This window comes from Ruditapes philippinarum, unplaced genomic scaffold, assembly GCF_026571515.1.
Source record: "Ruditapes philippinarum isolate M1 unplaced genomic scaffold, ASM2657151v2 ctg3714_1_1_1_1, whole genome shotgun sequence".
NCBI classification, from domain to species: domain Eukaryota; kingdom Metazoa; phylum Mollusca; class Bivalvia; order Venerida; family Veneridae; genus Ruditapes; species Ruditapes philippinarum.
In genome coordinates, this window is record NW_026862021.1 from 267 (window position 1) to 61,214 (window position 60,948).

A 60,948-nucleotide genomic window follows, 5' to 3' on the forward strand; every position below is an offset into this window, starting at 1 on the left:
TCGCGTTTCAGATCAAACCATTCATAGGCGATGGCCCTAACGGCATTCCGGAATGCCGTTAGGGCCATCGCCTATGAATGTGTTAATCTGAAACTCGATAGTCGATAGTACGATGGTGAAAACACGAAATCACGAAACTACGATGGTGAAAACACGATAGTACGATGATGAAAACGCGATAGTACGATGATGAAAATGCGATAGTACGATGATGAAAACACGACGGTACGATGTTGAAAACGCGATAGTACGATGATGAAAACACGACAGTACGATGATGAAAACGCGATAGTACGATGGTGAAAACGCGATAGTACGATGATGAAAACACGACAGTACGATGATGAAAACGCGAAATGACGAAACTACGATGGTGAAAACGCGACAATACGATGGTGAAAACACGATAGTTTATCGCGTTTTCATCATCGTAGTATCGTACTGTCGCGTTTTCATCATCGTACTTTCGCGTTTTCATCATCGTACTTTCGCGTTTTCACCATCGTAGTTTCGTGATTTCGCGTTTTCACCATCGTACTATCGACTATCGCGTTTCAGATCAACACATTCATAAGCAATGGCCCTAACGGCATTCCGTACTTCTATGCGGCGTCATAGTGCTTTTATTCGGCTGCGAAGCATCCAAGTCTTATATGATTTTATATAACACACATGATTTACTGCAGCACGACACAATTTATTTTGCGAGTTCCCAATAAAAACACAAATAAATAAAAAATGTTTGTACATAATTTTAACACTTTGGGGCACATTTTAAATTTCTCGCATTGTTGCAAAACATTTTTATTTTTCATTTTTGTCAAATGAAAGAAAGTATTTTCTCATGTCCTTAAACATCCACTGTATTAAATAGTAATAAGACACACCAAGCAGTAACGATATGAATTCACGCGGCTTATATTTAATTTCATTTTGTTACCGATATAATTGCATATTGGATGCATCCACGGCACCAATCTATTATTCTATTAATCCTGTCACCGTTTTTTTTAAAGAATTTTATTAGGCAAACTACCTTTAATCACACTATCGAAAATGTTTCTATATAAACAAAGAAGGCCCGAAGCGTGCATTATTCTACAACAATACACTCGCCGTTCTTATTATTTTCACATTGAGGGCGCCATTTTGTTTGAAAAATGTGATAAATAAAAACAATTTTTTGTCGAATTTTGTTGTGAAAACTATCTAGAATGAAACAAAATGTCTAAGAAAATGAATTCGAACAACAATATCTTTTATTCAGTCGTTAACGCTGTACTGACGTTTAAAGTATTGTTTACGTGACGTCACAATGTAGCGCCATACAGCACGTGCAAAGCAATCAAATCAAGTACGCTATTTTAATGTCGCAAACGAGTTCAGGTTAACTCAGGTGGAGTTAAGGTTTACACTTATTCACTTTTAATAATTTTTATTTCGCTTGAAAAATTATAGAGTGAAATAAAATAGACAAACAAAGTTTTATCAACGTTTCCAAAATTCGTTCTTCTACACACATAAGATTTAACGACAGTTTTTTTCATACCACTGGAACGGCCTCTATTGGAAATAATTACATTTTTTCTTGAAAAGTAGTCCGACAAACCATGCATATCACGTGATCAAGTGCCGTAGATCAGTAAAAATATACGGCACCTTGTTATCGGGCCGAAATTGATACAAGTGACAGGATAAAAATGCGAAATATGTATTTGTGAAAGGTAGTTTTGTTACAAATATAAATGGAAACCAATCGGTCAATGTGCCTGATCTGATTTGACTTTTCCACCAAGTGCGACATTTAGCGTCAAGGGGTTGCGACATTTAGCGGCAATCGATTTTTGTGCGACATATAGCGGCAACGTTGCGACATTTAGCGGTAGGCGATTGCGACATTTAGCGTTGATTGCGACATATAGCGTCAGCGTTGCGACATTTAGCGTTAGTTGCGACATATAGCGGCGTTGCGACATATAGCGTTGCTACATATAACCACAAGGCCGATAGGCCTGTGTGATTTATTACAAAGCATATTCACGATAAACGCTGCATCTATTTCCATTCTAATATGTTAGTAAAAGGGACAATTGATAAAAATTATGTTGAACTGCATGTATGTAAGTGCTGAGGTAATTTTCATGTCAATTTGTTCATTGACGTCATTTATGACGTCAAATGATGTGTTTACAAGCATTTGTTTTCATGCTGTGCATAAATTATATAGAGAGGATATTAAATAAGTGTAGTTTAATACTAAATTTATTGAACGAGTTGAATAAAATCATATAATGCGAGCCTCTGACGAGCATAATATTGTTTTATTCAACGAGTTCAATAAATTTAGTATTGAATATACACGAATATAATATTTTTTTATCACATTTATAAAATAAGAACAGTAAACCTTTAAAATGAGTAATTTTTCAATTACGCGCCTAAAGTGTAACACTAACATTAGCGCGCTTTAACGCTATGTGTCTATATAGCGCAAATGACGTCACGTCAAAGTGTTATTACACTTGTGTAATATCGTTTTTATTACATGGCTTTATTACACTCTGGACAGCGCCACGGTTTATATAGAGGATATTTGTTTAGTTCAGTGTAAGATCGGAATATATTTCACCGAGTGAGCACCAAAAGGTATATTTCACGAGTGGCGCAGCCACGAGTGAAATATGAACTTTTGGTGTTCACGAGGTGAAATATAATTCGATCTTACATTAAAGTAAACAAATTTTCTTTTTATTATATGCAAAGAAACGTTATAAAAGACATTTTAACCTAGTACTAAATGAAAAGGGCGCCAAATAATTATACAACGTGACGTCATTTACGACGTCACGTCATTAAGTTGGTTTCCAGTACTGTGAACGCTTTTTATTTCACTGAAACAACGTAACGGGCTCAAATATTCAAAACAGTGAAATTATCAAATTGGTAATTTCACTGTTTGAAACAGTGAAATTATCAGTTTTTATTTCACTGATATATTTCTATAAACCACCGAAAAGCATGTAATAAATAGAGGATATTTGTTTGTTTTGCATGTAAGATTGAAATATAATTTCACTGAGTGGACACCAGATGCAATATTTTCACGAGTGGCGTAGCCACGAGTGAAAATATAATAGCTGGTGTTCACGAATGAAATATATTTCAATCTTATAGGTAAAACAAATAAATTTTCTTTTTATTTCATGCTTTTTAAGTGATTTTAAGTATTTTTTTACTGATTTTGCCGCGTAATGTCGTGCATTCTCCTTTGTGACGTCATCACATCATGACGTCACATCATCAATTTTGAAATATAGTTCTGTTAAATTTCTCTTATTTTGTAACATTTTTAACATGATGTATGGTGACGTCGACTTTCTTTTCCTAAAGAAGCAAAATTTACGCATGACGGCATTTATTTCTGTCTGTTATTCCATTTAGTTATGATTTTCTTTTCATTCGCATTCAGATATAGTTCGGCTACAGTGAAAATTATATTTTATAAATTTCACTAGTGGTTTATCAGAATATAATCATCTGATATATTACAATAAAACACTGGAAAGCATGAAATAAATAATGAACTTGCTGGCCCTATCAGTTTGATATGGGAATAGTTTGAAGTTGAAATAGTACATTTCGCCTTTATATTCATTACAATCCTATACGGGTACTTTCAGTACTTTGATTTTTGAAAATATGATAATATAATCCCCGTGCTCCTACCAGTTTGACTCCATGTGTGATTTTTATTATGACAATGAAAACATGAAATGTTGCATGTAAAAAAACGAAAAACATGGCGTTAAACGTTTTAAAAACTAAAAGTTAAGTATTAAGAAAGAAATCTTCATATTTTAGCGGCCATTGTGGACGCTATCTTGGATGTCTCAGCCGACAATAAATCCAGTAAAATTCAGTGGACTATCAGTGGTCCTTTAAAATGAGTTTTTTTTTTATCACATACCCGCACAGCTTTCACGGCTCCGTGAAAATGTTATGACACGTCCGTGCATATATTTTGACGTGGCGTCATTTGCATTATACAAACATTGCGTAAAAGCGCGCTAAAAGTCAGCGTTACACTAAATAGGCTCGTCAACGAAAAAAATATTATTTCAACTGAAAAACAGGTTTTTTTAAGTTATGTGATATATCGACATCCCTCGTAGAATATAATAGAATATACAATAAAATTATTGTAGGTTCATTACTGAAATTATTTAACTTGTTATATGAAATTTTAATAAGCCCGACAGAGGCTCGCATAATAAAATTTTATTCAACTTGTGAAATAAATTCAGTATTGAACTTACACTTATTCAAAATCATCTATATATTTAATTTAATTAGTTTGATAATAATCAACATTAGATAATTCTAGCCACCATAGCATTTTTCCAGCTTAATTCAGCATCCATGACTGGTGCCAGTTGTCGCCTCCTTGTCTCGGATTCCAGAGTGTACCAATCGTTTTCATCGATAGATATGGACGGTTGTGGTGTTGAAGTCGTCTGTGAAGTTATAATTGGCGTTGTTGTGGTTACTGGAGACGTCAGAATTTGCCTCGTTGATGTTTCTTGGGACGTCTGAGCCCCCGTTGACGTCGGAATTGACGTCGATGATGTTTCTGGGGACGTCTGAGCTGCCGATGACGTCGGATTTGACGTCGTTGATGTTTCTGGTGACGTTTGAGCCGCCGATGACGTCGGAATTTGCGTTGTTGATGCTTCTGGTGACGTCTGAGCTGCCGATGACGGCGGATTTGACGTCGTTGATGCTTCCTGTGACGTCTGAGCCGCCGATGACGTCGGATTTGACGTCGTTGTGGCTACAGCTGGTGTTACAGGTGGTAATGTTGACACTGGTGTTGCTGTAAACGTTTGACATTTTAAATCATTTAAATATGTAAATAAAATAGGTGGGTCGAAAGGGACTGTAAAGATTTAACTGACTGAATAGTTTTTATAATAAAAATAGATTATTTTTATGAACTCACGTCACATTCATATCTTTATTCGTTTAATTAACTCATTTAAGAAAATAGATTAAAGCGTTATTGAACAAAATATATAACATTAAACTTTTTAATGTATCAAGTAGGTTCAGCTATGATTTCGTGAACACACCCTTTTATACAAACATAACTCAACAAACTAGTCTATTTACAGAAATACATTTATTAGATTTCTCATTTCACTATTAATAATTAGATGTTATTGTAATTCATTAAAATCAATTTATGCTGCATACTTGAATTTTAAGCACCGCAAGACGGTATATTCGAATCCCTCTAAAGACGTTGAATTCTTTATAATGGGAGGCAGTTTCCCAGCCAGCTCACATAGAGCATAAAAGAAGGCATATAGTGTCTGCTACAGTCGCCATGGGACATAAACAGTGCCCACAAATCTTCAAAGATCAACAACAACAACAGGAAAAAGGTACACGCGTCCCTAAAAAGAAAATACCTGAACAATTATTCTCCGCCCAACTGCCGTTGGCACAGCACCGAATGAAGTATGGACGGCTAATGTTACTGGTCATCCTGATCGTAGCGCCAACGTGTAGCATAAAGCCGCCATTTGGTTTGTAGTCACCGGAAATTGCAATGGGTTTGAGACATTCTGAATCATCGAGAATGGCAGAATAAGTTAATTTTCTATATGTTATAAACTATATATAGAATTTAATCACACACCCGTGCCGATTTTGCGATTCCGTAAAAATGATATTGCACGGCCGTGCATATATTTTTACATGACGTCATAATCGTTATACAAACATAGTGTAAAGAGGCGCTGTATGTTAGCGTTATACTATAGGTGCGTCAATGAAAATGACTCTTAATTCACTTTAAACGGTCTTTATTTTGGGTATGTGATTAATAGAATATTAAATTCGTGTAAGTTCATGACTAATTTATTGCACGAGTTGAATCTCGCCAGAGGCTCGCATGATATAGTTTTATTCAACTCGTGCAATAAATTCAGTATTGAACTTACACTCATTCAATATCCTCTATATATTTTGATAATTTCACTGTGAAGCAGAACTTAATTTGAAAGAGCATGAAAATGACATGTAATAATTGGTGAGTTGGCAGAATTAGATCTACACAGTGTAAGTTCGTTTGTTTGGTTATCTGGTTGTTGTTTTTTTTTTGGTCATATCTCAAGGGCTAGTCAACCTTATCGGTGTTAGTCACCTCTCTGGCGTGGGTTCGATCCCCGGGAGATGCTTTGGTAGCGTATTTGGTCTGAGTCATTTTTTCCGGACGAAGTCTGTCTGAGAACGGGTTTACTTCCTCTAAATTATAGAGGGAAGAACTTGATATATAGGTGGGATGTTCATTGGATGTTGAAAAAATTACAAACTGAAAATTTCTTTATGAATTAAAACAAACGCCGAAATAACCTATGCAAGTTACAGCAGGTTTACTTCGGCCGAGAATGTTTTTAACGATACTTGTTGTTTATTTTAAATTGATGATTTCACATTAATATTGTCAATATACCTTTAATTCCACACCGGAAGTTTGAGCCTTCTTTGCAACATGTTTGCCCAGGAGGGCAATCATCACTGCTACCACAGTATTCAGTCATAATGTCCTAAGATAAAATATAATGTCTTAAGAGAAAACATAATGCCCTAAGATAAAATATAATTTCCTTAAATAAAATATAATGTACTTAGATAAAATCAAATGTCCTTAGATAAAATATAATGTAGAGAAAACCTAATGTCCTAAGATAAAATATAATTTCCTAAAATAAAATATAATGTCCTTAGATAAAATCAAATGTCCTTAGATAAAATATAATGTCTTAAGAGAAAACCTAATGTCCTAAGATAAAATATAATTTCCTAAAATAAAATATAATGTCCCTAGATAAAATCAAATGTCCTTAGATAAAATATAATGTCTTAAGATAAAACATAATGTCCTAAGATAAAATATAATTTCCTAAAATAAAATATAATGTCCTTAGATAAAATCAAATGTCCTAAGTAGATAAAATATAATGTCCTAAGATAAAATATAATGTCCTAAAATTAAATAGATTGAAAACATATGTGTACAATTTTCCTATGAAGTAACAACACAATAGTTTTTTACATGTGTTGATGTAATATAACATTATAGTCTTCTTTTCAGTTTTAAGGGGCCATTTCATTTCTCAATATGTTTTTATTTTATTGGTAACTTATTACGGTTTCAAATAAAATACACATTGGCCATATATGATGAAACATCTTTCGGTTCTTTTGCTCTTTGGCAATTGGTATGATTATAGAGAGTCAATATTTTGTTTGATTATATTTTGCTTCCTTTAAAACACGTTAACCCGTGTAGCACATTTAATTCTACATTTCGCAGTTGATTCACATCTAAGATGCTTTAAATTCATTATCAAAATATTATTTAACTCATATCCGACTTTTCTAAAGAATAAAAAAATATTGATTTCTGAGGCATAATGCACACCGTACAATCAAATGGACAGACAGCCGTTCAACCGTCGACAGCCGTACCGCTATATACATGTCGGCGCAGAGAACACAATTGACTCATCTTTTTTAACATATCCCAACTGTATCAGAGTAAATCAATGTTATGATGGATTCAAAGTCAACATCCAAAGGAGAATGCTAACAAATTTCTGGCCCTGTGCAAGCTTTACTTCACGTAACTTTTGACTGACAAAGACCACACTTTCCGATGAGATGCAGCATATTTTTGCAAGTCACAAAACATAGGTATTGATATCACATTCCTGTGTTAAGGATGGTCACAGTGATGAGTTTATATTAATGTATTATATCCAACAGCTATCACAGTTCCGTTATTAAATTCCAAGTGTTATTTGACATCCACGAGTGTTATTTCATGACCGGTCTTGTTAATTTTTACCAAGCCCAACAAAAATCTTCCCCTTAGCGATATGTACCATATATTTTGATTAACATTAAATTTTTATTACCTGCATGGTTGCTAATCATTTCACATACTAGGGGGATTTTTACATAACGAAATTGTGACATGCTTATATATAAAAAATTGATATTTGGAATGGCCACATGTTGAGGAATATGTTAAAGTAAAAAGATTTACAAACAAAAATGCTCAAATAAATTTACATAAAAGCAACACCCATAATATCATGCGTTCCGTATTGCAACAAAATCTTGTGAAAAAATGTCTGATAAGATACATGTAGTAAATTTGTATTGTTTGTTGATTTATTTATGATGCATTGAAAAACAAAACCCACCTTCTTCATTGCGTCATCCTTTTGTACGTATACCCAACCTTTGCTCTTGCCAGCTTCAAATGGTAAAGAAGACGCTCCAAGCAGCTCGCACATTTTTGCAAGCCTCTCATAATTAAGTCCAACACATGAAGATCTCAATCCGCATTCCACGGCACAGTCACGTAGTGATCTAGCCAACTAGACAACGAATTTACCGGGGGCATTTGAACGCCCGAAATAGCGAACCTTTCCCAGAATTCCGGACCAAATTTCTCACATCCGGTAAACGTTTAAAAGGAATAAGAATGCATGGATCGATTCTGTCTAATATAAATATTCATCATTTAAAAAAGGAACCTGACAGTTTCCCTATTACATCAACCCCTATAAAGAGAGAAATCGTGTTTAAAGGGGACCACTATTTTTTACTTGAGAAATAGTTCATGGGTACCCCCTTTTGACGTTCTGTCATTCTCGGCGAACAGACGAGACCGAGATTGTACGTGTTATACCCACTTCCGGTTTTAGTTGTACACCGTGTACAACTAAATTATCCTGATTGAAAACTTATTAATTTAATTGCGTACATTATATATATTTATGAAAACATCACTATGGAAACTGAATTGCCTTAAATTAATTAATTGAAGACGCCGCACATTAAATTATCATTTTGCCCGATAGCTCAAGCTTGCTGATGATCCCACCACATGAATTTAAGCAATGACTGCTTAATTTTCAAAGATAAAACCATAAATTTACTTTGGGAACTATGAGAGAAACTTCTTCAAATTCATTGACGATATATCCTTTATTTAATTTGTTTACTTAATTTTCGCTAGACAAGCTGTCCAAATAGGGTACATCGGCCGGTCATATTTTTCAGTAAAATATCAACTAAATACAATAGCTGAGGGACGCGAATTTTTCCGCCATTGACGGGCTAAAAAAAATGAGAAAGGCAGCAGGAAAATCGGCAGCCAGATTTATACGTAGATAACAAAACTGTCCGTAAAGTTATTTAGGCACCCAGTCAAAACTGGTACAACAGCAACAGGTTGCCCATTCCGCTACTAATTACGCATATTCTCGGGTTTATCAGTTCCCCAAAAGCTTTTTTCCACGTTATCTACTTACCAAATTACTTTCCCGCCCCGACAGATACGCATTTCTTCTACCGTACATTTTAATCCAATAAACAAAAAATCATAAATCTATTTAATATTTAAAATGATTATTGGGAACTGAAGAAAAAATGTGTGTTGCTATTTTATGACGTGGCTGTAATTTACTACAGTACAATTTGACAGGTGGAACCGAATTCCCCCTAAGGTCATTCAGTTCACTGATGAAGCGTAAAAAATAGATGTCTATTTCGTCATTAGAATATTGACAAGGGGGTGATAAACCCCAAATTAGGGCAATATTGTGCATGATCAAAAGGTCTGTCGGCACAGAGGCATACAAGGAGCAATAAAAATCGTCAGTACAACAGTGTGACAGAGCAAGTTTGGTGCAAATTTTAGGAAACAATTAAAATGGACAATAGCGCAGTATTAGACATAAGTAGTAAGAACCAGCAATTGTGTGAATAAAATGCAAATTTAGATTTTTTGAGCAGGCAGCCAATAAAAATGATTTGCCTGCAGTTAATATTAGGCCACGATTGCGAAGCGCAGCATTCATACGTTGACAGACATGTTAACAATTTACTTTTTTCAAAACAGTTGCTGATATTTTTGAAATTGCGTACATCAATTATAACATATGTTCACCACCTTAAATTTGAAACTCAGAATCAAACTGCAAAAAAATAATTATATGTACTATTAAGAACACGTTTTGGTAGGGGGTTTTTATAATGGAAGTGGCTAGCGTACGGGCCCGTACGGCTAGCCAAAAGTTTTAGCCGTACGTGAGTCACGTACGACTAAGCAAGGGACACGCTGTATTGGCTAGCCGTACGGCACTTTTCAAATTTTATGGAAGTCGAAAATGCGATATGTTATTTTATGACTTTTAAAGCGAGATTTTAACCAAAAAACAGCATTAATTGTCTTTGGATGTTAATTTTTAGAGATTAATCGCCTTGATCGCTATATATATCGATCTTTGTCATCGCAAGATGTCGAAAAAAATAGCCTTTGCTTGCATTTACACCAATTGAAAATAGTTTACAAATTTTTGGATAGATAATCCTATTTGTGCTTTCATTAAGTTTAATTTTCGACACCTTTTATATGGAAAAAGACCAACAACAACAAACACTGAAAATGATGTTGTTGGGCCTCTTGAAATTGCGACAAATTACCGACGGTACTTATCAAGAAAAAGTTTGCATTTTCCGTGAAAGGCAATTCTAAAATTCTATTTGTCAGTCCCTGGATAGGTTTTAATTAAGGCTAATAATTGATTGACAGTGCTTTTATGTTCGATATTTATCTACTGTTTTGAAAATTATATAAATTATTTTTGCATTTCACCGTTTTTTTCCATTCAATGTTCTTTTTATTTATTTATTCCACTCCGATCATTTTTTATTCGATCCATGTGCTTAAAATTAACAAAAAAAGATTTAATAATTCATACATATTAAACAACAAATGAATAAGCATGAAAATCAACAATTTTATAACGTTCGACTCCATATAATTTTGAAAATTGCCCCGTACGGCTAGACAATACAGTGCGTCCTGGCTAAGTCGTTCGTGACTCACGTATGGCTAGAGCTTTTTGGCTAGCCGCACGTTTCTTTAATTTATTTTTTATTATTTTTTTTTTTTTGATATTGTTACGTATTTTGAAAACCATAAAAAAATCTACTCTACACCTCCTGTTGAAAATTAAAAATTGTCAGATCAATAACTTTATTATAATCAATATTTCCTTTACGATTCAACTAGATTTATCATGAATCTAAAAAAATGTGTGGGAAATGACATCTCACGCGCACCTGTTTTTTATACGGGGGCCAATACACAAACATGGCCGCGCTTACCGATTTGTAGAAGAAATCGGTGATTTTAAGCGATTTAAATTTTGTTATCGTTCGTTTAATATTATTATTTGGCGGCAGAAAATTTGCAGACTTATTATTTATAGTATTCTTTTTCTGAAATCAAGTTTTTATTTAAACCTTGTCTTTCCCTTTAAAAACTCTCCAAAAAGAAGAAGCAAAAAGACCGAATGGCTTAAAGAACACATTGCCCCGAACGTATTCAGTATTCTTTGGATTTCCTTGACAGTCTGAAATTATTCAAATCTTGACTTAAAATGAATCTACATGCGGGTCACGAAAATCAAATGTCTGATAAATAAAAATCAATTTTTAATGGCTAAATGGCTGATTGTTATTAAAATTAATAATTCAACGATAAAACTAAATAACAAAGATAACAATATAAAATATTTCCGATTTCTAATTCTGATCTACAATAATTTAATTATCAATGCCATTATTCAATACCTAATACTGTATTTTTTTATGTTATGTGTTTATTAGTGTTAATTATGGGCAACACCTGACCAACCCTTTTTACTCATGATCCTGTACTTTGATTTTAACTGTCTGTTTTTATTAAAGTGCGTAACAGTTTTAATTATAATATAAATTATTCAAAAAATTGTCAGACTGCGTTGTTTTGGGGCAAACTCCACGCAGTGGTCCCCCCTTTCTTCTCTAGCGTAGCCAATCAAATTTCACTTTGAGAAGTTTTGGTGCCGTACGATGCTTTATTAGTGCTCAAGAGTTAATATAATATTAACAACAAATTTTTTTGTAACAGTGAAAATATCATCTCGAGGGAAAAAACATTTCTACGAGGGATAATATTGTCACTCACAAACCTATGTATTTATATTTATTTTAATATGAAATTAAGTTTTTACTATGAAAAAGTACTATTCATACCTATGTAACAGTACACCTTAATCTTTTTTAGTCACGTGAAACCCTGGGATAACTTCAGTGACCCAAGGGAAAAACATTACTAAAATAGTGAAGAATGATAATTGAAATAGTGCTAAAACATAACAGTGTCTGTGAAAATGATTAATAACGTGAACCTTTTTTAGCGACTTTATAGACAAATTAATTTGTTCACAATTACATGTATCATTTTAATTCTGATATGAAATTCTTTCTGTTTAATTTTGCTCGCTCAATGGTAATAACCAGCGACGATGTTGTTTTTATTATCGCTCATGAACAACAAAATAACACGGAACTTATTAAACACATACTACTTCGCGCTATTTGTTCTCAGAAAAGAAGCAACCTTAGGCCTAACACGCGCAGTTGTAGAACCTCCTGATATATTAATACATGTAAAATAACAGCTTATTTTATTTAATGTATTCAATAGGTGTGTCTGCCTTTAAAGTAGGAGCTGTACATTATAGGCATTAGTAATAACTTTTCAATTTACTTTTTCTACATACCAGTACACACATTAAATAATGTTTGTGTTTTTTTTCAAAAGTCATTTATACTTAGTTATGTGCTTTAAATTCAACGTATGCGGCCATAATATCCAGCTCTCGGGTAACTGTTTGGCAGAGCCTCGATACGGCCACAGGCGCTAGGCCGATAATCAAATATTTTACATAATCGGTCTATATATGTATATAAAGATATAATGTCCCCAACGAAACAAAAACATCATGCGGAACAAACAAGAACAATGCTGAAAGAAACGACCAGATCACGGTTATCTCTTTCTGGTCGCCATCTGAAAGGATCAATTTAAGCGTTAAAGCTTTTTATTTCATTAAATTTCTTCAAATAGCAAAGAAATGAGTAAAAGTTTCAGAAAATGCCGATAATTTCAATCCATGTCGTTTTCGACGTCCAATCTATTCATGTATACAAACACGATTTCTGGTCGATTTCTACGAAATAAATAGAAAACATCTAAAATTTCCTCATAAAAATCATAAACAAACTCTTTTTCTATCAATCTGCGAAGTCTAAATTGAACTTGAGCCCTCTTTGTACTCAAATATTTAAAAAATATTGGTTGTAGAAGCGGAGGTCAAGTAAAGTGCGCCATTTGTAATTTGAAGTGACAGATAAATGAAGCAAAGAAATAGAATTATACGATTGGTCAATAGTATTCCAGTAATTATCTTAACCAATCAAATCCTTATATAATATTCAGAGCGGAACAGTATATACATGCTCTATACATGGCGATAAAATACTGTCACAAGCGAGATCCTTGTGTATTTTTTAATGAAATACGTACGAAGAGGGCATTTGATCAGTGAAGACTTCGCAGATCGACAGGAAAAGAGTTTGTTTATGGAACGTACGTGGAAATTCTAGCCGTTTTTTTTTTTCGTAAAAATCGATCAGAAATCGTGTTTGTATACATGAATGGACTGGACGTCGAAAACGACATGAATTGAAAATAATGGAATTTTGTGAAACTTTTCCCAATTTCTTTGCTATTTGAGGGATTTTAATGAAATAAAAAGCGTTGGCACTTGGATTGATCCTTTCAGATGGCGACCGGAAAGAGATAACCGTGATCTGGTCGTAAACACTCGAGCTAGATATCCGGCCTACACCGGCGATAATACAAACCTTATTAGTCATAAAGATATCTGTCAGGTTACAAGTATGGCTCAGTGTATGCTAAGTTGTTGGTTGATACACTCCTTTTTATTTAAGCCTGGGACCGGGGTTGTGTGAATCCAATATGGCCGTCAAAATCAAAGATGGTCGCCGTATATGACATTTTTCAGAATATTTTAGTATTTCATTACATAACTAATATGAATCCAACATGGCCACCAAAATCAAAGATGGCTACCAGATTATTTTAGATTTTCAGCTCAGCACTCACGGTAACTTTTTGTTATACGCCCGTTTGAAAATCGGGTCGTTTTAAAGTTCCCCCTCCCTTGCGGGCGGGCGGTCTGGCGGGCGGGCCTGTGGGCGGCATCCAAATTTTTTCTGGAGCATTTCACCTAAACGCATAGGGGAATTTTAATGAAACTTCATATAAAAAATCACCACTATGAGAAGCTATGAGAAGGCATTAACCATTTCTCTAGGTCAAAGTGCAAGATCACACTTAGAAGTCATTGAAGAGCAAATCATCTACATAATATTATACATAGAGGAATTTCAGTATAACTTAGAACAAATGTTCACCATTGGGAGGTAGAGTGTTGCGTGCAAAATTTAGGTCCCTGTAGCCAAGGTCAAAAAAGGTCACACGTAGGGGTCAAAGTTCAGATAAAAATATGAAAATTTGTACTTTGACCATTAAGTCCTTATTTATTGAGGGGATTGAAACACAAATGAGCACTATCAAGACTACTGGTGTGGAATATGTGGTTTAGGTTAATATGTGCAAGGTAAAGGTCACTAAAGATGACAGAGTTTTATTGAAATTTATAGAAATGTTCATCACTGTGAGAAAATGTGTTGCATACATGAACCAGTTCTCTAGGTCAAGGTCACACATAGAGGCCAATGAAAAACAGTTGTCCGGAGCAAACTTCTACATGCAAACAGGGATTTCAATATAACTTGGCATAAATGTTCACCATTGTAAGGCGGAGTGTCGTGTGTCAAATTCAAGACCTTGTGGCCAAGGTCAAGGTCACAGATAGGGGTGAAAGTTCAGATAAAATATGAAAATGTATATTTGGACCATTAAGTCATCATTTATTGCGAAATTGAAACACAAATGGCCATTACTGGTTTGAAACATCTTATTAAGGTTAATTTATGCAAGGTCGAGGTCACTTAAGATGATAGTCAAGGTCACTAAAGTTGATAAAATATAGATATTTTTTCCGGAGTATATCTTCTACACATATGCAGGGATTCTAATGAAACTTCATACAAATGCTCACTACTATAAGGAGCAGTGCCATGTACATAAATTAGCTCTCCTAGTCAAAGGTCAAAGTCACACTAAGGGTCATTGAAAAACGCTTATCCGGAGCAAAACTCAACATGGTAGAACTCGTTGTTTCCTGGATTATTATAGGTATTCGGCGAGGGGATCCGATGATAAAGGCAATTAATGAATTTTGACGGCTTTATAACGATATAATTATGTTATAATGAAATTGCGTGTATAGATGAAAACGTTCTACACTGAACAAATATTTTTTTTATTTCTCATCACTTGTTATGGCAGCTCATCCATCAATATCATTGTTTGAGGAAATTGGAAAACTTTTATGTAGTCATTTGATAACTGAAAACTGTCTATTTCATTTATCATTCTGTAAAGAATATTTTTTTAGCCAATTTTGTCTCTTGTAATTGGCTACGGCAGCTCATTTTCATTTTGTTTGAGGAAATTCGTAAACATTTGTTTGCATAATCATAAGATATCTAGCGTTGTGTTATAAATGACGCTTTGTGGTCAAAACCATGTCGTACAACCAGGACAAATGCTCGTTTAAGTTATGTGAGGGCTAACTTGGCGCCTAGTTTGGACATATTCTTTGGAAATATAAAATAAACTTTTTTTGTGCGCACAGACAGAGCAGACATGTTACGTTTTAAACTTTACACATTATATGTATAAGACATAAAACGAATACATAGTGTCATTCAAAATCTGGCATATTTTTTTTCAAGAAAGTCACCGGAAGCATTTTTTATTAAGAAATTCCAAATTTATTTGATCGGAGTACGGTATGCAGCTTGCAAAACATAGTTGGTGAATTCTCTTATTCAAATAAGACAAGTTCAGTAAAAATAAATCCCTTATTTCAATAAATTTCTGCAAATTTAAGATTAAAACAGTACATTTATAAGTAAAAAGTCATTTGATAGAACTACCGGGATGGTAATTTGTTACCGGCTAGATGTTCCGAATGATGTAGGGCATTTAATCATGAACCAGGAATTACATAAACTGTCAAAAAACGATATAATATTTGTAATTATGAAATTGCGTGTATAGATGAAAACGTTCTACACTGAACAAATATTTTTTTATTTCTCATCACTAGTTATGACAGCTCATCCATCGTTATCATGATTGTGTTTGAGGAAATTGGAAAACTTTTATGTTATCATTTGATAACTGAAAACTGTCTATTTCATTTATTATTGATCCTTTGTGGTCTTTAACCGTGTCAATACCAATTTATTCACAACCTGGAAAAAAGGTTAACTTGATTCCTGTTTATAGAATAGACAGAACAGAACATATACTTATATTTGCATTTCAAGGATTAAGAGAGAAACTGGTCTATCTGGTTCTATTTCTATATAAAGATGGACCAGTTTCGCTCTAAGCCCTTGATTTATATCTCAAACCATAAATATTTCTGTTACTGCAGTGAGTGCTTCTATTTCTATATAAAGATGGACCAGTTACGATCTAAGCTTTTGATTTGTGCTTGTTCTCTTTTGCATATCTCGAAAAATAAATATTTCTGTTACTGCATAACAATTAAATATAAATTCAACAACATCATCATCAACAACAACAGCAACAACACACACAAAAAAACAACTCAACAAAAAAAAAGAAAAAAAGAACAACACAAATTTGCCAATTAAGATTAAAATGATGATAGGAAAATATTTCCATGACTTCATCACATTTGCGTGATGTACACAAGTCAAGACATGTTCTGTCATATCGAAATCGTCATTTCCGGTGCTATACTTATTTGAAACATTATTTCATTGTATGAACTCTTTAATATAATTTAATAGATCAAAGAATTGCAACAAATAAACGAAACTTTCTGGCAATTATTGGCATCAACATTTGTTTTGTTATTGTTTTTTTTTCTTAATTAGCTTGGAAACGAATCATTCCGATATTGTATTTTTTGTTTTTACAAAAGATCAAAGCATATCATTTCTGTTATAACAGCTACTGCTGAGTCTGTGTTTTTTTTAATATATATATTTTTGAGTCACTTACGGCTGTCAGTTTCATTTTCTGATAAAACATATCATTTAAGTTAATTGCTACCACTGGTTTATCAGTCCTAATGGATCAGGTTTTCTTTTTAGTCTTGCGTCATATCACAAAGTTACAATCGATAAACAATATAAGGGTCGAATTTTAGCATTTTTTCTTCTTCCATAATGGTTCATTTTCAACAACAAAATTAGTTTTCGAAATTATTTTTATCTAATAGTATTGCAGTATTCCATAAGAATCGTAACACATATACTCTTGTAAATCGGCTAACAATCAGTCTAGTAAATCGATTTTTGTTTTATAAAAATTGGTTTCAAAAATGGTTTATCAGTAAGCGATTACAAGAACTGCTGCGCCGTCCTTTACCATAGGTGTTCGATGTGTTAATTGGTCACTACCCCCGGGACCCCGTCACCCACTCTACAACCCTCCTACCGCTCAAAACCATGTAAACTGCAGTATTTTTCATTTGAAACATGTTTTAATATTTGGTATATGCTTTTAATTCAATTACCTTCATTTACCACAAAAAAATATAAAAAATGATATATAATTATATATTTAGTAATTTTTTTATTTTTTGTAAAACCTTTTTTTTTATTGGAACCCCTTGAAATGATAGTAAGCCATATGTTATTTACAAACTCCGCGCACTCCTGTAAGGGGAAATCACTGCGTTGGGACTGATTAAATTAAGGACGCGTTAATTTATAGGACTAGAATTAAGTGTACCATTTATTGATACGAGATACAATAAACGAAATATATACCGTTGATGAAAGATAAAATTATTATCAAGAGAGGCTTACATATTTAAGTAACTTACATAGCGGCTTTACTATATATATATACTTAGTTTGATATCATTAGTTAAAACTAGTGTTAAATCTCGGTTAAGCCATGAACTCTTTCAGTTATATAATAGGAATAGCCATGGTTAGTGTTGTCATTTACTATGGTCTTAACGTATGGAAAGCTCGGGAGCAGGAGTCGTACCGAAATAAAATCCGCCGTGGGTTTGAGACCCTGGATGAAATAAAAGAACATGCAAAAGAATTCAATGAGAAAAGTATTATAAAGGTACGCAGTTTTTTTAATACTTTATCCGTATAATAAATCTCGCTTTGCGATGCCCACACAAACACCAATAAAAATGTTCAATAAAAAAATTAACGTGTGTTTACATTGACAAATCAGGATATAAATTATTTGACACAACGTCAAAATAAACATTCCTGATCTGATAACGAAATTATCCGACAGGTCTAACCTAGATTGATCTATAAGTAAGTCTCGGCTTTGAACGAAAAGAACAGTGTCAACTTTTATTTAAACAAAAACATGCAATTACTATTTAATTATCATTCAAATAATGTCAACCAGAAACCTGTTATCGTTTTTTTCTTTCATTAAAATTAAGGTGGCTGATACTATTTATGTAGCAATTGGTTACGCCTTGGCTAATTCCATCATGATTATTGGCCATGACGGTGTTGTCATTGTTGACGTCACTGAAAGTTACGAATCTGCGAAAGAGATATTCGCCGAATTCCGGAAAATCACAAACAAACCAGTGACAGATATTATCTATACCCACAATCATGCAGATCATACATATGGAGCGAAGGTAAATATTTGCAAGTTTATAGTTAGTTTCACAGTGTGATGTTTCAATGATTATAATTTGACTTTTTGTATATCTTATAAAACAAAAGTCATCAGTGCAGTATCGAACCATTTCTCGTATGGTTCGTCCTATTTAATAAACAACGCTGCTCATATAGCGAAAAATAATTACTGCCGGGTGCATTAACACACTTATGACTGGCTTATTTCGTGACTAAATGTGCTAGTCGCATTGATTAAATCTAAAATATGTTAAATATCGATATTCTGTAATATTATATTTACTAGTTTATATGGAAAACAACTCCAAAAAAATCTGAGTTTTTGTAACGTTGTCATAGACAACGCATGCATCATTCAAGTACGAACATTATGAGTATGCCAGTTCTCAAATTTGTCAATAGTAAGTAAAGCCAAGATTTAGTCAGGAAAACTGCGGAAAGCACAGCGACCTCAAGCAAACCGCCACCAATTTTGTACTGCCATGAACACTACTGCAGTATAGCTCCAATCATTGTTCAATCAATCAATCAACCAATCGTGAAAGAATTATTTAATCTAAAAATTCTTAAAATTTTGTTGAAACTGTCCATAGGCTTTTGTGGAAGATGAACAATTTCGTCCAAACATATGGGCTCATAAATCTATTCTGAAGGCGCTTGCCATGAACTTCAATGGGCCGAACATTGCCCATTACGTTCGTGCCATGAGGCAATTTGGTGTGTTTCTACCAGAAGTATCGGCTGGTATAGGGTTCAAACTTAACATTGGTAAAGAAGGGATGACGTCCGGATTCCTATATCCAAACAAGTTTGTAGACGGCGAGGAATTAGACATCAAAATGGCAGGTAGAGCAATTACATATACCGTTTATTTATTACCGTTTATTAATGTGATGAAAAAATTACAAAAGCTGCTAAAATATTTAAGTTTAATATATCATAGACTTTATATATTTTGAATGTTTGGTGTAAATGTAACTTTCCTATAGAGATAGTAAGCTGATACAAGATGAACGAAATTATTGACTGCATTTATTCACAGATCGCGAAGAGGTATGATTATTCAAGCAATTAAAGCAAACCCATTAGAATTGTTAATAATACTTAATAAATAATTAATTATTCATAATCATGCATAAAACCGGTGCACGCAGGTATACATTAACTTAGAAGAAAACATGCATTGACAGATAGATTATAAAAAACATGTATTACCTGAAATATCCGTGACTCACTGCGTAATGTAACAACAACCAATCGTCACAATGGTTTTATCGGTTTCATAATGCGAAATACAGATATACCGTTAGACTTACACTTTTATGCAAGAATAGCGCTAATGCACCATTTTCTCGTGTATTAACATCTGCGGAAGTCCTCAGACTTACAAAACTCCTCGCCTAGCGGGTTGGGCTTTCAATGTGCCATCATGCTTCTGCAGCTGTAAATGGTGGAAAAAATGTGCATTTACATTTTATTATTATTTCAGGTGTGTCTTTGAAGATCGTCCATATACCAGGGGAGACCGATGACCAGATTGGTGTTTGGATTCCTGATCAATCTGCTTTCCTCTGTGCCGACGATCTGTACAAAGCCTTCCCAAATTTGTACGCCATTCGCGGTACTAAATCACGTGAACTTATGCAATGGGTTAACTCCCTTGATAAGATGATTGACCTGGAACCAGACAAATTGGTTCCAAGCCATACTAGACCTATTTTCGGACGAGAAACGGTTTCGGAGCTTCTTACTGAATACAGGGACGCCATACAATATGTTCATGACCAATCTGTCAGGCTGATCAATTATGGTTACCACCCGGATGAAATCGGAAACATGGTCCAGTTACCAAAACATTTGTTGAAGAATCCATTCCTGAAAGAGTTTTACGGAACAATTAAATGGTCGGCTAAGTCAGTGTTTACAGACTATGAGGGCTGGTTCAGCGGTGATCCTGTTGATCTTGATCCTCTTACAAGAAATGAGAAGGCTCAGAAAATGGTCAACTTGGTTGGCGCAGAGAAACTTGTAAATACTGCGAAGGAAGCGTTAAATTCCAGAGAGTTTCAGTGGGCTCTTGAGTTATCTTCGTATATTGTCAGAGTTGATCCAAATAACAAAGCGGCCAAAGATGTGAAAGTTGAAGCTCTTACTGCACTTGGGTCACGGCAAACAAGTGTAAACGGTAGAAATTATTACCTAACTTCTGCTCTCGAAGAAGCGACTGGTCTAGAATACAAGACACCAAAAGAAACGAGAGAGGCTCTTGTTAGAGAATTTCCAATTGATTACGTCATATCCGCTTTCTCCGTACTTTTTAGACCGGAAGACTGTGCAGATCGAAATGAAACTTTATATATTGAATTAAGCGAACCGTCGTCACATCATTTTATAAAACTTAGAAACGGAGTTGCAAGAGTCCGTCACAAAACACCACGGCAATGGGATATTAAACTTAAAACAACGGAAACAATTTGGAAGGATATTATATTGAAAGAACGAAATACTCTTGCGGCAATTGCTATCGGTGATATTCTTATTGAAGGGGGCACATTAGCTCTAAATTCCTTCATGAGTTGTTTTGATAGAGACATTACTTTTGTCGTTTAAAGAAGATTTTGTATTATGTCCATTTTTAAGAGTTCGTATGATTCCGGCCACATTCGTCATTCTCCGTATTTCATGTGTGATTGGATCGTTGTATTATTTTGACTATACATGTATTTCTTGCCGCAAAACGACCGCGTTCTCATTATATTTTTTATGGCCTTAAGGAAATGTTTACTGTTTTTCCTTATCACACCACATTTTAATTACTAGTATTGCAATAAATACAAAAAATGTACTGAATTTCTTAAAGCCTATACTGTTTTTCATTTTTGTGAACCTATGTCAAAAATTTGTTTGTGCCCTCGTTACAGGAAGAATAACGATATCAAGGGGCAGGACGTGAAGTGGTTGCACACTTGGTTCAAGCGAGCCAATTGGTTGCAAACTTGACAAAATGGCGAACACGGCGTGATTTTTTAAAACGGGTGAACGATTTTTTGCAAGGCAAGTGGGTTTCTATGTTCTTTTGAAGTTCATTAGTATGTTTATTCCATAATGCAATATATATGCCACACTCGGTTAAAGGTTTCAGCACCCTAGATTCTGTTTTGACGAAGTTATTGAAGATATAAACTGATCATGTAGATATTTTGAAATTTGACAAGTGACTGTTCTGGTCGGTTTTTCTCCTAATTTATTCGAATTTGTAAGTTTTGAACTGCATTTAACAATTACAAAATATGTTTCTGTCATTGCTGTACAGATGGTTTAGTTCGCAAGTCCGAAGATAACGTTCAATACACAAAAATATCTTGTTCAAGCACATTTTAGTTGCAGACTTATACTTCAATCATTTTTGGTTGCAAACTTATTCTTATTCTATTTAAAAATCTTTGCATAAGGACTGAGACGGTTATATTTATTAAGTTGCAATTATTGACATTTATGTACTGTTACTTGTTTTTGACATACATGTTATTTATACTTTCTTTCTTTTACAAGAAAAAATTATGCACTTTATGTTTCAAATTACATGATTCTCAGTTCAATACTATAATAATTAGTAAAAACACGCAAACAAAATAATAGCATATAGAAAAATATTTATTGATACTTCAATTCTAAAATATGTCATCATATGTAAAATGCAAATGAAAACTACATACAAAAAAACGTTTGTGAGAGTACTGCTGTATGTAAGTGAATTATTTTCATCATAAACATAGGGACATGTGTACACATACGATTTTACTCGGTAAAATTTCCAAAATTTATCAAAACCACAAGAAATGTTAATTTGTTTGTTTCGTATGTAAAGATGCAGCAGTTGCTTTAGACATAAAGTATGTAAATGTACTTAAAATATTTTTACAAACCAAAAGTTAAAATGACATGCTTGTTTACAATATTTCGGATTTGATGTACATCATATGTCAATTGGTATTCTAAAGGTGGTTTTGATTATTAGATCATATTATAAATGATATACGATTGGTTTTTTACATTGACTGATACGTGACAAAACTACTTAAAGTCTTTGTTCGAGTTAGGGAATTTGGAAGATGTTTCGATTGGTCAATAATAATTAAGGAACAATTTAAAGAAACATGTGAATAATGCGCTTGTGTCAATGTTAATATAGTTTTTAACTACTATACAATCAAATTTATTTCAGATCTCGAAAAAGTACAACAATCAAAGCTGTTTGTTGCTATTTTTTTCTTCTTTTCCTTTAAAGTTAGTCATGCCAAGATATAAAAAAAAGTCCTTTGTAAAAAGAAAAGAAGTATATCGATGAGAAAAAAATGATGAAGATAAACACAACTGCATGAACTTCAATTTATCACATTGTGTTTAATATCTATTTGAAAGACCCCGTGTTAGGATATATCTGCACGCATGAACAATTTGTATATATATTTCTTATTAGATGAACGGGTATAATTGCCTTAATATTGCTATTTATTAAAACAAATGATTTGTTATTTCTCACTAAAAATATGCATGCCACATTATTGACACAAAAGTTTGCAACCAAAAATGCTTGAAGTATAAGTCTGCAACCAAAATGTGCTTGAACAAGATATTTTTGTGTATTGAACGTTATCTTCGGTCTTGCGAACTAAACCATTTGTAAAGCATTGACAGAAACATATTTTGTTATTGTTAAATGCAGTTCAAAACTTACAAATTCGAATAAATTAGGAGAAAAACCGACCAGAACAGTCACTTGTCAAATTTCAAAATATCTACATGATCAGTTTATATCTTCAATAACTTCGTCAAAACAGAATCTAGGATGCTGAAACCTTTAACCGAGTGTGGCATATATATTGCATTATGGAATAGACATACTAATGAACTTCAAAATAACAAAGAAACCCACTTGCCTTGCAAAAATTCGTTCACCCGTTTCAAAAAATCACGCCGTGTTCGCCATTTTGTCAAGTTTGCAACCAATTGGCTCGCTTGAACCAAGTGTGCAACCACTTCACGTCCTGCCCCTTGGATATGGTCGAGCATTAAGGAAGTAAAATGACTCCTCGTTTTGAGCAACGCCTCTCTAAATTTTAGAGCCACCTGTAGATTAATATGAAAGCGAGGAATTTGTTGCTAACACTGTCACAACACTTGAAACAATAGACGTTAAAATTAAATGTATACTTGTAAACAGTAAACTTGTAAATATTTACGAAAACTTTTATAAATTGGTTATGACTCTTATTTGATGAAATTTAAATTACCTTTTTCATACTGTTTCCATCACAATCAGATACTTATATTACATTAAATATAGCTCAATGTCACTATTTGTCACTCAGTGCGTAGTCAAGTTCTAGTCAAGTTCGATCACAACACGGAAATTCAATCGCAACTTTTTTATTTCGGCCCTTTCCGTCAATCTTCGGATTATTTATATTTAATGAGGTATCCCGACAACCCCGGGTTTTGTTCGCCAATAGAGTCACAGACACCGGAATAAGGAGAAGCAGTCCAACATTAGCGTCGATTCACATCCCATACATAAAATGAGCCTCGTCACGACAAAACCAACATAATGAGTTTGCGACCAGCATGGATCCAGACCAGCCTGCTCATCTGCGCAGTCTGATCAGGATCCATGCTGTTCTCTTACCAACTCTATTACAAGTATAGAAACTGATATCGAACAGCAGGCTGGTCTGGATCCATGCTGGTTGTATACCAATTATGTTGGTTTTCTCATGACGCGGCTCAAATATTTAACTATATAACATGATATACGTAATTTTTTATATTGATATATACATTGCAATTATTAGCTGCTCTTTATCAAGATCTTTAACAAGGAAATGAGAAGCTTGACGCTTTATATCATCTTTGCACGGAATTGTTTTGCTAATTCTGTCGTTGAGTTTTTGTTAAACTGATAATTAGCCGCAAAAAGATTTAACAAATGGAAACATCTCGTGCAGTCACCACTTATGCAAGAAGAAAAAGTCAAGAATAATCAGGGGAAAAAACACTAACACGAAGAAATAAAGGAATGTTGCTGGGAGAAAACCGAGGAAGTGAGGGCAGGGCTTTGTTGAATTTTATGTTAAAGTAGTGATGCAGAATGTTTGGGTACGTTACTTTATATTTTCAAATCAGACAACGAATGCTTTTCCCCGTTGGTGGGAAATGCTCATTTAAATCAAAACCAAAGCCCGGCATAACCTAGCTAAAGATACTTCAGCGAACAGGTTTTATAGTATTGCTAGACCTGTTCGCTGAAGCCAACCCCGTATCGAAAGTCAACCAGAACCGTGACATTTTTATGTCATGCTGTAATTCAATAAATGTGCGTGATCTGGACAAAAGCTATTTTAATACAGGTGGTTAGATATATTTGGGACCCTTCAGTCTATATTTTTTAACACAGAAAGTTAGATTGATGAAATATTGCCTCAAAGTTTATCAGCGGGTTCACATTTCATAAAATTCGCCGCCATAGCTGCCCTAATTATCACGTGACCATCGAGAATTTAGGTTCGGATATCCTTTGCATGACATTTGGTGACACGTGACCCAAATGCTATTTTTAATTGAAAACATGGCTTTGCAATTATGAATAACGGTGTATTTATTCAATAACAGACATTGTACCAAAAAACATGTTGGATTTATATTGTTTTAAGTGATGATTCATGAATTATATGTTTGTTTTTATATAAAATCATACACTTACTAAAAATAATGTACGGTCCGTTACTAAAAATAGATGCTAGAATTTCCAAAACATGAAGTCCGCGAGATCCCATTTGAAAGCAGACTCCATATTGGTATACATTCTCTACATATTTCTCTAAAAACATTTGGGTACACAATGTCATTGAAGTTTCATTTAAAAACAAAACATGAATTGGTTCAAAATTGATTTGTTTATCAATTGGTATTTTTATTTGACCCAAATTTGATTAATAAGGGTGATTTAAAGAGGTTTTTATGTACCGCGCACGAACTGTCAAATTCTGGTAGCCTTTGCAAATAGGGTTGACCCATAACTTTACTGTTGCAACGTCAAAATAAAAGCGACATATAAAGTTATGGAAGCCAGAACTAGGCATAACCAAGAGCTTTCAATGGTCTGCGCGCGGATGACGTATGCTGTTGAGATAAATGCCGCCCAAGGCCGTGATATTTCCCTCACGGTATATATTCTCATACATTGTTTTATTGCATGATATTTAGAAAAAAAAAGGAAATGAGAATTTTGATTACATGTGAAATGTTATTTGCTCTTCGCTTAATAAATCGTATTCTCCATTCGGAGCCTCAGTTACCTTTTATGGTAAATGTAAATGACCGAGTTTTGTTTTTGTTACGGCTCTATAATTATATGTGTGTATTTATATCATAAATTTATCTGATCCGATTTGTCTTAAGATAGTTCAGTCTTGAGCAGGGTTAATTAGAATTTTAATGTAAGTTTTAAGATGGATTTATATTTTGGATTTATATCTTCGTCATTTGTGACGTCACCTGTATGTAAATCCAACATGTTTCTAATTTCAACCAGAACTCAAAGTTTATTGAACTAGCTTCCAATCAAAATTCACAAGTCTAATTAACTAAATAACCAGTCCTGTCAGTTATTCCAACTAAATTGCAATCTGTCTTTAACATGTCTCAAACCAAAACAATGCAAATCAGTGCAAAGTTCGAATCCTGAACTGAATGGATTAATAGAGAGAAAAAAACGCTTGGGTTAACTGATGTTTTTATTGACGAAACAAAATATTGTACACGGAACACATGTGTCATTCATTCATACATTCGTTCGTTCGTTCTTTCGTTCATTTGTTAGTTTGTCCATCTGTCCGTCCGTGTATCCATCAATCCAGCAACTATAATCACTGACAACATAGAATATAAACAATATAACTTATTTCTTGAAAACACTCAATTACAAACATTTTTATTGTTTAGAATAATAGCTGAGCAAATATCTATATAAAAGAGCGTGTATCTAACATGTATCTACATATTGCATACAACCTTTAAAACCAGCTGAATTTGTGTAATGGGTTTGCCCTGCTTTGAATTTGGAACAGTCCAATCTAATTTCAAGGGATTTCAGTGACAAGAAACAAAAATTGAGCAACCTGATCGTGCTGGCCCCTTGCTCAGTTAAAAGTAATTGTTTAGAAATTCTAAAAAAAAAAACAAGATGATTTATATTTTAAATTTTTATTTTAAATTAATTGAGCCCATTAAAAAGGGAATTATAATGTTAAGCAAATCTACTGTGAAAATTGAATTTGTTTTAAATTTCGATAAGTTTTATATGTTTACGACAAGTTATAAAACTAATGTTTTAGTAATTTAATGTTGAGAGACTGTTCTTATCAATATAAACGAATATTAATAAAATTCGTTGTCGTAAAAATGTCTTAGGTTACCTTTTATTTACAATCATTTAAACAACGCATTACTGTTTTTGTTCCAGGAAAATAACCCTTAAAACAACAACAACAAATTAAATAAATAAATCTCCATAAATGATATACAAAAGAGACAAATAAAACATCTGTTAAACAAAAAGAAATTATAAAATTCACAAATCTATACTTTTCGCTGGATAATTACAGTATCTCGTAATTTCCCGGCCATTTCCGTAGTACTTTGGCTGAGTTATAAAGAATGCCTTGGAAATTTGATTCCATATAAATCTATGCATCAAAGCTTAAAGGTGAAAGGGTCAAAATTTCGGTTTAAATGCCTCCGTACTACACCATTAACCTCTGTTGTACAGCAATTTATATTTGCGAGACTTATATTTCATGTTCTTCATATACTTTTTATTTTGATACAAAGTCTTAAATAATTCCAAAGTATCTGTTTCGGTGTCATTTTTCAATAGCGTTATCTGAATCTTGAGTCTCTATAAAACAACATATTGCCGCAAATGAAAAAAACAGACGCTATTAAAAACGTCTGCATCTTTAAATGAATTATTTCTTAGAATTTCCTGTTTTAGCTTTAGATGTGATTTTTTAAAAGAGATGTGTCGACAAAGAAAGTTCCAGGATACTCAAGTGTTGTTTGCCCAGTGACAAAACTCGGAATGATTGGGTTCTGAGTGATTTGAATTACTTGAAATCACAATTCCTTTATCTAATGTGAAAAAAAAAAATATTTCTAAATAATACAGCAGCTGTGTGTGGGTTCTTTTGTTGTTGTTGTTGTTGTTTTTTTTTTTTAAATAAAACTGCACGTTTGTAACGGCGCTTTTCATTGAATAACTGTGACGTATGTATACATTTTGTCAATTTATGAAGTAATTTCTTTTTATTTCTCTGTAATAAAGAAAGAATGCTGTATTATTAATTCTTTATAAAGATTCTTGAAAGGTAATATGACCGTATATAAATTGTTTTTGGCAATATAAACCTTACCATTCTGTTTGGGTTAGGTATGTTTTTATGTATTTTATGTTTAATGAGGGCCCTTCATCTCGTTCGGGCAAAAAAGCAGCTTTCGCTGCCGAGTACGGATCCCGGACATGTTCCTAATCATCCCCTTAAAGGGTAGATTTTGAAGCACAAAGTGCTGAAAGTTTAGTCCTTTGCAATGTCTTCCATAAGTCAAAGATACGAAATGTGTGCCAAAAGTAGGTCACTGTACGGCGGCCAATAAGAACCTAAATGTACAGTAACCTGAGGTAATATGCCCTGAGAAGGTCTGTTGGTACCAAGCAAAGGGCCTGCCTTTCAAGTCGTTATTCTCTGTGCTGGGCAGCTTGGGTTATAAGCAAACAACCGTTTACATAGGGTCATTTTACCTGTCAAAAATCAGTACCACTAATAGGTCAAGATAATCGAATGAAAAATTGTGTTACAAGCATGCCGTATTATCAGAGTACATATAATGACCTTTTTGAGCAAAACTTAAAAAAAAACGTCAATTTTTTCTGAACATGACTAAAGCTTAAGAAAAGATCTTGTTTTTATTGAACTGATTCTGATTATTATGAGCAAAACTTCAAATGCAAAATACTTATGGACAAAATTATATAAAATTATGAACAAGAGCACTTTAAACAGTAATTGAACTTAATAAACATTTATATAAACTAACGACCATAATCTATAAGTCATGAAGGCAATTTATTGAAATTCAACAATGTCGAATTCCGGGAGACCTTATATTTGACTGGGACATTGCTCTCTCTTTTCTTCGTGTTAGTGGCAGTCTTATACATATGTCTAATTAATATGTCTAATGTGTATGCCTAATAAATATGTTTTATAATAATATATGTTTAATGCATACTTTTAATAATTATGTCTCGTACATATGTCTACTTAATATGTCTTTTAAAATAAATATGTCTAATGTATATTCCTAATAGATATGTCTTATATGTTTCATTGATATGTTTAATAGATATGTTAAAAAATTTGTCTAATAAATATGGCTAATACATATATCCAATACATATGTCTAATTAATATGTCTAAAAATTGATATGTATAATAGATGTGTATTATAGCAGCTGGGTGTAATTTTTGTATTAATATAAAATACACAACATTATAAAATTACAATCAGTAGGCTTCTTCGTAACGATGAATATTAAACCCTGAGTGATATGAATTATCTCTCACTGACTCTCAAACAAAACTGAGATAGAACTTGAAATTGAAATTAAGTCGGTCATTATTTTAATGATATACCTTTTTAGAAATTAAACAAAATGGTATTCCGCTACTACTCTTACTTTAAAATAATTATGCCGTTGTACAGAAATCGTACCTAAAATGGTTATAGAATATTCATTTTACCGTGTTCATGAAATTATAGATACATAAACATATTCGTTAGAAGTGCATAAAAGCTTATTCTTTTTGAAAGTAACATCATTCTATCTTTTTGTCAATCACCATTTTCCAAGGTTGCACATCAAAAATGGGGGAACGAGTTTTAACAGTTATTTTCCATATCTGCCGGCTCTGACGTCATAGAAAACACTTTCAAAGAAGTGGATTTCATCTCCATGACCCCGTCACATACGTCACGTTTTTCGCGTGACGTTGCAGGGACAATTTTGCTGCTTCTGAAAAATGATCGGCGTCCGTTACCTTGGCCACGAAGAGAATGACAAAACGTGTTTACAAAGGCCTCCTTGAAATTTTCGCTGAACGCTAGAAAGAACACTGGATTCGATATTGTACTTAGAAGTGTCATCGCTCGGCTGACCACGTGCGGCCACTCTGAGAAATTTGAAGTATCGTCCATACCCATGACCTCCTGAAATTATCATTAAATCTATGAATTTGATATTATAAACCTGTTTTATCTTCACAATCTAACATTTTATTAATCATATATACTTATTATATCTGATATAAGCTCTGATAGAGTATTTTGACGTCACAACTCACACAGGATGGGTTCTCACGAGACATTTTTACGTTGAAATTGGGTCACCTGCTATTTGTTCGTTATATCTTTCACTTTTTTTAATAATAAAAAATATAAACCTTGTTACAGGCAAGGTTTTTCCGATTTCAATGATTCATATTTTTCCAATGTAGCTTTTGTTCTTTTCGAAATATGCCTGCAAACATTGTGACACTAATTTCCATCAAAATATTGCCGCTTCGATTTTTTTGCAAGCAAAACGGTAAAAGTAAAAGAATTACAATGAAATATTACAGATCATTGGAATCGGATAAATTGTACCTGAAACATGGTATATGCTTATTATTTATAACGAAAACTTCCGTAAGCGGTGACCTCTTCTTACCGTACACAAAATGTCACGTGACAAACCAAACCAAACCCTGTCACAAGAAAGATACAAATTATTACACAGGGGGAGCAATGAGACATGATATTAGTTTGTGTATGTTTATGTGAATGTCAATTAATTGTAAAACAAGTTACAACCAAACCGGCTCCAGGTCTGAGATAATAAAGAAATTCTCTGAGCTCAAACACAGATCTCAGCTATTTGATTGGTCAGAAACTGTCACAGAATGTTCATTGACCAATTAAATCCCTGAAATTTGAGACAGAACGCGTACAAATGTTTTATTACCTCGAGTGTAGCAGACCGTAACACTGGTTGTAAAAAGATCCAGAAAACTGATTTAAAAACGTACTTTTAAGAACTTGATTTTCTTAGATAAATTTGTACATGGATTCAATCAAAACACACAATTATTAAGAACAATGTGAAAGACATTATTATATAACTGTTGAAAAAATGATAAATACCGTCATCGCAAAAATGATGAAGTACGGAGTCCAAAGAGCCACAAAAGTGACTGTTATCCATATCAGCATTTTTACAAGCCTAACCATCCTTGTTGTCAACATTTTGTTGGCTCTCCTCTCTTCGTTTGGCCTGTTGCCAGATGATCGCATGCACGTGGCCCTGAATCGTCTACCGTGTCTCCAGACGTATAACATGATTTGCGTGTAGCAGACGACCAAAATAAACAACGGAACCAGGAAAGCGAAGACGAATACCAAACTGGCGTAGATTGTCTCAAAATGTTCAACAATGCCTTCAGAACCACAGGATTTGTATGTGATGTTTGAATTATACTCGCTCCTATCGTTGTACACGTTGTACTCGTAAATCTGCGGAGCTGAGACGAAAACCGAGCCAATCCAAATGACAATAATGGCGGTGAGTGCTCCTTGACGGTACAGCTGTTTCTGGGTAACTATTACTCTGTAACGGTCGATTGCTATGGCGACGATCGTAAAAATAGCCCCCATAACGCTAAGCAACGGTAGAAACATGATCACCTTGCAAACAAAATTTCCTGAAACAAAAACGTTAACATTAAAGGTTTAGAAATATTAAAAGTATGAAAAGACGAAAAGATAATAAAGAAAATACAGGAACAAGTAAAAATAATAGAAACATAAACCCCGATTCAAATAAAAGTTGAAACCGAGGAGACATTTGTTTGATTAATTCTTTAAAGGCCCATTATGCCCCAGAGATACTTTTATATTTATTTCCCAAAAGCTTTTTATTTTTGATGTCCTTTTCTAGTTTCCACAAAAGTTACTCATTGGCAACCTTCCTGAACTTTTTTTTGTTTCTGTTGCTTTTAGGCAGTTAGTATACTTGTAGTGATTTAGTATTTTGTATTGAAGTCATAATACAAATACATTTTAATACTTTTACTATAAATGATATAATATTTTGATCTACTTTCTTTAGGTGATAGCAAATATAAAACCATTATTTAGTCGTTTTTCGTATTCCATTTTAAAGAAGAAAATATTTATTTAATTTGCCTTTAACAAAACATTCATTATACCAAATACATGTATCCGGTTTTAGAAAAATGTGACCCCCCCCCCCAACTTAGCTTGCTGTGAACAAAATATTATCCTGCTTTTCAGAAGTAGTACCTGTTTAGCAATAATTTTCTGCATACTAGCTCTTAATGGAATTAAAAGACGTATTTTTTTCAGACAGGTATTAAATCAAACAATAATTTTATAACTAAAGGCAGAAAATATATATTAGCTAAAATGCTTCAAAATGAAACCGGATCATAAACACATACAAGTCCAAAAAATTAGTTTCATATAAATTTACATAGATTATTCAATTTTTGAGATTATTCTATCAGAAAATATGAAGAAAAAAATGCCTGGAATTCAGTCCTACCACCTCCGTTGATTTGCTTTTGTCACATTGCAAATGTAAATTACAAAAAAAAAACAAAAACAAAAACAAACAAAAAACAACAAAAACAAAACAACAACAACAAACAAACGCAGTAACAAAATGATGATAAGGTCTGCTAAATCATTAATCGCACATAACATATACATCATTATTTGAATGACCTTGAATCTTTTTATACTTTTCTAGATTTCTTTAATTTGATTTTAATTGAAATATCTTGGCTCATCTAATATGCAGCTTTAAAATTTATCAATATTCTCAATGGTACTGATGCGAATAGTAAAGAGAGTTAGGAGACAGTTTGACTTTATGTAAAATGATGTCGTTCAAAGTAATTGCCGTATGTTTTGGCGGTGTGCAGAAAAGTTGTTATGGACACCCTAGCACCGCTCTATCTGTTATGACAAAAGTCACACGCTGGGAAGGACGAAGCGGTGTATTTTCAAAACAAGCGAATTAAATCAAAACCCTTTTGCTGTGCATTTGCACGTGATGTATCAGTCCTCATTTGAACAAATACATTACCTTAATTGCAACTTACACCTTGTTAGCGTGTTAAAGCGGCCTTCAGTCTTTTCTAAAATGTTAAATACATGTATGCTATTTTTAGATTAATCGTTTTATATAATTGTTAGATTAGAAGAATTAAGGTGGAAAATGAATTTTGCTAAGGCTAAGGCGTACAACAGGTTGAAATTTAAAACATAGATTTCTTCACACACAAAAAAAAGAAAAGAAACAAATAAAAAACAAAAAACACAAAAAACATGCCTTAACATTAATGATACATATTATATTTTTATTCTTATAATGACATGCGACCTGTTTTTGTAGGAAATTGAACCCGGTTTTTCTTTCACTACATTAGAAAATACATCATAACTAGGAGGGACGTAAATGGAATGGCATGATGAACCTCAATCGACTAATGAGAGAATAGGGTAAGCACTTCCGATTTGTCAAAGGAGAGCGGAAAAGAAATAATTCGCCTCATTTTTCTGTTTCAAAGCATTAATATGAGAGGTGTATTATTATATGTGTTTTATTGTTCATGGTTTTGTATCTAAAATCTAAATATTTTTTTAAATGGGGTTTATTAACCTCTGATGAAAATAAAGTATAAGTGATCTGATTGTCGTCAGATCGTGATTATCTTAAAACAAGGTCGCTCTACTTTTCAGCTGATGAAATCGGGACAATCTAGATTTAGTTTAAGTTTCTCATTTACAACATCTATTATAAATTCGCATAATAAATTTTCAATATATTTTTTTCAAGTTTTTACCCAACCCTGCGTTTGGCATTTTTGTTGATTTTTAGTTGTATTTATTAACTTACGATGAAAAATGAAAAAAAAAATACCATGAATGACCACTCCCAAGATTAACTAATGGAAGAACATCTAAAAATCTAAAAATATCCACAAAGGGATGAAATACACACGTACATTAAAAACTACGGATTAATTTTCGCACGTTAGTTAAGAGAGCCTCTCGAAACCAAATCTGTGTATTCCATTGTTTTCATTGACCCCTAGAGAGGTTTCTAGAAACGTTTTTGCATGAACAGAATTTAATGCTATACAGTTCTCCTATATTTTGTGTACTGGTTCAAGTATTAAAGCAGCACACCTCCAGGTCACTGTTTATTGTCATGAATATTTTGAAAATTTTAAAAGTATAATACATGTATTGTATAGTAACCGAAAGGAAGCAACTTATACATTATCAATGACACTTACAATCGAATTTAATAACAAAAAGAGTCTAAAATATGCAAAATTGCCCTTACTGCGTTAGTAACGTAGTAGAAATATAGTTATAAATAATGACAAATTAGCAATAAGTCACTCATAACATGTAAATTATTAATTGAATCTTTCTACTTTTTCTAAAATCTTAGTACATTTTTCTGAAGTTTGATTTTATTTAAATATTTTGTCACATCTGGAGGCATGCTGCTTTAAGTCTATGTATTTTCTTTAACGTTCCAAGCTGTTTCTGTTTTCTTACTACAGGTTTAAAACGTGAAATATCATTGGATAATTGTGTCATTTAAAAGTTCGCTTTATATAAGCTAACAAGCGTTTATAATGGCTCATTCAAAATACGTCATTTTACGTCAAAGCTGACACATAAAATAACAATGTTTATCAAGAAGAATTATTTATAATACAACTAATTATATACAAAAAAGAAATATAATGTAAGTGTAAACACTAAGAAGTATTACGATAATCCCTTCATAATTTATGTTCATGATAGCTAAATTCATTTGCAATAACGGGAAAGAATGTATATTAAAAAACATTCAATCATGGCATTAAGAACCCGTGGGGGAACAATCCTTAATCAACTTCATTATTATTTTTTTTGTTTGCAAATCATTAATTAAGACACATAAAAGAAAAAATTAACCAATCTAAAGAGGTCGAAAAGTAACGACATAGGATCGATTGTCGCTATTGCTGCTTAAGACGTTTTATATTTATATTTTATTTTATAAGTCGATTACCGGTTGCCTGTAACGGTTAAGGCATCAGAATTGTAGTTTATCCCTGCGTGATCATAAGAGGCGACTAAACGGGTTGGAATTACTGGAATCTATGCATGTCTTAGCTCCAGCAGGTTAGGTGGTTTTGACCCCTGGTGTTGCTTCAAGTTTGTAACACACAAGGTTAGGGAAAATCATCTTTCCTGTTTCGGCGCCCACATGACCTAATTTATGTTGTTGCGCCGTAAAACCAAACCAAATAAAATAAGTGGTTGTCCTAAATGTATGGTTAACTAAACGCTGTTAGTTTCATTTTTTCAGTTTCTGTCTTGCCAGCTGCTTTGGAATCATAAATATTTGAAAACAAATTTAATTGAAACTTGTTTTTAGAATCAGCGCATGTTCTTTGTCACGGGGAACTTATATATATCATCAACAAATGAACTTTAAATTTCCGATATGTTTCAGAAAACATTCGTCAACAATTAACTTGTGATTGGAGAGAATTTTCTACAGAAAAGGAACGAAGTAAATTTCAAACTTCCTATTCAGAAAAAAACCTATCGATGCCCGCCTTAACTTCAAATCTAACTAAATATATTTATGTATTAGTATTGTGCATGAAACTACGTGTCCATTTAAAATTTGTGATTAAGTTTCCCCCCACCCCTGCAATTACTTCAAAGGCCAAACTCCGCGCACCGTTTACGCTACGACCAGTATCTAATCCTGTAAGGGGAGATCACTGCGTAGGAGATAGGATTAGTAACGTGTCCGGGGTCCGTACTCGATAGCGAAAGTTTGTTTGTTTGTTTGTTTTTTTTTTTTTTTTGTTACTATGTGGACAGACTGACCGTCATTAAGCATAGAATACATACGAATTTTTTTTATAGAACTGGATCCTGGTCCCGTGGTATAGCACTGGACCAGAAATGCAGGGATTGCAGGTTCTATTTCAAGCCCCACCATATTAAAGGTATTTCAGGAAAAACTTCAAATCGTGGCTCATGCTTCAGTGCACTGCGCTTGGCATTTAAACAACCGGATTGTAATACAGCAAACTTCCTTTTTTGAGAAGAAAAAAAGTAAGATTTCTTCATAAATTGACAGCAGCCGTGTATAATAATAAAATTATAATTATCCAATGAAAAGCGACATTACAAACGTGCAGTATTATAATAAAATGATATACTTATATACTCAATATTCTTCTAAAATATATAAACAGGAGTTCTGCCAATAGATGCAAATTGACAGAAATTATTTCACTCTGATGAACATAGTCTTTTATCCGATCAACTTTCGATAGTAAATGAAAAGCAATTCCATTAGAGATCGTATAAAATAACAGTGGGATCACTTTTCCTTTATATAGAGACCGGTAAAAAATATCTATTTTTTCAACTAAGAGTAACAAAGTCATTACAGAAATTAGTTTTTCTCTCCAGTATGTTATATTAGAATCATCATTTAGATTCAATCAGAATCGAAATAATTTAGATTGTGAGTGTCGACTTACAGAACAATATCAAAGCGCTGAAAGCACTGTTTTTGCAAAGTCATGTGAAACATTAGTCAACAAGTATATTCAGTGGCAATGTTTACAATTTGTCCTCGTGAAAATGAAAACAAGAAATAACTTTAAAAAAGATACTCTGTCGAATTGAAACTGGTTAACTTGCATATATTAGTTCTTAGTTTTTCTATACAAAGTCATATAGAAATGTTTGCATAGCTTGCATAACAATGACATTATACTTTCTTGTAGGGTTATTAATATTGAAAAATGGAACACTTTAAGATAAGCGTGTTTATAAACGAGCCTGTGAACTAAATTTCTAACACCAACATATACCCAGTCCATGGGCAATTATTTTTTTATATATACTTGATTAATATGCAAAATATATGAAAATTATAAATTGAACACATTAATTGAACACATCAATTGAACATATAATATACATGTATATTGAACATCATAAAGTTAGAGTACCTGATAAGTTCTGATGAATTATTCTCGTTATATTGGAAATTTAAGCCTCGGATCTTGTGTAAAATAACCTTAGTAAGTTCTTACGTAAAATAAACTGTTCACAAGAAAATGTAATGGAGTTATGAATGATGTGTAAAATATTTGTGGGAGAAAATATTGTTAAAGAGAACTTACATAGCTGAGTAATTTAACTAGAAAATTAAAGAACTATCCTGTACATTTTAAATTAGAACTTTCCTTTACATTTTATTTTGTAACGCCAATCACTATCCTTTACATTTAAGTTTAGAACTGTCTTAGAATGACAAGAACTATCCTTTACATTTTATTTTAGAATGACCAATGAAATTTCCAGATTTCATTTTGTAATGTTAAAATGACCAATGAAAACTATTCTTATATTCAGTTCTTCCCTGTTAATTTTACAGGAAGTCAAACTGATTTGTAACAGGCCTTTTGCCGAAAAAAAGAAATTTAAGTCTGTCTGAAGACTCGTTTTCATCTTTATCTGTTCTCGTACGCTACTTTCTAGTATTTTCTAAAAAATTTCGCTTTAGAACTTAACAATTTAAATATTGAAATATTACTTTTAGACAGTTTAGAATATATGCGATAAAGAGCAAATCATTTAACTGTAAAGAGCAAAATTATTTTCTACCCGAAACATTTTGTTTTTTGTTTGTTTTGAGTTTTACGTCCCATCGACACAGTATATGTCATATCGCGACGTTCCAGCTTTACTGGTGGAGGAAGACCTCAGGTGCCCTTCCGTGCTTTATTTCAGGCACGAACGGGCACCCGAGTAGAACCACCGACGTTCCGTAAGCTAGCTGGATAGCTTCCTCGCATGAAAGAATCAAAAGTCCCTGTCGGGATCCGAACCCACAGCGGTGAGGGTGAAGCGATTTGAAGTCAACGACCTTAACCACTCGGCCACGGACGAAGTATTTTAATAGAAACAAAATGTAAAAAAGAAGTTATTAAGAACTACAATTAAAATTTATTTCGTACTCATTATTTCGTTTCAGTTCATTTTACCGTCATATAGCTTGTCGACTTACAAGACAACGATAAAAGCCGAGGGATTCTGATTAAAAACGGATGCGTAGACTGGTCCCCTGCGCACTTCTATTGGAACCATAATAGAACAGGGAATCAGAATAAATGAAAGCAATGTATAAATACCGAAACGGAAAATGTAAAATAAAAATGAACGATTATTTTAACCGACTTCCCTGTCCATATGCTTTGCCTAATTTCATATTATATACAAAGAGACTTTGCAGCAATTATTAAAATTTTCTAAGCAAAGTATATCTTTACTTGATAGTCAAAGAACTTATGAATATAGATATTTCGTTTCCAGAATAAAAAATTCGGCGGTGTACCATATCAGAAAAATCTTTTATATAATTTTACTTATTTTTACAATGGCCAATCAGATTTCTAGATTTCAGATTGTTATTTTAAAACGACCAATGAAAAAGGAGGTTACAGTTGCTCCCAAAATACAGTCGGTTAGAGTGACTTCCACTGATGACATTTCAAATGGGGTAAAAGTTTAAAAGTGAGGTTACTGTTACAAATTGAGTCGTTAAGAGTGACTTTCCCTGAAAATGTTGCAAATAGCGTAACGGTTTAAAAGAGAGGTTACTGTTGCGCTCAAAATAAGGTCAGTTACAGTGACTTCCCCTGATATTATTGCAAATGAGTAAGGGTTCCACAGGAAGGTGACTGTTGTATGGTGTGGCTGATATGGTATTGCGCGTTGCATTGTGGATAGCGACAACGCAACCTATATCGTTATTGCCTTTTCGTCTTGTCGCCAAAATTGACCTCCCCTGAAAACATTACATATGGCATAAGGGATCACAAGAGAGGTAACTGCTGAGCTAAAAAAACAGTCTGTTAGAGTGACCTCCCTTGATAACATTGCAAATGGCGTAAGGGTTCAAAAGAGTGTTAACTGTTCCACTAAAAAAGAGTCGGTAAGAATGACTTCCCATGATAACATTGCAAATGGCGCAAGGGTTCTAAAGGGAGGTAACTGTTGAGCTAAGTAAAGAGTCGGTTAGAGTGACCTCCCCTGATAACATTGCAAATGGCGCAAGGGTTCTAAAGGGAGGTAGCTGTTGAGCTAAGTAAAGAGTCGGTTAGAGTGACCTCCCTTGATGAAATTGCAAATGGCGTAAGGGTTCAAAAGGGAGGTAACTGTTCCACTAAAATAAAGTTGATTAGAGTGACATTCCCTGATAACACTGCAAATGGCGAAATAATTCAAAAGGGAGGTTACTATTGCGTTAAAAGATTGTAAGTTAGAGTAACCTCGCTTGAAAACATGGCGTAAAGATTCAAAATAGAGGTCACTCTTGAGCTAAAAAAATTGAGTCGGTTAGAGTGACTCTTCCTAAAACATTGCTAATGGTGTAAGGGTACTAAAGGGAGGGTATTTTTGCGCTTACAATAATGACGGTAAGAGTGACCTACCTTGACAACGTTGCAATTTCAAATGAATTTTGCATTATTAAATGTAAGAAATTTAAAGAAAAATTTTATTCAGTATTTAGTTGTTTGTATCTTATCCTAAATATTTTTTTTTCTCAACTCCTATTGATACTTAATTTGTCATAATTAATATTTTATCGGGATAAAAACGCCATTGTTAATGTTGTCTTTATATAAGAGATTTTCGACCATGCGACCACATACATGCATGGAGGACATGTTTCAAGGAAAGTGACCGTGCGACCACATACAACACGCATCACAGGATTCCCCTTCTCTTACGAGAAAAAGACAAAGAGTTGTCCGCCCCTTTAATAAAGGGCAGACTTAAAATATATGCCATTGCCTTATGCTATTGATTACACAGATATGTTTTGAATTGGTTTATATACAACACTAGTTATGCAAACCAAACGGGTTATCAGTTTACGTCTTTTTAAGTCCGCTATGAAATCTTAAAAGGATAATATATACAAATGTAACTATTTGTAAAATTTTGAAAAAGTTTTTTCTCCTTTTTATTCTATGTATTAAACAGATTTTTTTTTTAATTTTGAAAAACATGAACGTATCAGAAACGTTTTATATGCATTAAATATTGGATATATATTTCACACGTTGTTTTCAAATATTTACCTGGGGGCATTTTTGTCGAAGTACAGTCCCAGGACATAACTTCAGCCTACATGTGTACATAAAATTAATAAGGGTAAGACAGACTGAACCCTAATAAATGAATAACAAAGTTAAACGTCATATTTTCATGTGCCTTGATAGCGCAGTAGGCAGAACGTCGTGTCAGTGTTATTTCGTGCATTAGGATACATAATGTTTAAAAGTGTTTTATGTATCTTTTTCTTATTTGACCAGTTTTGTTTCAAATTGTTACAAATGCATGAGAATATTTTTGTACACAGGTTGATATAACGTTAAACATCAGAAAAAAGCATTATCAGAAAACTAAAAAAAAAATAATGAAATGAAGTGTGTTATATATTGATCCATATATCAAATTATTAATATTTCGTAATCGAAGTGTGTTTAAAATTGTTTGATTTTTAAAATGTTAAATGAAATTAAAAAAAAAAATCACTTGAAATGTAGTTAGTTTCTTTATAAAGAGTGGAAGAAAAATGAAGTAAAAAAAGAAACATAAAATAGAAGCAGAAATTTATAAGAACCAAATACATGTATATTCAAATGAGCATACAAAAGACAAAGTGAAAAAAGGAGAAAAACAACAACAACACATCATCATCATCATCATCAGAGTAACATGGCAGAGCGAAGGGTTCAAACATATAACTGTAAATCATAAAAAAAGTAACTGTGACGTTGATTTACCAACTGAGTCTATACCATGACACACATGTTTTTAGAATTAAACTATATAGCCGACATTCTTATTATTAATAGATAGCCACAACTGATAGACGCTGATATTGTAAGAAGAAATCTTAAACCTATGGTTATGTAGTATGTAAATTGTAAGCATTGTTGAATAAAGTAAGTTTTAACCAAATAAGAGTTTATAACAGAGATTTATTTATATTATGTATTGTAATTTTCTACAATCTCCTACGCAGTGACCCCATTGATCAGTGCCAAGGGAGGTAATCACTGTGAGGAGTTCGAAGTATATGGTGACCCCTCGTCCAAATTTTATCGCGACAAAATAATATTATATTAATTGATTTAAATCTACAATAATCTCTTGTCTGCAGGAATATATAGGTTTGCAGACCTCTTGGGATCTATGTCTCTGATATAAATTCATTATCAGATTTAGTCCTTTGTAAAACGGAAATATTTGGTTTGCTACTACTATTTGTGTGTATTTATTTTGTGTTTGAAGGTTAGTAAGATACTTTGATAATTAATCTAAACACTATTTAAATCGTTTCGAACTTTTGGTGTTATACATATGAAATTTGATAAGGCTTTTCATTGTGTAAGCGCCATTGCCTATTGATGTAATGAGCTAGTTTGGCAAAGTTCCAATTTTATTTTAACATGATTTATTATTTATGTTTTAATGTTTTTAAGACTTACAAAGAATGGACGTTCTTATGAACTTATACTATAGGACGTTACCTGAATAGATGTTGTGTGTGGAATATGACAGGCAATTTTAGTACGACACAATTTTCACGGCATTTGTCTGGTAATTTTGTTACCAGACACGGAACATTTTTGTACAACCCTTTTTTTATTAGTGATTTTTTTTTAAATTTAATAAATATTACGTCTCATCCTAAACAAATTAAAATGGTCAAAATGTGTAATAATATACCTGGTTAGCGCACGTTTTTTCCGTGTTATACATTATAAGGTCTGTCGAGTTTTTAGGAATGGTTGGTAGCCTAGCCCAGTAGGGCTTTGAAAGACCAGCACTTGTTGATATCAGCTTCATTACTACATGTATAACATACACAAATGGCAAAATGACATAAAAAGTTATAAACAAACTAAAACAGTACAGGAAAAAGTGAAAATTATTTTTACTGCTCGAAGAGCGGTATATCAATCTAACATTATTATATAAATTATCTCATTTGTGACAGTGTCATTATAATACAAGTTTACTGAATATATTTCAATTGAGACATGATAGGCTATATATTTAATGCCTTATGTTTTGAAGAATCTGTTATGAATATGATTAATCGAAAGAAAGTTTTCTTATCTAAAATACTTTGACAAACATTTATTATAAAGAAACAATTCAATCGTTAGCGGTTAAATAGATGCTTCTTATATATGTAAATTATATTAAAATTATAAACTTTGAATATAACTGATAATACCAAATAAGTTTGTTTTCTTGTGTGCTTTTCGCTATTTTCATGCACATTAGTAAACGTGAAAGTGGACGTACTTGGTGGTTTCGTTTATGTTTGACAAAATTTATAACTCTTTACAACAGCGTAAAATAATTTGTAGAAAAAACTTTAAACTCAAAATTTTCCAAGAAATTAAATATGATCTTCCTATAATTTCATAGCGAACTTACAAGAACGAAAACTGATCTCCCGATTCGTTTGCATTACTGGTGTTGTATATATACTAATTCAAGACACTTCTGTGAAATTAGCCACCTTATCAGTATCGATAAGGAAATGCCATATTTTAGTCTGCCCTTCAACTAAAGGGCGGACAACTCTTTATTTTTTCTCGTAAGAGAAGGGAAATCCTGTGATGCGTGTATGTGGTCGCACGGTCACTATCCTTTAAACATGTCCTCGATGCATGTATGTGGTCGCATGGTCGAAAATCTCCTATATAATGACAAGGTTAAAATGGGCCTTTTGGTCCAGATAAATTCCTAATTATGAGAAATAAAATATTATTAAGTGTTGAGAAATAAAATTTTATTTAGAACTAAATACTGAATATGAAAGTTTTTAAAACTTTTTACAAGCAAAGTTCTTTGAATCCGAACACCATTTGCAATGTCATCAAAGGAGGTCACTCTTACCGACGTTATTTTGAACCATTTGTCATTTTATTAGGGGAAGTCACTCTAATCAACTTTTTTGTTGAGCGCAACTGTTACCTCCCTTTATCCTTTACGCCATTTGCAATGTTTTTAGGGGAGGTTACTCTAATCACTTTTTTTGAGCGCAACTGTTACCTTCCTTTGAACCTTTACGCCATTTGCAATGTTTTCAGGGGATGTCACTCTAATCAACTCCTTTTTAGCGCAACTGTAACCTCCCTTTTGAGCCCTTACGCCATTTGCAATGGCTTTCAGGGGAGGTCATTCTAACCGACTCTTTTTTTAGCGCAACAGTAACCTCCCTTTTGAACCCTTGCGCCATTTGCAATGGTTTCAGGGGTGGTCACTGTAATCTTTTTTCTTTTTTTTTGAGCGAAACAGTTCCCTTCCTTTGAATTCTTACGCCATTTGCAATGTTTTCAGGGGAGGTCATTCTGACTTTTTTACGCAACAGTAACCTCCCTTTTGAATCTTTAAGCCATTTGCAATGTTTTCAAGGGAGCTCACCCTAACCGACACTTTTACCGCAACAGTAACCTCCCTTTTTAACCCTTGCTCCATTTGCAATGTTTTAAGGGGAGGTCAGTCTAATCAACTTTTTCTTCAAAAGCCTTAATATAAGATAAAAATCCAAATTGAACTTTCTTACTTCTAATTAGTTTTTTTAATACAAAGAACAAATACAAATTATACTTTTAGTTCTCCTAATTAGTTTTTAGATCGTCTTATTCGGATATTTAACGGACATTTTTATATGTACAGGAAGTCCTCTGGTGTCCCTCCTTGCACGCGTAGACCTACCGACCTGGATATCTTCATCACATGAAAGAATTCTAAGTCCCTGGTGTTCGAACCCACAGCGGTGAGGGACAAGTAGATGGACAGTAGTCCATTTATAAGTTTACAAAAGGACGCAAAGCAATAGACTTAAAAGGTGAGTATTATATGCACCTAACATGTAATGTAGTTTAATACCATAATCAATTGCATACAAAAAGGTCATGTAAAGTGAAATGGTCTATGATGAAACATACAATACCTTGTTGATAGTATTAAGTACCATGTGTGATAACAAACAAAATAAGTAATTCATCATTATAATGATAATAAATCATGTAAAACTATATAAACAGTTTTTGTTCAAGAAATATTTTGTAAGAATATCAAAATGATACGTTTCGTTTGCTTTTGTCAATACTTGAAATATTTCTTTAAAAATGGGACCATTGTAGACCAGTTCTATGGTGGCTGATTTTTGCCATTAGTGTTTTCGCCCTGTGACCCCGCCAAGCGAAAAGTCGAGAATAAAAAAAGTTATAATGGCGGGGCGCAGAGCAAAAGTACCCTTAATAGCGGGGCGCGGAGCGAAGTTTTATAAATAAAACTAATTAAACAATTAAACTAATTAAACTTGTTTTCGCCCGCGCCCCGCCGTTTAATTTTTAAAATATCGCTCCGCGCCACCGCGGGGCGACGTTTTATCAAAAGAATCGCGCCCACGCTAATCAGTTTTTTCCGTTCCACAACCCCGCCGTATTAACTTTTTATTTTCAACTTTTAGCTTGGTGGGGAACACGCTACTTAGCGGGGCGCGGGTCTAAGTTTTATCTTATTAAACTTCGTCCGCGCCCCCACTAATAAGCGTGTTTTCGCTCCGCACCCCTGGCGTTTTATTTCTGCGCCCCCGCGGGGCGAAGATTTATTTATTTATTTATAAAACTTCGCCACGCGCTCCCGCTAATAAGCGTGTGTTCGCGTTGTTAATTCACGACATTTCGCTATGCGCGGGGCGAAAACACGAATGGTCCAAATCAGTCACCATTCAATTCACTTTGAAAAGCATTTGCTTCATCTTGAATCGGCAGATGGGTCGGGACATTTTTATGTCAACGCTTTTTACCAAAGTAAGACTAAGATTCGCATAAAAAACGATATTCTATTAATTCTGTGTATATTTCATCATCAACCTTTACATATTTTTATTTTTATTTATTTATTATTTGGCAAAAAAATCTCCTATTTCCAAAAGACTTTTATCATGTTTTAATAATTTTCAATGTAAGAAAAATCCATAATCTGAAAGGAGACCTTCAAGCTTTAACGATTCATCATATGACAAACTTGTAACATCACAATTTCTCAAATTTTTATCAATATTAGACCCGTCAGTAAAATATACATTTTTGTGGAAATTTTCATTATAACAACAAAGTAATATTTTGATTATCTATAAAAGTTCTGTCATCAGCTTCTAGAAAATGACAAGTTCTAGAAAATCAATTGTTTTAGATGAACAATATGATTTATCTAAATGAAACTGAATTCCAGATTAAATGTATTGTGACCTTGATTTTATCATAGCGCTTTACTGTGTGGTATCTTAGTTCATTTATAACTTACGTAAATTTTAAAAAGTCTGTCTTTTATTATCAAGTATCAAGTTCTGTTCAATAAGAATACTTTCTTTAAGCAACTGTTTTTATCAAATGAACTATCAGAAATAGTTTCACTTCTAATTTCCATTGATATAATCGGAAACAAGATAAACAATAGTGTAACATAATTAATGACAAACATCAATATCGCACTCACGTATTGTATACTAATACAAATTACTTGATTCAAGAAAAACTTCTTATCTTCGCTGCAGTATTGGATTAGTGCTTATCCGTGTAATATTTTGATAGCACAATGTAATTCTATAAAAGGATCAATTAGGTTTTAATCTTTGATAATATTGTAAGTCTCTACATGTATTTATGGTCGGTGAATGACGTAAAATACAAAAAAAATATTAGCAGAAGATATTGTAACAAACGAACATTATCAAAGATCCACTGTGTTTCACTTATAAATTGACATCCCATGAGCTCATAGCCCCGTTTAATCAATGAAATCGTGTTTGTGAATTGAAAAACAAAATGTCTTTTTCCATTTTCGGTACTGCGTGTCATTAACGTCATTTCCGTTAGGTGTCGCAACCAGATTTCCATATTAAGGTACGCGAAACCATCTCCTAAATAACGCTACGCATTAGGATCTTACGGGCACCAATTAGAGGGCACTTCTCGTGACCTTTCAAACAGCCAATCATCGGCGAGATTTTACAAGATTGAAGCGGTGCGGTTTCTAATTTTAACCGCTGAAAAACCAATACTGAATAGGTAATTTTCACAATTTCGAGAACAAACATGGCGTTGTCCATGCATATAGCTGACAGGTAAACTGGCAAAACAATCTTCCACATTTAAACTGATTATTTGTATCGTTTTCCTGTGGATATTGCCGTTTATTAGCCAGGCACTACTTTTATCTGGATTTAGTGTCATCCTACAGGGAAACTGTGTTTAAGTATTGTTTTATAAATAATGTATCTACGATTATCCTCAATAAGGGCTTTGCTTTTTTCATGATTTCAATTTTTCATTTTCAATTTTACAAGTTCACCAGCACTGGTTTAATGTGACATTTTTTCACTTGATATTTTTTTAACTGGTTGTGTTTTTGTTTGTTTTTTGCCTATGATGGTCTCTGAGTTTTCTGAATATGTTTTCTACAGATGTAATCATAACGTTTTCTGTCTTATTTTTCTTTATTGTCAAATTCAAGATTTATACATTTTTTTTCTCTCTCTCACTACATTGTTTAATATAATGAGCTTCGTCGTTTGCTTTTTGTGCCTTTATGTTATTTTATTTTTTACTCTTTTTTTGAAAGTTTTTTTTCCGAATCGAGCTTTGCTTTCATTTGACCTTATTTTATATTTAACCATACTTTTTCAATTTCTATACTGCATAATTATGTATCATTTTATCATGGAATTATGCGACGTGTGTTTTTTTTGTGTGTTGATGTTCTTTTCTAGTGTTTTATGATGTTTTTAACAGCTACCTGTTATCAGATTGTCTATGTCTTATGTCTTTATCATTGCCTTGAAATCATCCCTTACTTCAATTAAACTCTGTGTGTTTATTTACATTGTTTGTCTAAAGACCGTACTCGTAGGTGTGTGTGCGTGTGTGTTTGTTTAACACCGCATTCGGGTATTCAACCAATCTAATATAAGTTTTGTTGGGGGTTTAAGTCACATTCAATAGCCATATTCAAACTGTACAGGTTGGTTTGAGGGAGACCTTAAAAACCTGTGTGCGCATTGTGTAAGGCTCGAGCGACATCTGAGTAACAAAAGCAACACGACCGTCCGTAAGCTGGCTGGATAAGATCCCCACTTAAAAGAATCTTAATTCCCTGAAGGGATTCGAACTGACAGCGGGGTGAGAGCACCAGCCTTTACCACTTGGCCAAAGAGGACCTAAGTTCATAGTAAGTGTCATATATTTTATTTCATACTATTTATCTTTAAACTTGAAATTAGCAGACTAATCGCAGCAGACAGCGTGTTTAATATTCTATATAAAAAGTAAAATGTTTTGCACTGATAAAAATATCTAGCCGAAATGTCTGCAATAAATAATCACTGAATGTTCATGTTTGTATGGCTTGTTTATTAATTTTAATATCCTATGATATTTTAGATGATAATGAGTTAATGTTATTGCATATAAATGTATAATAATAATAATAATAATAATAATAATAAAAATAAAAATAAGAATAATAACAAAAACAACAACAACAATAATAATAATTATAATAATAATAATAATAATAAGATGAAGAAGAAGAAGAAGAAAAATAATAATAATAATAAAGTCAACATTTTACTTGCAATAATAGAAGTTGTAAAAGCTAATATTTAAAGAAGGAAATCGAAAGGATATTCGTCTATAAAATAATTACATCTGTATAACTTACCTCCGTAAAAATCCTGACTGTCAGCTGTAACATTTTTGAAATGCACAGGGATTACGATTCCCGCATGTATGATATCACTGGCCGCCAGGTTAGTCAGAAATATGTCAATAGACGCTCTGTAACGCCCGAATTTTACCACAACAAAAATCACAAAAATGTTCAGGAGCACCGCTGAAAAAAGAAAGAACAACATGTAATCGAATCAGGCATTATTTTCCTTATTTTAGCAACAAAAAAAGAAATTAAAGGCACAATATGCCTTAGAAATTGCTTTAGTCTTTCTTCTCATTTTGCTGTTCCGTTATTGTTTCCAATATGTTACTCTTTGGCCAATTACCTACTTCATCTTTTGCTTCTTTTGCTTTCTGGCAAGAGTACAGTTATAATGATTTAGTAATTTGTATGGAAGTCAAGATACTACTATAACTGTTTACATTTAGCTACTATTATGACACATAAATTCACCTTCACTGCTACTACCTTCAGGTAATAAGCATCTTACATGAAAAACCTTATTTAAACGTTATTAAACTCATTCTTTCTAAAGAAGAAGAAATAGGTTCCTTTCTGAAGCCTTTAAAAATTATTGAGTAACAAAAGAGATATGAAACCTGATAAACCCTGTAGTATTTGAACAAAAGCGATGCCGCGGATTGTGTCGCTGGTTTATATTGAAACATTTGCAGTATTAGAAAAAAAACAAACAAACGATATTCCTGTTTAATATTGCAATATTTGCAAATAAGCGAGAAAAAAAATGAACACAAGCAATTTGAAGACAAACGATGCCACTGGTTTATACATGACAAAAAATGAACAAAAGGGAATGAATTAAGGAATGAATTGAGTATAATATTATTATATGTGAACAAAATGAATAACGTTGAAGGATTAATATGATCGAATAATACAAGGAAAGTTTTGTGCAGGGGAAGCCGTTTCGATTCCCCGCATCTCCTCTGACCCAAGTATTTATATACTACTTTTAATGTACTTGTATTGCATTGCATTACGTTGCATTGCATTGAATTGTATTGTATTGTATTGTATTGTATTGGCCATATTACACCAAAAATGTACTAGCATGTTGTTGTTTGTTTGTTTTGTTTGTTTGTTTTTGTTGTTTTTTTGTTGTTGTTGTTTTTGTTTTGTTTTTTGTTGTTATTGTTGTTTTGTTTTTTTTTTTTTTTTTTTTTTTTTTTGGGGGGGGGGGGGGGGGGATTGGAGGGAGGAAACAGATGCGAGCATTTCACTGCCTTTTTGTTATTGTATTGTGCGAAAACATAAATACAATATGCATTATCGTCTATAATGCGACCAATTTCCAGTGCTCATGGAGGTACATGTATTACATAAATTTATGCAAATGAGTTTCCCTGCCCTTCTTTTTAGTTTGAAATACCATAAATTCACGTTTTTCATGCGCTTGATAAAAACATCATTAGAAAGCTTTCTTCCTTGTCCTAGCGATTGTTTGACCTTTATGTTACAATAGATGTTGATTTATTTTCAATATGCTGTTATTTAATTTATAATGACGTTTTTTGTTATCAACAGATGCGTTTTTAATATTCTATATTTCATAGTCTCTCCATGTTGGTAGCTAGTAGCACCTGATCCACCAAAAAGATGTATGTACAACAAATGATAGACGTTTACCATATTTAGATATAAATATCGAATCTGACATTAAATTCAAGATACAGTTAGTTCCTCATTCTGACTCAATGTCTGAAGGCGCTTTCTCAAGCACCTACGCAATACCGCTGTACAAAGTGCATACAGCCAATTAAATCACTGTAAGGAGTTTGGCCCTTTCCGCGGTAAGTTTTGTACTTGTTAACCGTTTGTACGATAGCACCGTATATTGACCACTATTTGGCGTTTGGTGGATATTTGTCAGTGCCATAGAACCCCCCCCCCCCCCACAAAAAAGCCAAAAAAAAAACCACATTTTGTATCAATGATATCCAAAAGTATTATAAAGGGATCGGTGGCCTAGTGGTTAAGGTGTATACGTCTCAACCCAGAGATCATGGGTTCGAGCCCTACTCGGGTCACGACTATGTTCCTTCAGACGACACCAGTACCGGTTGGTTCCAGGAAGCGGACTCGAAAGTGATTAATATAAGTTGCAAGAACTTGTTTCGCAATCGAGCTTAAATAAATATGTTTAAACCAAAAGTTTTGTACGGTGGCATAGAGGCGACATGTGCACTTGTCTATATGTCTCGTGCGAACTAGAAAATCATGTCATTGCAACAAGATAAATAAAAAGTACACAAAATGACACCTATTTGCCACCATCATAAGTCTACGTCATTCATTTCCTACAAATATTATAAAATAAATGTAATAACTGCATATAATATCAATTTCACAGCGATGAAGTGTATTAATGCCTGTATGTTTTGTTGAAATTTGAAGACAAAGTCCACATTAGACACATCATATTCTGTCATAAAAATAATATGTCATTGTTAAATTTCCGTGGACAAAAGAGCGTACATTTTAACCTTTACCCTTTTGGCGGCAAATGGATAAGTGCAGACAAAGATCATAACTTTTTAATCAGTATTATTTATGAAACTGTCCCTAAAATGATAAAATGGTTTTGTCCAGATTGAAAGATGAACAAGACAAATTAAGATATTTAGTGGGATACAGTTAACCCAATTCGGTACATCAGCTTTCAAATTAAAAAATATATGAATCATAATCTGTACAATTATGAAAAAAGTGTATGTTTTGTCAAAAGGTTGAAAACAAATTACATTACAAATCTCAGTAAATATTTTACCTATCAAGCAAAACGTCAACATTATCCAAACAAATGCAGGGTTTCTTCCAATTTCTGCAGGGCCACTGGCTGTCATTTTTTTCTGCCTAAAGTCTGCGATCTAAGTCCGCCACACACACATGTACAACTAAATATGTTTCTTGAAATATTTCCTATTTCCGATATCTTCTACCTGGTTCTTTCAGTTTTCCCAATAAGAAACATGTACGTTACCTGTGATTTTTTATTGTCAGCAAATAGAAAATAATCCAATATAAAACCATACTTTCTGCAATTGCACTACGTAAACATTTGATTTTTCCGTTCATCACTCCGTTTAATATTGATGATTTATATTGAATTTTGATGAAGTATGATGGAAATTCTGCGCAATGTTATGCTTAATGTTGATCAGTGATGTTTATTTGTTTGCTGTTGTTCTTCTCCAAATACAGAATGTATGTAGAACAATCAATATAGTCTTTAGATTATGATAAAAAAACAACATATTTTTATCGTTTTCAAATTAACATTTACAAATCTGTTGAAATTATCTCGATATAAGTATTTTAGTTTTAAAGTTTTTTTTAATTGCTTTAACTTACTTGTTAGATATGCCAACAATCCAAAGTCAGATGATGACATATTCATTTCAGAATTTTACTCGACGAAAAAAAAACTTTTTGGACCTTCCCACCCCCCCCCTGCACCCCCGTTCCATCACATGCTCCATTTCAATAGAGATTTCAGCCTCGACAATCTTTTCTATTTTTCAGACAGTACAAAGTATTCCTCTTGTTAAAGATTTCTAAACACGAGGTATAATAAATATGTCACACTATTTTTTTGTAAATCTATTGATGGCAAAAAAGAGACAGAAAAGGATTCCGTAGTTTCCCCCTTTTATCAAATTGAAACAGGTGTCTAAATAAATCTGTATGTTAGCAATGATTTTGATCTGTGTCTTGAAAGGCATTTCATGATGCAGAACTTTGAGCATATTAAACAAGATTATTTTGTTTTGTTTTGCTATTTTTAGAAAAGATAAACGTGTGTTTTGTAATATTTCAACAAAAGATTTAGATTATCATTAAGATTCTTAGATAGAATTAACCAGTAAAACTTGAATCCTGGAAGAATTTTTTCCGAAGAAGTCGAAAATAATTTATCAGTAAAATCAAAATCTTGGGGGATTTTATTCGAGCCCACGTATTTCTGAAGAAGTCGAAAATATTGTTAAAGGTCTTAAGTGGCGAAAAGCTTTCTAGGACAAACAACATATATAACGAGCATATGGTGTATGTACCCAGTTGGTTCAGACTCATTAACATCATAAGATAAAAAAAATCACTACGACAAGAGTGTATGGCTCTGTGCTATGGAGCAACCTTGGGCAATGAGATAATGACTTTATTTACATTTTACATAATGATATTTCCTTATAAACGGAAGCTGGATTTTGCGCATGTGCATCGCTTTAAACCCTTTACCTCATATAGACGTGTTTTGACGGCTTTTCGATCCCCCTTTTTGAGGCCTCAAACAGTGAAAAATGCCCTATTTAGGCCCCAAACACTGTTTTTCGTTTGAGAAATGTTGATAAAAAAAGTGATCACTTTTTCGGCGCCGCCCCCTATCAAAAAGGTACATCAAGGGGTTGCCAGAAGGGGGATGTGCCCCCTTCTGTTTTTTTTTGTTAATTTTTTTTTTGGGGGGGGGGGTTGAAAGGGGTCGGTAGTCCCCCTCATCGCCAAGAAAATTTTGAACATGTGACAGGCTAAAAATGGCCTCATGTCAATCGTTAGGTAACGTTATCAACGCTGAAAAGCCTTTTACTCTATCTCAATCCATTGAAAAGTTGCAGCACTTTGACATCAGTTTTGATGCAAAATAGTGATTTTTTGGCAATTTTGAGAAGTCCCCCCCCCCCCCGTTTTTGCCATGTTAAGAGGAAATTTAAGATTGAGCATGCTGTCAACATTTGTGCTAAGTTTCATCAGTATTGAAGCCTTTTTTTCATAGTTTCATAGCAATTTGAACTTGTAACAGGAGGCTTTTCAATGAAAACGGCCATTTCTTACAATATGCTCATGAGGTTAAGAGTTAATTAGGTCAGACATGTGAGAGTATTTATTAAGATGGTAAAACCTTAGTTCGTAAGCTTTTGTTCATGTAATAGATTCTGTCACGCCCCAACGATAAAAGTACAAACTATCAACGTAAGACCATTGTCACACCTGACATTTGCCATATTGTCTCGAAATGTCAGCCATACGATATGTCGGGAAATTATTTCAGCAATCAAACACTGCCTCCAAAGTGTTTATATAAAATAAAATCTGTTTCATAATATCAAATCAAAGATTGATGGCCAATTTTTCAGTAATTTTCACCATATTTCTACTGCGTTACTAACGCAGTAAGGGTTAATTTTGCATATTTTGACCTCTTTTTTTGTAATTTACATTGGTTGTAAGTGCCGTTTGAAATGTGCATATTATTTTCTCTGTCAGCTTAACAATATTTTACTTTTGAATACAGTTTCAAATTTTTCATGAACATTAGCAGGAATCTGGAGGCGTGCTCTTTAAGTTAAGTACATCCCGGAAATTTAAAATTGGTTGTAATGGAAAGCACTGTCATGAGATGACGACTTAATTGAGCTAAGAAATACTGTAGTAATTTGATAAGTAGCGATACCAATTTAGTTATCATAAACCAGTAAATTTATGAGTTTAGTTTATTCTTAACCAAAATTATTGAAGCATAAGCAAATGTGTTGTTTTTACCAAGAATGTGTTATAAGTATGGTGTTGGAGCGTTTACAAAACATTTACTGGTTGATATTTTTGGTAAATATTGACGGTTACGTAACCTAAAATGACATTATGTAACCATTTACGTGTGTAAACGCCAAATGCCCGGATGATAGCCTCAACCCCTCTCCTCATACTACCAGTAAGGTGTCTTATGCGATTTTGAGGTTAAATTTTGCCACTATTGGTGCAGAGTTTGTTCCAGTTGTTTCAGGTTGACTACAGGTGGTTCGTACTATTGCCCAAATAATATTTAAAATTTCAGTTGCGGTCATGTCAAAATTGAGGCAAAATGCCGGGTGGGCTTAACTTATTTACAGGTGTATAGACATCATTTCGGAGAAGGGCAGTGGTATAAATGATATTTGTTATTGCCCTTTGTATATTTTTTGCATAATTATTTTCATCATATCTCAACCAGTTTTTTGGGGGTTTCAATTTGAAACTTCATCAGTGGATTTTTCTCATTGAGAAGTGTAGATGACGAGAATATTAACTCTTTATTTCATTATTTTAACTTTTCTTTTGTTTGTTTTCTCATCTAATTTTTGTTCAGGCTATATCTCATATCAATATGAAATTCACGCTGAATATTCAAAGTATTGCAAGAAACTTCATTGGTGGGTATATTTGACAGAGGAGTAGTGTCTAACTGTTCACTTCAGAACCTTTGAATTATTGTCTTTTATTATATAAAGTTCATGCTAACGGCTTGAAACTTCAAGGGAGAATATCCCTTATAGCATGACTTTGTTCTTTTAAGGGTTATTTCCCTTTGATGTATATAAAAATAGCAACGTAAGGTTACGAACAATCCTCTTTTTTTATCTTTTCTCCTGTTCGGCTTTGTATCTGCTTCACAGGTTCAAATATCGTGGCATATTTTACTTGTGAAATTCTGTAGGTTTTAGGAAGTCTGTCATACACAATATCACAATTTGCCGGCAAGTTTTTCTTGTACCACAAAACTATTATACATATCACTTTTCATATCATTAAAAAATCCTCGTGTCACCGATACTTTTCCGAGTGCATACTTTATAGTTTCTTTCGCTTTACTCATCATGTTTTCTTCTGTTGCGGTTACATCAACAATACCTAAAGACTTGGCAGTCTCGGCGTCTAGACGCTTGCCAAATACCAAAGCTTCGCGGACTGCAGCTCCGTTCTGTACTTTGACACTGTAATATTACACGAGAAAAGTGACAGAGATATTGTTTTTTTCAACACTTTCCAGAATCTACCAAAAATAGATCAAAATATACAAAAAAGCCTTTGATGTGTAGAAATAAGTTGATAAATACTGCAGCCTGCAAATTAATTGCATATAACTTTTAAATTGTTTTGTGAATTGTGAATATTTACACTTTTCTTAAAATCTTAGTACATTTTTATCAAGGTTCATTTCGGGATATATTTTGGCTCATTTGGAAGCATGCAACTGTAACAGCTAAAGATACTAAACATACTGAACATAACTAAGTTACAATAAAAAACGTGTTGGGTCCCATCTAAGATAATAAAACGAGCGAAAAGAAGAGCATCAACTAAAGTTACCGGAAAAGATCGAGCATGGTTTTGGTGAATGGTAGTTTTAAATGCACCTCTGGCCAGTTGATCCAGCCCCGGTCCTTCCTCATGATTCTGTAGTCATGCATTAGAGCCATGAAGGCGCCTTCAGCTATGGCGTGTCCTGAAGTTATACCGGAAGTTGTCCATAGCACGTGTAAAAATGTATGTATAAATGTACAGAATATAGCAGAATTGAAAAGAATATTTATTCGTTTTACTTTTAATGTTCATCCTTATGTATATATACGTAATATGTATATCTCTGAACATTTAAAATCATGAATTAATTAAATGCGTGGAAATTGCTAATTAAAGAATTATAAATCATTCATTATATGACAACAACGGAAAAAAACAACAACATTTCACCAGTAAAATGGTACTAAGAAACGGGTCTAAGAAATATTTGAGTTACTTATGGAAGAGAAGTTTCAACAAAACTGCAAAGTAGTGAATTCATCCTAGATAATTGACTGCCAGTTGGCGTTGTTAAGGTACATTTACAAATGATAACAAAATACACCCTTTTAAGACACTTTGTATAACAATTTAACCGAAACGTGCACCATGTCACGTGTAAAAAGTATCTTTTCAAAAAGGTTGTTAAGATTCACACAAAACAATCATAGATTTAGTTTACCGTTAATTACAGCAACAGTTGTCATTCCAAGGGAGATAATACGTTTATAAAGCTTATGAAGCTCATCGTGATACACATCAAGAGTGGTCGGACTTTGTGATTTTAACCAATTGATATCTAGACCTGTACTGAAAGCTCTTCCCTCGCCAACTGTAATCATTCCTGTTATATTTTCATTTCTGCAATTGAGTAACAAAGATAAATCATGTAAAATATTGTAAAGTCATGAGACATTTGACTATAACATTACAATGAAAGTGTCGATAACATTTAATGTCCAGCAACTGTGCGCAACATGCGCAACAACGCGGAAAAGCAATGAGACGTAATCTTTCATCTCTGTGGAGTTACTCCTCCTAATCAGCACAGTGAAGTAGCATGATGTAAACAATGAGATAAATGAACAGTTACTTCCCCTGATCAGCAAAATTAAGTAGCATGATGTTAGCACTAAGATAAATGAACAGTTACTCCCCCTAATCAGCACAATTAAGTAACATGATGTAACAACGAGATAAATGAGCAGTTACTTCCCCTAATCAGCACAATTAAGTAACATGATGTAACAACGAGATAAATGAGCAGTTACTTCCCCTAATCAGCACAATTAAGTAACATGAGGTTAACAACGAGATAAATGAGCAGTTACTTCCCCTGATTAACACAATGAAGTAGCATGATGTAAATATCGAGAAGACTGTTAAGTTACTTCCCCTGATCAGCACCACTGTAAAATAGCGTGAAGTATAGAAGTGTGCAGCTCTTTTCCCTGATCAAAAAAGTAATGTAGCGTGTAGTATCCTTATTTGTTTAGTTTGTGGCCGAATATAATATGCCGATTTGTTAGCTCTAGTGACCGGATATTACGTAATATACATATTTACTTAGTTACAGGTAAAACTCAAATTACAGGAAACTTGTGCATATGAATCTACGTACAGAAATAGACGTACACTTACTTTTCTATGTCGTCCAGTACTTTATTCCATGTTTTAACATAATCCATGGTAAATTTATTATCTCTGTTACACATCGTTACAATGGCTAATCCGTCATTGTCAATTGCCAACCTTATACCTTTATATTCCATCGTGTATCGGTGTCAAATATTTGACCATCTCCAGGTCAATTACTTAATTTGCACCGACATGCAGTTTTAGTTTATAAAATTTCCTTCTAAAGCCAATTATCACCAGTGAATCATCACAAAAATGACCGGTTGACTTATCTCCCCTTTGCTCGCTCATGTACATGTTAAATTCTAAATGTTGACCTCGTTTTGTTGAACATGATAACAATATTATCTATGGTCAGTATTATTTACAAAGTGGAAGTAAACATCTAATGATATGTGTCGGGTATCTTCACTTTAAATTCGCTCCAATTACTTTTGCAGTAAAATGTCGTCTGCTTCGATCGTTTGTGCATGATAGCGCGTCTTCAGAGCGTTCCTGACTCGAAAACACATCGGCAGCATCATTTAATCTTCGGACGCCAATTTGCATTCTCAAAAAAGACAGACTGGGTGGATGTTATAGGCAAGCGTGATTGTAAATGATGATTTTTTTATGTATACAACACGAAACCCTCCAAACTTAAGATATTTTGAACAAAAAAAAACAACCATTTTCACAGATTTTTCCTAGATTTTTATTTTTTACCCGCCAAAACATTTTATGAAATAGGTAAAAGAGTCTAAAAATACAACCACCCTATAGTATCCCGGGTCAATGGACAGTTAGTTTAAACATATTTTATTGCATTAAATACATGTTTACAAACATATCATACAAATAATGAGTATATATCAAAATGCAAATGGGTTGGGACAGTTAGGCTATAACATTGAAACTCTTTTTTTGTTCTAAATATAAAAAGTCCCACCAAGTTTATAGCCTTAATGTGAACTATTATTTAAGCGTTATAAAAACTCTGTCGTATTTGCCCTTTCTGATAAAAAGAAACTGAGACATAATTAATGTCCCTTTAAGCTATCGGTAAATAAAAGACCACTTTTAACAAAAGAGTCAGTAGATAAACCTATTTGAATATGTTAAATATGTGTAAACTTAGATATGAAATTGGCAGTTTCGATTTTGACCCAAACACTTTTTGCACTTCAATCTGTGTTACAATCATTGGCTTCACGTGGTATCGTTCGAGTATGTGAAAATTATATTTTTGAAATTTTAACATTCACCTAGATCTTTGGTATATGCGGGATTTCAGCAGGTACATTAAAACTTATTATAATTGTTATAGAATTAGAAAGCTTACTTGATCCTTTAATTGTATAAAGGCTAAATGTAATGATATATTGTTTTAAAATTTATAAACAGTAAAATTATGTTGTTTGCATAATATTATGGTCAGGTCTAAAAAGAGTTTCACCATTGAATGTCTCTGTTACGAGAGTATGTATTTAAATTATACATAGCCATATAGGTAACGAAATATTTTAATAAGATGTTTAAACGGTAAATTTATCTTCTTTCCATGATTTAAAGGTCGATTAAAAAAGAAGAGTTGAAACATATAAAATGACTCTGTTATTAAACCCATGAATATTTAATGTAAACAGGAACAAGAATACATGTATTATGCCGCTATTTTAATTAGGGTTTAACAGTTCAGCACCAATTAATGCATTTGTCATTAGCTTTTAATGAAATATACAAAAGTACTTGTTGCATACAGTTTTCTTTATAGGATTCTCTTTTTTTTAAATATTCTGAAATTTATGTGCAGCAGATATTATAGCTTAAAACACTGCCCCATACTAGTTTCTATATTTGTATGTACATGGTTTAAAGCTATATTTACAAAACGATATTGAATCTGATTTGAATATAGAAGACATTGTAAACTTAAATTACTTCTGTTTGCAGATGATAAGGCTATTTTAGGTAAATCTTAAGAAGAAAATCAAATACATTGAGATAATTAAGTTTTATATTAAATGTTTGGCGTCTTAAAGTAAATACGTTCAAAACAAAAATTATGGTTTTTCGTTAGAAGGGCGATTAAGCCAAAATGAGTCGTGGCCATAATATCGAAGTAGTAGACATATCAATTATTTTGGTACTGCCATTATTAATACGGAACCTAGAACAGTTGTCTGGAAAATGACTTAAACATATGAAGACTTTGTTATATATCAATGTTAAATGTATGACTTTACGGTTATGCCTCAGGGGCTTAACAAAGTTTAAAGAATTAAAACGAATTCATTTGAAATTTTGCAAACTGCACGGATGTGCAAGCTGGACTGGCTCTGTTATGGTGGAAAATGCTAATCACTTCGGGGATTTGGATAACATAAATAAACGTTTTTCAGCGAATCATGCAAAAACTAGTGAAAACCAGCAAATTCTTGACTTATGACCCTCTCTGATAATAAGTAAAATGTCGACCCCATTGGAATAAACAATAATCTTCTTGTCGAAATTCTGTGACCCATGTGGTAAATCAAAGGGCTGCAAACTCTGTGGTATTTTCTGATCTTTGCAATCTAAATCGCACTTTATATCTGTATTATTTTCCTGTATAAGTTTATTTTATGTACTATAATTCTTCTTGCAGGGCACCAGAGTTTGATACATACAGAATTTTGCATGACTAGTGTTGCATCAAAAATCATTTATGTTCATTTGTATGACAGCCACACTTTATCCTAGCATAACGTGGCTACTTCCTTAACGAAGAAACTTTAAAAAAATTTAAAACAAATAGTTGCCTTGAATGGGATTTGATCCCCAGACCTCTGACACTCTAAACGAGCGCGTTACCCTTGCACCACGGAGAAGTTATACTAAGGATCTGAATAATATCAGCTAATACTACATTAAGAATTTCCATTGCATTTCGGGTTTGTAATCCTTATATATTTCGAGGCATTGTGTTCATTTCATGATAAACCTGTTGTTTAACATTGGTGTAAATAATTTAGCAAAAATCTGCTCGCCAAAACAGTCTTACATGTATATATTCCACTACTCGACAGTCAGATTTATTTGTGTAGTATTCGGTAATCGACAGCGCTAAAAATAGAATTTTCATTGATTAAATTCATATCCATCCGCGTAATTTGTGAATGTACATTTATTGACAATTCTATAACTCTAATAAGAATTCTATAAAATTCTGGAAACAAAGTGATCCATCGGAAGCATTAATCACAACAAAATTACAAGAGAATTGCAGACTCGGTTTGATTGAGTCTGTACATGAGGGATATAAGTTACTTTTAAGCTTTTAATGCGTTGTAATTTGTTGGATACTTGTAACAAAATAAAACTATTTCTTTTAAATCGCTAGGTTTAAGCTGTTTTAAGAAATACTTGTTGTTAGGTTTGTCGTGAAACCGCTGTGTAAGAGATTGAATGTTAGCTTTGTATTTCCTGATCTTCGATCAGAAATACAACTATTAAACGTCAAGATTATCCAATGAAAAATGACGTTACAAACGTGCCAGTATTATAAAAATTATTTCGATCAGTCATAACAAAACACTCCGGATAGATGATGTGAAAGGTCAAACGTTATTTGCAGTTGAAATATACAACATTCAACTGGAAATTACGTCTGTCTAATCAAATGCATGAGATGGAAACAAATCATTGATCTCAAAATGTACTCTAAAAACAAACCAAAGGAGAAAAGACAATTTATCACGAAAATCAGTTACATTAATTTATTTAGATTATATGTAAAGCAAAATGTTTTTAGAAAGTTAAAAAAGAACACTATGTTTTTGAGCATCTGTAGTAATAGTATATTTCTAAATATCTGTGACAAAATATGTTTTGTATATCTGCAAGTACAATTTGTTTTACATATCTTTAGATATAAAAAGGATTTTTACATATATGATGTTTACAATTATGAAAATGAAATACTGCTGGAATAATTATTCAAACATTTATTGTTAAATTTAGATTCATGAAGTTGATACATTTACACCGTAGGGAACGTGTTACAGTATTGCTCTTTCCGGTTACAGTATAGTATTTTCAAGATGGAGGATTATTTGTGGCGAAGACAGATAGGTGATTTTATTCCGGTCCATACTACAAGTAGTTCAGTTTCTTAAAGATGTTCTTGTAATTTTCTTATAAGGAACTAGATCAGGTATCTAGCCATATATTTCTTCAGACCCTGCACCGCAGTTTTATCTCTATATATTGTCTCATAAATGTGCTGATTTGACAGATTGAAAATTTGAATCGAGACACCAACGCATTTTTCTCCAATTCCGACATTATTTAAGCATAAATACGAGGGGAAGTCAGAAA

At 33.2% G+C, this 60,948-nt stretch overlaps 4 protein-coding genes across 4 annotated transcripts; 1 reads left to right on the forward strand and 3 right to left on the reverse strand.

Annotated features, from left to right (window-relative positions):
• Positions 1-4,370: 4,370 nt before the first annotated feature.
• LOC132717691 (spore coat protein SP96-like) lies at positions 4,371-8,442 on the reverse strand. Its single transcript, XM_060701229.1, has 4 exons — positions 8,277-8,442; positions 6,518-6,611; positions 5,472-5,627; positions 4,371-4,873 (listed from the first exon to the last, which is right to left on the reverse strand). The coding sequence occupies exons 1-4, from the start codon at positions 8,367-8,369 to the stop codon at positions 4,371-4,373; spliced, it is 846 nt and encodes a 281-aa protein (XP_060557212.1). The 5' UTR covers positions 8,370-8,442.
• Positions 8,443-18,026: 9,584 nt separating this feature from the next.
• LOC132717692 (linear primary-alkylsulfatase-like) lies at positions 18,027-21,558 on the forward strand. Its single transcript, XM_060701230.1, has 4 exons — positions 18,027-18,253; positions 18,594-18,800; positions 19,395-19,647; positions 20,291-21,558. The coding sequence occupies exons 1-4, from the start codon at positions 18,074-18,076 to the stop codon at positions 21,409-21,411; spliced, it is 1,761 nt and encodes a 586-aa protein (XP_060557213.1). The 5' UTR covers positions 18,027-18,073; the 3' UTR covers positions 21,412-21,558.
• Positions 21,559-29,799: 8,241 nt separating this feature from the next.
• On the reverse strand, positions 29,800-50,904 carry LOC132717693 (pyroglutamylated RF-amide peptide receptor-like). The gene is made up of 4 exons (XM_060701231.1): positions 50,648-50,904; positions 47,848-48,018; positions 31,099-31,655; positions 29,800-30,126 (listed from the first exon to the last, which is right to left on the reverse strand). The coding sequence occupies exons 1-4, from the start codon at positions 50,721-50,723 to the stop codon at positions 29,800-29,802; spliced, it is 1,131 nt and encodes a 376-aa protein (XP_060557214.1). The 5' UTR covers positions 50,724-50,904.
• A 3,006-nt stretch (positions 50,905-53,910) lies between these two features.
• LOC132717694 (uncharacterized) lies at positions 53,911-56,964 on the reverse strand. Its single transcript, XM_060701233.1, has 4 exons — positions 56,614-56,964; positions 55,655-55,833; positions 55,000-55,135; positions 53,911-54,623 (listed from the first exon to the last, which is right to left on the reverse strand). Exons 1-4 carry the CDS (start codon positions 56,742-56,744, stop codon positions 54,374-54,376), a joined length of 696 nt encoding a protein of 231 aa, XP_060557216.1. The 5' UTR covers positions 56,745-56,964; the 3' UTR covers positions 53,911-54,373.
• Positions 56,965-60,948: the final 3,984 nt, after the last annotated feature.

What these genes read in the sequence shown, in the direction of transcription:
- LOC132717691 (XM_060701229.1), bottom strand. Translation starts at nt 8,369, where the DNA reads ATGTGCGAGCTGCTTGGAGCGTCTTCTTTACCATTTGAAGCTGGCAAG. An exon ending in AGGATGACGCAATGAAGAAG is followed by an intron (nt 6,612 to 8,276) that starts GTGGGTTTTGTT and finishes ATTTTATCTTAG; the next exon opens with GACATTATGACTGAATACTG. An exon ending in CTTCCGGTGTGGAATTAAAG is followed by an intron (nt 5,628 to 6,517) that starts GTATATTGACAA and finishes TCGATGATTCAG; the next exon opens with AATGTCTCAAACCCATTGCA.
- LOC132717692 (XM_060701230.1), top strand. Translation starts at nt 18,074, where the DNA reads ATGAACTCTTTCAGTTATATAATAGGAATAGCCATGGTTAGTGTTGTC. An exon ending in ATGAGAAAAGTATTATAAAG is followed by an intron (nt 18,254 to 18,593) that starts GTACGCAGTTTT and finishes ATTAAAATTAAG; the next exon opens with GTGGCTGATACTATTTATGT. An exon ending in ATTAGACATCAAAATGGCAG is followed by an intron (nt 19,648 to 20,290) that starts GTAGAGCAATTA and finishes TTATTATTTCAG; the next exon opens with GTGTGTCTTTGAAGATCGTC.
- LOC132717693 (XM_060701231.1), bottom strand. Translation starts at nt 50,723, where the DNA reads ATGACAGCCAGTGGCCCTGCAGAAATTGGAAGAAACCCTGCATTTGTT. An exon ending in GTTGACGTTTTGCTTGATAG is followed by an intron (nt 48,019 to 50,647) that starts GTAAAATATTTA and finishes TTCTTTTTTCAG; the next exon opens with CGGTGCTCCTGAACATTTTT. An exon ending in TCATCATTTTTGCGATGACG is followed by an intron (nt 30,127 to 31,098) that starts GTATTTATCATT and finishes TGATAATTTCAG; the next exon opens with GAGGTCATGGGTATGGACGA.
- LOC132717694 (XM_060701233.1), bottom strand. Translation starts at nt 56,744, where the DNA reads ATGGAATATAAAGGTATAAGGTTGGCAATTGACAATGACGGATTAGCC. An exon ending in GTACTGGACGACATAGAAAA is followed by an intron (nt 55,834 to 56,613) that starts GTAAGTGTACGT and finishes ACTCAATTGCAG; the next exon opens with AAATGAAAATATAACAGGAA. An exon ending in ACCATGCTCGATCTTTTCCG is followed by an intron (nt 54,624 to 54,999) that starts GTAACTTTAGTT and finishes GTAATATTACAG; the next exon opens with TGTCAAAGTACAGAACGGAG.